At 40.0% G+C, this 71,290-nt stretch overlaps 4 protein-coding genes across 8 annotated transcripts; 1 reads left to right on the top strand and 3 right to left on the bottom strand.

Moving 5' to 3' along the window:
- The first annotated feature begins 10,237 nt into the window (after positions 1-10,237).
- Positions 10,238-12,345, top strand: klf2b (Kruppel-like factor 2b). The gene is made up of 3 exons (XM_012869487.3): positions 10,238-10,612; positions 10,742-11,648; positions 11,774-12,345. The coding sequence occupies exons 1-3, from the start codon at positions 10,541-10,543 to the stop codon at positions 11,947-11,949; spliced, it is 1,155 nt and encodes a 384-aa protein (XP_012724941.1). The 5' UTR covers positions 10,238-10,540; the 3' UTR covers positions 11,950-12,345.
- Positions 12,346-15,270: 2,925 nt separating this feature from the next.
- On the bottom strand, positions 15,271-46,285 carry LOC105931008 (epidermal growth factor receptor substrate 15-like 1). Of its 5 annotated transcripts, none has more exons than XM_036138421.1 (24): positions 46,188-46,285; positions 45,741-45,782; positions 45,533-45,622; positions 45,399-45,446; positions 45,222-45,317; positions 44,406-44,465; positions 44,194-44,319; positions 44,047-44,106; positions 43,643-43,963; positions 41,865-42,022; positions 39,084-39,249; positions 36,991-37,053; positions 35,484-35,569; positions 34,996-35,068; positions 33,621-33,782; positions 33,163-33,360; positions 32,540-32,704; positions 31,440-31,548; positions 31,159-31,298; positions 30,912-30,972; positions 26,198-26,283; positions 25,938-25,992; positions 22,358-22,479; positions 15,271-18,510 (listed from the first exon to the last, which is right to left on the bottom strand). In XM_036138421.1, exons 1-24 carry the CDS (start codon positions 46,212-46,214, stop codon positions 18,364-18,366), a joined length of 2,661 nt encoding a protein of 886 aa, XP_035994314.1. In that variant the 5' UTR covers positions 46,215-46,285; the 3' UTR covers positions 15,271-18,363. The 5 variants fall into 5 exon arrangements, 4 of the variants coding, with proteins under 4 accessions (XP_035994314.1, XP_035994315.1, XP_035994316.1 ...); XM_036138422.1 differs by having other exon boundaries at positions 22,358-22,476; XR_004931239.1 differs by having other exon boundaries at positions 18,424-18,510; positions 21,645-22,479.
- Positions 46,286-51,228: 4,943 nt separating this feature from the next.
- Positions 51,229-56,571, bottom strand: calr3b (calreticulin 3b). The gene is made up of 9 exons (XM_012869521.3): positions 56,378-56,571; positions 55,959-56,060; positions 55,101-55,304; positions 54,361-54,455; positions 54,057-54,266; positions 53,832-53,945; positions 53,367-53,510; positions 53,192-53,284; positions 51,229-52,257 (listed from the first exon to the last, which is right to left on the bottom strand). The coding sequence occupies exons 1-9, from the start codon at positions 56,463-56,465 to the stop codon at positions 52,048-52,050; spliced, it is 1,260 nt and encodes a 419-aa protein (XP_012724975.2). The 5' UTR covers positions 56,466-56,571; the 3' UTR covers positions 51,229-52,047.
- Positions 56,572-58,920: 2,349 nt separating this feature from the next.
- On the bottom strand, positions 58,921-67,573 carry LOC105931040 (excitatory amino acid transporter 1). The gene is made up of 10 exons (XM_012869527.3): positions 67,102-67,573; positions 66,842-66,979; positions 64,608-64,815; positions 64,485-64,527; positions 64,327-64,396; positions 64,010-64,175; positions 63,015-63,248; positions 62,736-62,930; positions 60,083-60,217; positions 58,921-59,869 (listed from the first exon to the last, which is right to left on the bottom strand). The coding sequence occupies exons 1-10, from the start codon at positions 67,328-67,330 to the stop codon at positions 59,767-59,769; spliced, it is 1,521 nt and encodes a 506-aa protein (XP_012724981.2). The 5' UTR covers positions 67,331-67,573; the 3' UTR covers positions 58,921-59,766.
- Between the last annotated feature and the right edge of the window lie 3,717 nt (positions 67,574-71,290).

Raw genomic sequence — 71,290 nt, 5'->3', positions numbered from 1 at the left:
TCCAGACGTTGACTAGGCCTCTCCAATACCTTCATTTGGCTTTTTTTTGACCCAAGGTGGACTTTTTTGTTGCGTTTTCAGGTCTTTGTCCTGCTGCACAAACTCAGGGGAGTTTGCTTGTAAGGTCACAAGCTGATGGCTGGACATTTTTTTCTTCGGATTAAGAGCATTATTTATTACCCCATCAGTCATGGTATGTGGTATGAATCAAAGCAACATCCCACTACCATCAGCTAAATTCAAGTCAAATACAAGGGGACAGATACCTTCCAGAAAGATCAGCTTATGCTTCACCAGTTCACAGAATATTTTTCCAAAACCTTGAAATCATCAAGATTATGTTTTTTTTTTAATCAAATAAGAGACAGGTCTTTGTGTTCTTTTTGGTGGGCTGCAGTTCTGGCCTTCAAACTCTCACATGCCATTTTTGCCTAGTCTTCTTTCTAATGTGGAGTCATGAACACTGACCTTAATGGGACAAATGAAGCCTGCAGAGCAACAAGATGTTCTTCTGGGGTCTTGTGTAACATCCTGCATGGACCGTCGATGTGCCAATGGGGGACATTTGGGAGGCCGGGCACTCCGGGGAAGCCCTATGTCAAATTCTCAGACAGAGTCTGTTTTAAAGATTTCCTGATATTACAGGAATGATAGTAGTCTAGTAGTCTAGGTGTGGCTTGTAAAACTCTTCTTAAAAATCTGGTTGAATAAAGTTAATTCACGATTTGGGGGGATTGCTGCTTCACCTATGACCAGGTTGATTTGGATAGCTTTTTTTCCCTTTAACAGATCAAATCAACATTTGAAAAAACTATTTTTGTATTTACTCATATTATCTTTGTACAATATTAAAATTTGTTTGATCATCTGAAACGTTCAAGTGTGACAAAAAATAATAACACAGCCTAGTATTTGTTGTCATAATTCAATCAGATTTTAACATTTCTGATTCATTAAATGTTTCCACTCTTCCTTAACCATTGATTGATTGAGCTACAGCACTTCTGTTCCAATTCCTGGAAAGCCACTCTGCAGTTCTGGCTTGTGTGGGCATTTTTAAAGTGAAATCTTGAAATAATTATGCTCAAAAACAGAAGTAGATAACCTCTGACATTAGTTTTCAAGGTTTTCACAGAACTGTTGTTTTTATTTTAAGGTCAAGTGAATCCAAAAGAAAAGAGGATTATTTGGATTACTTGCCACCAACTCTACAATTCGCTGATAAGCCGGTTTACTCTAAAAGCGTGTCCGAAGCAACAATACAATGCAGATTTGATAGTTGTGAAACAGTACGGGTTACCCAATGGAAAAAAATGTTGTGCAAATGTCAGTTCAGGGGAAGGATTCTACGAATTTTCTCTGGAAGCGTTGCTCATCTTAATATAAGTGTTGCGTTTCGCTCTGTGATTCACATAAGGGACTGCAGGTTGGTGGACCAAAGAATGGACATAAGGTCAAGAATCTGGAGAGGACACTGCTGAATCCTCACCATGTCCTAGGTGTCTGTCTAGTTTCTGATCTTCAACCTTCCTCTGAGGGCGCATTCTTATACAGGGACCAAGTTTTTAATGTAGTGCTTACGGATCTCTCTGTGTGAACCCACCACTGACAACATGTTTTAAATAAGGCTGCTGCACTCACAAGGCTGTCCCACCCATCTTAAGTCTGAGGCCCTGACTGCTTAAATAAAATTATCTCACCGCTCATGAACATTTATTCACAGGAAGTGACGGCACAGGGTGAAATACAAACCTGTCTCAGAAAAAAACGTCATTTGAATTACTGAGAGCTCCCACTCGAAATGCCAAGTTTTTCTTTTTTTTTTTCTCTCATCTGAGCTGTGCCCGCAGTCTGTGTGGAGTTTCCCACAACCGCTGTTCAGTTTTCTCATCAAGAGCATGTGAAGAAGGGAACAAGCTATAGGCATGTGAAGATTAATTTACCACTTACAGAGTTTGTCTGTTTTCGTTCTTCATAACACTATGATGTTTCAAATTGTCAATCAAATTGTTAACGAAAGGAGTACATAAAACAGTTTTGAAATGGCAATTTAATTTTCAAAGAAAGAAACCTATTAAAACCAATGTGGTTTAAAAAATATAATTCTGCCCCTTAGTAAACAATGACTTGACTTAATCAAACATATTTAGGCCTCGTCGCTGTCAAACCTGAAGAAACAGCTAAACAGGAGGTTGTGGAGAGGCCTAGTCAAAGTCCAGACTTAAATATATTTTGTGGTCCGGGAGCATGATCTTATTTAGGTTATGTAGGTTTAAACTTCTACATTTCGGCTGAATTACAGCAATTGAGCAAAGACGAGAGGGTCAAAGTTTCTACACACGCTCTACTGGTACGTTGATGGAATAATGAAGGAAAACATCTTTGAAATTTTTCTCCAAAAATTAGTACCAATATGGCTGAACCTTGGATAAAATTGGGTGTTCCAACATGAAAAAGACACAAGAAGAACATTATTAGTGTGGGTGTATGTATACATTTAAGGCAGGCAAGTGCAGCGCTAGGCAACACTAGGCAACCACCATCATCATGCCTTCCAGACAAACAAGAAGAAATTATATTGATACTCTTGACCAACGCGCAAGAGAGCAATACGTACATCCACAAAATCGCTGCATAGTGAAAACTGCACGGTGGGAACATCCTTTTACCAACATGAAATAACCACTGCAATCTGGGTAAAAAATTAAACAAAAACAAATGCTAGTAAACTTAGTCAGCCGTTTCTAAAGAGACTCTGCCTGCCAACATGGCGGTCATGTTGCCCGGATGTATTTTGAGCTCCTTTCATAATGATCTGTTATAGGACTTTGTCACTTTTGTGCAAATAAGCTGTAGCTAGCTAGCTGCGCCCCTCCTAACTCAATGTTTACACTGGCATTTATACGAACTTCATACAACCGTACCTTTTTGATCCTGAGTCAGTCCGAAGAAGCAGAAGAGGAGCCTCCTGCACAACCAGCATGGCAGCAGGAAGCATTTTCTAAATGAGAAGTTTCTAAATTAACATAGTGCTATCAGTAGCCTATTATTAGCGTTAGCTTTATGTTAAATGACAAATCATATTCATGCCGAAACTCTGTTGTACGACACATACAGCAAGACCAACCAGTGAAGATGGCTCTTTTTTTGTTTGTTTGTTTGTCTTGTGTGCTTGGACTTTTTCTAGAAGCAGTAGAGACCCAAAGAGAAATAAAAAAACATGCAAAAAGTGAATTTTGCATAGAAGGTCCCCTTTAAGGAACTCTTTGAAAACATATCTGATCTAATTTTTTTGAGGGAAAAAAAACAAATCATACTGGATATTCATGCTTATATGGAATGGGTAATCTGTTAGGAACAAAAGGATAACGCTTAATTTAATGAAAACGAAAATGAGCAACCCAGTGGGGGCTTAATCTGAAGTCATAGGGAAAGTGAAACTGAAAAACTGATGCAGCATGCTAGTCCAATTCGCTGATATGTCATTCCAGGAACTCAAAATGTTGCTCTGTAGTTTTTATGGCCCCCACTTGCCTGCATGCATGCCTGACAACGTTGGAGCATGCTCCATAGGAGAGGATGGAGGGTGTCCTTAGGTATCTGCTACCAAATCCTGACCAGGACGTCACTGAGCTGGTTGTCAGTCTGAGGTGCAACTTGGCGGAGTCGGGTGGACCTAAACACGATGTCCCAGAGATGCTCTATTGGATTTAGTTCAGGGGAGTATGGAGGCCAGTCAATGGTAACAATTCCCTCATCCTCCAGGAACTGCCCGCATGCTCTTGTCACATGAGGCCGGACATTATAATGCACCAGGAGGTACACAGGGGGCTATCGTCAGTTTGTCTGTCCCTCCATGGATATGCCTCCCCACACCAACACTGACCCACCACCAAAACCTTCCCAGTCCCTTTTCAGGTCTGTGAAACTTGTTCTCGTCTGTGAAAAGAACAGGGCGCGAGTGCTGATCCTGCCATTTCCAGTGTTCTTTGGCAAACGCAAGCCAAGCTCCAGATTGCCAGGCAGTGAGATCAGGACCTACCAGAGGATGCAGGTTCCCTCAGGCCACCTGCATGGAGTCTGTTTCTAATTGTTTGCTCAGAGACATTCACACCACCGGCCCGCTGGAGGTCACTTTGTATAGCTCTGGCAGTACTCATCCTGTTCCTTCTTGCACAAGGGAGCAGATTCTGGTCCTGCGGTTGGAATGAATATCTCTTACGGCCCCGTCCAGCTCTCCTACAGTAACCGGCTCTCTCCTCGTCCATGTGCAACCTCAGTGAGTCCAGGTATTGCCTCATACTACCAGTAGTAACATTAACCCTGAGCAAAGCTACAGAAAACTAAAAAAAAAAACAATGAATAGGGAAATTGTGGCCTCTGGCTGCAAAGCCATTCCTGTTCTCATTGTTGCCCCTTCAGTCCACCTGTAGTTGATTTCATTAACACCAAATCAGCCGACACTAATTAACAACTCCCTCTGCTGCTGAACTGACCAGATCAATAATCTGCAAGTGGAACTGACTCAATAATATGCTCTGATTAAAAAGTGTCTTTAGCAGTGTATATTGTACAATTAGTCCACTCTGGAAAATATTCAAATAATTGAAATGCATCACTAAAAGCCAAAAATGAGTTTGACGTCTACATCACTGATGACTGCACTTAAACTTCTGACCAGTTTAAAATTTCCCCTGAACCATGGCAAGGTAGTTGAACAATAGTGTTAAAGTTATTCTGATGGTTTTAGCTGATGGAGGAGACACTGGCACACACCGAACAAAAATGTCTAACTTAGCCCATAAAAACAAAACGACAAAAAAAAAACATCTAAAATATTGCTCAAGGATCTTTGAGTAAAGAAGATCTGGGTTGGTTAATAAAACAAGATGACAGCAAGAGTTCAGCAAAGGATTAAGTTCCCTAAACTGGAACTTGAGAGCCTTTTGATGCATTAAAGGTAGTTGTGTAAAAAGGGAAGTGAGAGTGCTCACTCTCACTAGTAGCAAAACAGAGGAGGGTTGTGGCAAAAAAAACCAAGGGTCAGACTCAGCGGTCAGGGGTTCGACCATCAGGCCAGCCAAAAAAAAAAAAAAAAAAAACGTTTCCTGTCAGACCATACTGGACTCTGACTGTGTGACGCACTTTCCACTGAACGCTCAGTGCAGATCATGCATCAGGATGTGGAAACCTCACAGCTGCACGCACAGTTTGGAGACGGTGCTGGACATGGCAGGTTGATGATAGGTGATGGTGTCCGTCACGCAGATCTGAGGCACAACGAGGCGAGCCCGGGTCATCAGCGCCTTCACGTCTGTGCAGCGTTAGCTTCAGCCCAGGCAAGGGGCCACGGCTCTTAGGAGAAAGTCGATTTTGTTTCGCTTTATGGGGCCGGCTCTTTCACTTCCTCTCAGATGGGGTTTTAAAATCTTTAAATAGTAACTTTTAATTCTTTCTTTAACAAATAAAGAAATCATCTCAACGATTTTAAAATTATCCCACAGCTAATTACAGTTATGTGAAAAAAAAAAGATCAGGCCACCATGGCAGCCTCTGTGTTACTATAGTTTTAATTTTTTGGACATACTGTAATAACTTTATTGTCCCTTTTTGTACATTTCAGTGTCATCTTCTCCCCTGCGTTTAACCTCTCCCTTGGGGATCAGGGGGCTGCCACTGTGGGGCGCCTGGGGAGCTTTCTGGGACTAAGTGTCTTGCTCAGGGACCCAGAGTGTCAGTGGGGTTCAAACCAGGGAACTTGCAGCCTTGCCAGAACATAAGCGCCCTGCTCTAATCGCCAGGCCACCACTCTCTAGTGTATTTAACATATAGATATTTAATATTAAAATTAATAATACTGAGAAAATTAAGTGACACAACTGACAAAATATATATATTTTTGCACGTCTTCTGCTATTTTGAAAAGGAATAGATTTGAATAAACCTCTATTTATTCCCACTTTAAAAGCTTAAATCACACACAGATGTATCACACCAGGTGTCCTTTTTTTTTTTAGAACATCATTCCTCAGCATTTTGTAGGAGTTTTGCCCCATTTAACTCCCACAGACATTTAGTTTGGTTTGCTTCTGCCAGTTAAAGAGAGAGAGAAGTGAGAGTGGACACTGTTGTAAGATCCAGGGAGATGTCTGAGGTTTTCCGAAAAGACGATAGTAGCAGCTTATGAGTCTGGTGTAGGATTTAAAGAAGCTTCAAAAGAAACAAAATCAGCCACTTTATAAAAAAACGTTTAACACAAAACACCCAAGTCTGGATGTCCAAGCAAGTTCACACTTGGAACAGACAGCAAGATGCTAAAAGTCTCCAAAATCCCTGAAATGTCCTTATAGGACCTAAAGCAGGCTCTTGTAACTGCCTGTTTGAAAATGAATGCCTTTTTTTCAATGGAGGTGAACAACTTCTGCTCTCTAAGAGAAAAATAGAGGGCAAAAAATAGGAGTGGGGAAAAATGTTCATTGGACAGATGTAACAAAAAACATTTTTTGAGCATTCAAGAGAAAAAAAAAATCATACCCACTGTGAAGCATGGATGTGAAAGTTTGGTATATATTGCAGCACCTGGCCAGACTGATGTCAGAGACTGGTAGATGGCTCACTGACATTATTCCAGCGAAAAAGTGAAGAACTATAAATTAAGGGGTGAAGCGTTTTTTCTTCATATAATTTGTTAGACCAGAAAAAAAGGTTCATTTTCACTGTGTGGGGGCAGTTACATCACTCTCTGTACCAGCGATGGAAAGTTTTGGTTAAGCCACCTCTTCACAAAGACATTAATATATTTCCCATGATTTGAAATATATTTATTTTAACACCAGTGGAGGCAGCTGGCTGTACTGATATTAATTTTCTCTGACACTGCTGAAGAACAACATTCCCACAGAATGATGCCGCCAACACCGTTTCGTGTGTTGCAGCTTCACAAACGCTCTCTTTAAGTCAATCTCCTGGAAAGGCCAGAGATATTTAATGGAAAAGTAACACCTGAGCAGGGGATAAAGGTGACGATCGGCTTTGTTTGTACTGTTCAAAATAAATTAAAGAAACACTTTAAGGAGAGGGGGGGGGGGAATCATGCTGGATACCCACACCGATATGAAATAGGTAATGTGTTAGGAACAAAAGGATGCCACATCATTTGATGAAAAGAATCAACCCACAGAGAGCTTAATCCGAAGTCATTGAGAAAGTGAAACTGAAAAGCTGCCTACAGTAGTCCAATTTGATGAAATGGCGTTGCCAACAATGCCTTGCTGAACAGCAGTCAAAAAAAAAAACGAGGAGGGGGGGTATCTGTGGCCTTCAGCAGCAAAACAATTATAGGATCGCCTCAATTGCTCCTTGAATGCACCTGTTATTAATTTCATTACAACCAAAACAGCTGACACCAATTAACAACCCCATGCATATATATATATATATATATATATATATATATATATATATATATATATATATATATATATATATATATATATATATATATATATGCATGTATGTTGAGGCCGAAATATTTCAGATGGTCCTCAGAACAAAGAGACAAAAAAAGGTCGTACAGTAGGCCACTAAGCGGTTTTCCCCGCTGACGAAGCAACTCTGCCAGCCTCTTCCTCGTTAGAAACCAGATTCCTCAGCAGAAAGCGCAACAGGCGCAGCGAGCGGGCGGCTCATCGTTGTGATGCAAATCTGGCCCCAGTCGACGCTGCGCGGCCCCTTCTACAATGGCCGCTGCGCCATTTACACCTGAATGAGGCGCTATACCTTGAACCGTGTTTACGTCCCCCGAGTGATGGTGGCGTGAAGAAAAAAAAAGGGCCACAGAAACCCGTTTGAGACGATCCTGGCGCCTGTTTGGACAAGCCTGCTGCGACGGAACAAAAAGCCATCTTCCATTAATGATAATGAGGCGAGAGCCAGACGCGCCAAGCAGGTGGATGCGGCGGAGGAATGCTGCTCAAGTCACCACACACGCTATTAAAACCGATTTTTTTTTCTTCAGAAAACTAATTGTTAGTCCTTAAAATAGCCCACCAACATTGGGTAATAATTTTCTTATCTAAGAGTTTCAGGAGAAGCAGGAAGTTAAACGATTGAGACACACTCAGCTAAATTAAATTCTAATTATTGAGATTATTTGCCCACCTGGTTTGTCCTTTCATGAATAAAAGAAAAGAAAAAAGCAAACTAACACATCGTTTGCGATTGACACTTAACGCATTCTTGAAATTATAATGGGTTAATTGTTTTAAATTGATTCTAACAAGGTGGGACTTCAAAGCTTTTCCCTGCGTTAGGAAGCTTGGCTTGCAATAACTGTAGCATTACCACTGTGGATAAAGTGGCAACAAATGTAATTCCCGCACCTACATAGAAAATGTCTTAACAACAAGGCTTTTTACAGTTAATAACGTTTGCTAAATTGATATGGTCATTGCTAATACAACCTGAGCTTGAGAAACGACGATGTCTGATGTCTGAATGAGCTTTGGTTGAAGTCTGATCAAAATGTTATTTTACCATCAGTGAGCTTTACATGTGGAAACTTACATCTTCAATTAAAATGGAAATACTTTCAAAGGATTAATTAAATTTTAATCTTAATTTTTCTTGTTTTTGACTATAAAAAAGAAAACACACAAAAAAAAACTTGCCATTGAGGCAAACTGTAGCGTTTGATGGAGTGGAAGTTTGATAGTGTCTAATTAGTCCTTTTTGAGACTGAAAGCAACTTTGGACTGGGTGCGATCAGCAGGCAGAAACGTTGGGTCATCTGCCAGGAGTGGTTATTGCAGAACCAGGTCACCCTTGAAAGAGAGATTATTAATCTCAATGGTGACTTTCCTGGTTAAAGGTTTAATACTACAAAACTATCAGAAAAAAAGATGCCGACGATTGATGCAGCTGTAAGAGCCAGTAGACCGTCCTGCAATCCAAGGCCAACCAGATCTACAAGGTTGGCGTTATTTAACCTCTTTCCTTTTTGCACCTCCGCTGGATGTTGCTGATTTACTCAGCTCCATCGCAAACACATACGGAGACGCCTTGTTGAGCGGGGAATCGCAGGTCGATGTCGCCGCCATATTGGAGGTGGCAGAGTGGGGAAATTCGGAGATGTCTTATTCATGTGCTGCCTGGATTTGTACCAAAATGACAAACCAGATCTACATGTGAGAACGAACATATACTTAAGATTGTATTTATTCATTATAATGTCTTGATGTTTTTGTGATTATACACAAAATGCTTTGTTCACTGACTAAAAGAACAAAAATGAAGTGAAAACTGAATTTTATATAATAAGCCAACAGGGCATAATAAATGTAATAGTTTTTAAAAAAAAAAAAAATAAAACCAGAGTAAGCTACTAGTGTGACTGGGCCCGTTTAGGCATTAAAAAAAATAGTTTATTATAATTGAAATAATCTGAAGGGATTGCTGACAGGTTTGACTTTAACGTTAGCGCTGTAGATGCAGATACAAACAAAAACTTTCTCAACAACACTAATATAACAGTTTCTGAACATTATTTTTTTTACACACTAATAGTGCTGGATTAGGATTCAAACAGGGCTGCAGAGTGGTGCACTATTGTCTCGCAGCAACAAAAAGTCCTGGGTCTCTCCGAACTGGGGTCTCCCTGTGCAGGCATGGGTCTCCCTCTGGGTACTCCGGCTTCCTCCTGCAGACCATTTCATTTATAATTAAAGCACAGTTTATTTAAAAAAAAAAATGGGTGAACCAATGCGAAAAGAGAAAAAAAAAATAAAACCACTGGATGGGAAATCATTTTAATATCTTAAGATTTATTTACTTCTATTATAGTGCAAACGTTTGTGCACCATTGTGTAAATTCAGAAACAGCACATACTTAAGGTCAGATTCAATAAAACGTAATGAGTGAGCACCTGAACGCCTCATTCTTTGAGTGGTAATGATTACACGAACAACTGACAGCTTCTAAATGAAGCTGTTACTGCGGCTTGTCCCGCGGCGGTTTCTGTCATCAGACTCGTTCTTGGGACGTGCGTTACGTAACAATCTAAGGTTGCTATACAGGCTGAGTTGTGTGTTTGTCCTCAACTTTTTTCAAACAGTACACTTCAGGTGGAGGGGTGTGGGGAGGAGGAGGGTGTGGGGAGGAGGAGGAGGAGAAGGAGGAGGAGGAGGAGGCCCTCTGCCTGCGTCATCCTGCGCCTTATAGGCTCCTGCGCCGTGCCTGTTACAGCACTCTAAGCCCAGCGACCTGCAGCTTTATATAGAGCTAAATTTACCAAAACTCTACGTTGTTTCCTGAGCTCTCACAATTGGCCAGGCGATCTGTGCTCGTAGAGTTATAAGGTCGGGGAGGACCTCCTACCACTTTTAAACTGGTGTTTGACGCGCAGCTGAGGAGAGATAGAGAGAGAGGCAGACAGGGGAGAACCGTGAAAGCACTTGAAACTCTGGCGCGGCTGCCGCTCCGCTCAACTCGGACCGAGACAGCTCGTTGTGTTTGTTAGTTCGCCCCCCCCCCAAAAAAACGATGGCCTTGTCAGGAGTGATGCTGCCCTCATTTTCGACGTTCTCTAACCAAAGAGAAAAAAACTGGGAAAATGTAAGTTTCTCACTCACCTCGCAGGATGCTCGGGCTGCTTGAAATACTTTTCCTTGGGAAGCAAGGAAAAGCTACGTTTTGTCTGTGCAAAATTAATTTCTAATGTCGAATATTATTGTTTGTTTTCAGAGGTGGAAAGGAGAGATGGACAAGCTCGCACCTACGAGTTGCTCCATGCTTGAACTGGTACAGAGCCTGGACAGCCAGAGCAAGAAGGACGAGGAGGATCTGAGCAATTACTTGGACCTGGATTTTATTCTCTCCAACACGACGGGACTAGACAGCGCGGTGGAATACGTCGGCGCGGCCGATGCCGGCATGTACACGGCAAGCGGGAACTCCGTGCCGCAGTTCCCCGCCGAGGACCACCGCTCCCCGCCTCCTCCCTACGGCGCCAGCCTCATGACGGAGCTGCTCCGCTCCGACGCGCCCGGCGGCTACAGCGTGACGCGCAACCCCGGCGTTCAGGGGAGATTTTACGTCAACGCGTCGCAGTTCCCCCGTCCGGAGAACATCAAGATCGAGCCGGCCATGGACAGTTACGGCCCCGTTCTGGGCATGGTCCCCCAGAGCTGCAGCAGAATCAAGCAAGAGGGCAACGTGTCGTGCATGATGTCCTTCGAGCAGCCCCGGGTGGCCATCTCCCCGCGGGCGGCCAGCAGCATGACCCCGCCGCTGAGCCCCGACGACCAGCAAGCCACGGACTGCCAGGCGCAGCTGTGCTTCCAGCAGAAATACCACCCGGCCGCGTCCTTCCAGCACCACCCGCAGGCTCCGCAGATGCAGATGCCCTACCACGCTCCGCACCCGGGCTTCGGGATGTACGACGAGGGTCTCGCCCTGCAGCCCGCCGGCGCGCAGAGGGTGATGCTCACCCCTCCCTCGTCCCCGCTGGAGCTCCTCGAGTCCAAGCCCAAGAGAGGGAGACGTACGTGGCCGCGGAAGCGCACGGCGACGCACACCTGCACGTTCGCCGGCTGCGGGAAAACCTACACCAAGAGCTCACACCTGAAGGCACATCTGCGAACTCACACCGGTACGTTTCCTCTCCTCCGTTCCATCATCACTCCACGACTTTCCGTGCGCCATGGCGCATGATGTTCCAAACTTTAAAAAAAACACCTACTAACTCTGCCTTTTTTCCCCCCTTTTTCCTCGCAGGTGAGAAGCCATACCACTGCAGCTGGGAAGGTTGCGGGTGGAAGTTCGCCCGCTCCGACGAGCTGACCCGTCATTTTCGTAAACACACCGGACACAGACCCTTCCAGTGCCACCTGTGCGAGCGCGCCTTCTCCAGGTCTGACCATTTGGCGCTCCACATGAAGAGACACATGTGAAGGAGCTCACCAAAGGACTTGAGGGTGTTCACAAAAAAGGGGGGGATGTATTATTTTGTATTGTGATTCAGTTGTATTTTTATTTAAAATGCTCTCCATGTGGCCAAATTCTGTTTATATATATATATATATATATATAATATTGACTTAAAAAAAAACGTTTTAGTGTATGTTTTTTTTTTTAAATAATGTAGCTGGTACTACTTTGGTTGTATAAAGAAAGCTTTGGAAAAGCTTTGTTTGCTTAAGAGCAGGCAGACCAAGAAGGGGCTGGCCCTGTATATACTACTCTTCTTTGACAGAACTGGAACGCTGTGTTTGACACAAAAAGTGCCTTTCTATGACTGTGCTACTGTAAAACTCTTTGTAACAGAACGACGTGGCCAAAAAAAAAAAGAAAATATATATTAAAAAAAATGTAAATGTTCTTGTTGACAGGGGTAAAATGCACATACAGTTGCCTAGCAAGCGCAGAGACAATGTTTTATTTAAACTGCCTCATGTGTCTGAACTGCCTTCTGACCTGCCTTCGCCTATTTGGAGTTTCTTTTCCTCTCTCCGTGTGAAACTCTTGGGATCCAGCCCCTCTGTACACTATCAGGGCTTGATGTCCTGTGCATTATTTTTTACTTAAATTTATATAAATAAGTACATGGATTTTTTTTATACTGTAAAGAAAATGTGTATTTATTGTAAATATTAAAAAGAACAGATTTGAAAACAAAAAAAAAACAACTAATCGTGTTACTGGTGAACTTCGTGATCCCCTTTATTCATTTCAGACACCTTGCTCGTTTTTGATTGGAAACCACATCCACCCACTCGATAAGGTTTCACAAGTGTGCTTGAATTTATGTGCACCCGGCATGGCGGCAGGGCTATCCGCACCAGAAAATGCGTCCCCGGCGTCAGGAGATGCTGACTGCTGAAACCTTTGAGGGGAACTCGATTTCCAGTGATGCTGTGCAGCTGCAAGACAGAGAAGGGTAGCCGCTTGTGGGCTTAGCCTATAAATACAAACACTCCATTTTCATAATTACAGAGTGAGGCCAGGAGCCGTCTGGACAGAGGGGCACAGCAAGCCCTCATCAGGGAGCCCTTAGACTCCCTTTCAGATGGGTAGAAATTATAGTAGGACATCAAAGCGCCTTAATACTACAATTACACACAGTCACTCTGCACTGCAGTTTCAAAGTATCCAGGTCCGTCGCTTTATATCATACATACGGTGTCAGGGAGCATTTGTATCTCCTGCATGAAGGACTGCATTGAGAGCACGTATCAAAGCCAGATGGCAGCTGTGAAAAGATAGACGGGGCTGCTTTCAGGAACGTTTTTTTTTAAAACCCTGTCCACAGGACACGGCCCGGGAGAAGGCCAGAACGCCGGCTTTTTTGCCCGTCTTGCCCCCCAAAAGCAAGCGTTTCAAACAAGCGGTATTTGACTTAAAATGTTTCCACCTGACGTATAAGAATTTACAATATCTCTCTTTTTTTTTCTTTTTTTTTAAAAAAAGGGGAAGCATATACTGAGTCGAAAATATCTACACTGAAAGATGCAAATGTTTCACTCTCATTTCACTTTTTTTTTTGTTCCAATATCGTCTCATTAACTCATAAATAGAGTCAAAATATGTCTCAGATGGATTGTAACTAGCAGGGAGTAAATAAAAGCGATTTCTTTAGACCATCTCGCTGTGGTGTCAGTGCCGCTGTTTGACGAACCTCCAACACTACACGGAAAAAGAGACACTCACCCATCATGGGTTTGGATAGCCTATCAAATTGGGACTTTTCTAAAAATGTTAAACTTTCCATCCCCCAAGGTGAACTGGTTACATCACAACCCTGAGTTTAAAAAAAAAAACTAGACCTGGGTGCAGACGCTTGCATTTATTGAGGATTCTCTCTAATCGCCATCAGGTCAAAGTCATATTTGCAGGGCTAAGTGTCCTCACTAATATTTGGTTAACTGGCCCTTACTGCCTGCACAGTGGTCCTGTTGTTAGCACTGTGGCCTTGCAGCAAGAAGGCCCTTGGTTTGAACCCCAGCCAGAGTCTTTTTTGCATGTTTTTCCCAGCGCATGTGTGGGTTCTCTCTGGGTACTCTGGCTTCTTCCCACAATCCCAAAAATATGCAAAAAAATATAGGTTAAAAGGTCCAAATTTCCCTTAAATATGAGAGTTTGTGCACGGTTTGTCTTGTGTGTCTCCCTCCTGGCTGGCAACCTGTCCAAGGTTTTATCCTAAGGTCACGCTCGCTCAGTGGTCACTACAGACAGGTACCAGCAGCACAGAGAAGTGGGTTGGATTTCTCTCACCAAGTAGTAGAGGAACTACCATGCCTGATGGTCTTTGCGGTGTTTTTAGGGTGAACGACTAACCTCGACTGCTGCAAACGTTGTGTTTGTTCTGGAGGGCCAAATAGAAAATACAAAGCTGGTTCAAAGTTGCGAACCAGCTTTGTATTTTCAAAATCTTTTGAAGTTATATGCTGCATTATCATACCGGAATAATAATAATAATCTGTACAACAAATCATCAAAAGCCTCATAACAACATGACATTCACGCCATGTGGATGTATGTAAACTTGTGTGTCGGTGAAGATTCTCAGTCATCCAGGACACAATCAGTCCAAAAAAGGTTTAAAAATAAAGCAGCTGGACTTCCGTTCTATTCTGAATAGAAGTCCAGCTGTTTTTTATTGTTATTTTTTAACCTTTTTTGGAATGTAAACTTTTGACCCAAGCTGCTATCAGCGTAAAAGCAGTTTTACTATTTTTGCGAAAGTACATGGGGTATAAACAACAAAATAATATGTATAACACAGAGTATTCTAATATGAAGCCACAGCTGATTTTAAAAAGTTTCAAGAACAGAAAACTGAAAGAGTGCATCCCCCAAAAAATGAGCTGTATATAACAGATCTGGTTGATTTGAGGTCAGCATGAAGGTAGTTCTCCTACTTAAATTTGTCCAAATATAAGCGAGTGTTTATGGACATATTTGATTCTGAATGCATAATCTTGACTCTGTGCGGATTAAAGAAACTTTACAATAACTTCCAACTTAAAAGGTATAGTGGACGACCTTTTACATCTTCGAGTTCCAGGGGGATCACCTCACCTATTGGTTGTCCCACAAGCCAAAAACCCTTTAAGTTGTAGTTTCACCCCAAAGAAAATGCTTTAAATGCATCTTTAAAAGACCATAATCGATCATTTGTTAATATTCTATAAAATGTTTCCGTCCAAACGTGCACCTTTCTCACACCTGACTGTGCTTATAAACAGCTGAAGAAATGCTGTTGATCCAGGAAATGTCATAAGTCAACTTTATTTAGGATCAAAGTTGTTACAGTTTTCAGAAAAATCAAAACTCAAGATAGTTGATTTTTAATAATTACATAAATACATTGCAATATTACAGCTTTAGTGTTGATATGTAGATAATTAAGGCGTCGTCACATGCTGTACATGTCCTGTAGGGAATATACAGTACATTCATTATGTGCCTGATAGACCTGATTAGGGTTGGAGAGCAGTAAGAACGCATTTGAAAAACTGTCTTCCACATACAGACAAATCATGACATAAAAAAAAAGGTTGATTTTACTCATAAACGAGAAGCAAAAAGTAGTGACAACAATCCCGGTGCGTCTTTAGTAATGCGAAGCATAGCAGAAGTAAAATGTAACAGCGTCAGTATAAACATCGTGGGTTTACACGTTTCCATTTTATAGAGGCTTTTAGTTGTATGGGAGTGCAAGTTCACCACAACAAACCAACCGGCGTTAAAACCATCAGACAAACGCGAGCTGCTCACATCTGAGTCATAACTGAAGGAAAGACCCCGATGATCCTCACTGGCCTTCATCAGGTTTCAGGTCATCTTTAATTCACGCACCCTAATGCCACAAATAGTGGACACGAATCCTTAAATAATTAAAAACATGTGTAACAACAAGAAAAAAAAAAAGAAAAAAAGAAGAGGATCATACCTCTGATGATCTGACCAAGTCCTATAAGACACTTTTAGATTCCAATGACTTGCCTAATCCAAAACGTGCATTTAACTGTAATTTAATCATAAAGCATGGAGCGTCTAAAAAGGTTTCTTTCACCATCTGGTGCTGGACAAGCTCAGTCGCAGACCAACAGAGTGGCTGACGTGTTCTGTTTGACTTCATATTTAAAGTTTTCTGCCTAACTCGTGGTTATGGAAAACAGACTTCAAAATGCATTTTACTTCATGCACCACACGTTCTTTGACTTCATACATAAACTGTAAAATATTCCCCAAATGGCTCTGCTTCGACTAATTTGACTCGCATGGCCCGTTGTACTAACCCAGGAAAAGAGCCATATGGATGTGATATTTAAAATGCTAAGAATGTCTTTGTCGTCATAATATCAGAGAAACGTCCTGCGGTGTTTATGTTGCGGAGCATTATGGTTAGTAGTTAGATAAAATGTCTGCGAACGGCTCCAGTCTGTGAGACTACAATGAGATAAATACATCTTCCTCTCGGCTCCCCCCGCTGAGTGCAGCCTCAGACAACTGCGCAGAGATTACTGGAGAAGTGCGCCAAGATGAAGATGATGACAGAGGTGGGAAGATGAGAGCAGGGGTAAAGTGTGTTGAGTCTGTGCTACAAGTGCCTTTTTAATGCTGGCAGAGGTGCTTCCCCCTCCTGTAATCAGCTGTTTAAGGTAAACAGGCTAACAAGCACAAGGTGGGCGGTCATTGGGAGTAGAAGGAGTTTACTAAAAGCGCCTGGTGCACAGACACATTAAAGTCCAAGTTGTTAGTTTGTGATGCAGCCCTGGATCATGTTGATTATTTTTGAGCTTTAGCTGTTTTCAAGGTTTCAAGTTAGCAATAGAAAATATCACATTGGATTTGACAAATAAGAAATACAACCGGCTCTGAAGGTTAGGTCAGAAATAATAAGTGGGGTGGTGGTTTCGTCAGAATCTCAGAAATCCGATTTTTCCATGGTCACTGAATGCACCTTATGTAGCTAGAGTCAGTTTGAGCTGACGACTCTCATCAATTTGGATGCTGTAACTGGTGGAAAAACACTCCAAGTTAACTTCTTCAGTAATGGGGAGTTGAGTCAGAAGAAGCACGGAGATGCAGAAAGATATCTAGAAGGAAATCCTATTTTTCTATGTCGTGAGCCTCATTCAGGCTGCAAGACGGCGAGCGAAAGCAAGACTTTTCATCGCATAACCCGAAGCCCGAAAGGAGTACAGCCTAGTTGGTATGGAGCGTTACTGAGTAAAAGAACACCCAGTCGTTACCTGAAATGATGCTTAATATCAAATCAGAGGAAGCACAGCAATGCAACAACATTTTCAAAGAGGAAAATTATTTAGTTTGATGCATTGAGACACGCATGCGGTTAATTAAGGGAGACATTTAGCATATAGCTGTACGCCTGTGATATTGAATATGTTGGATCTGGAAATGCTGGTAACATTTAAGACCTGTTTCAGTTACGGTAAGGGATCTCCAATCTCTGGGCATTACACGCTGAGACTGTTGTTTTAGTTGTTAAGACCGTTTTAAATGGCAGCGCTGCAATCATTTAGTTTTTATCTTAAATTAAATATAAAACCATGTTTAGCTCTCTCAAACATACATCATCACGCCGGCTCTACTCCCTGTACGCGTTACTCGATAGCTGCTTAGGGGACGAAGGGTAGAAAAATATAACTTTAGTGCATAAGGACGTAAGGAAGAGCATTCATACTTCTTAATCAGTATTGGTAGGTCAAAGGTTTACAAAAACTGGAAATCTGCCACAATATTCTGATTGGTGCAGGTCTAAAGTTAATGACACTTTGTGCCCGTGGTCGGGGGGTGTCTTCAACGGGACTGCGGAGCGATTGGGAAGCTCCCATAGTTACTTGATATTCACAAAAACAGAGACATAGTGAGGGCTGCATCTTGCAAGAGAAGGATATTTGTGTAACTGTCTGGTCAAAGTTGTAGTCTTGTTTTAACTCGAGCGGCAAATTTTATGTCATCGTTGACCCAGAATGCTTAATGTACATAAAGAGACCGTGGGTATTGTAGCTCATGATTATAGGTAACATGTTGAATGTAATTACGACTCCCTTAAAGTTTACAAAACCATCAGGTTTGAAAGGTCAGCAGAAAGAGGTGCAGTTCAGCGGTCTGCCATATATTTCTGGTGTGGAGCTTAAATGAAGTCTGAATTCCTGCTGCTCACAGCCGGCGTTTGGAAGCTGTACCTTAAAGGGGTTTTTTAAATTTAGAGTCATTTCATGCGAGTCCAGTCATAACAGAAAGAAACACTGGTCTCTTACACAACTTGGTAACAGAGGGCATGAGCCTGTAAACGGAAGAGTTCGGGTGGACAGAAAGTGGACAGAAAGCTGCAGTCAGGCGTTGGAAATGTCAGCCTTGCTGAGAGCGATGGCCAGCTCCAGATCCTGCTGCTCCTGCAACCGCAGCCTCCTCAGCCTCTCCTGCTCCTCGCGCTCGCTCTCCCTCTTGGCCCACTCCAGCTGCTGGTTCTCACTTCCAAACTGGAGCAGACAAACAAACATTAGATTTGGGAAATCAAAAAAAAAAAAAAAAGGAAGAGAAAAAGGAATGTGGTTGTGGCTTGAGGCTCAAATGTCAACACAGAAACAGACAAATCACTGGACAAAAGCAGATGTTTCTAAACAGGCAGAAAGTCAAAAACAATGCTGGACGGGTGTAAAATGCTCAGGAGCAAATGGCAGTAGACTCAAACAATTAAGGCTTATGACCATCAAACCTTTCCATTTTGTCACGTTACTACAAAAAAAATGCTTTTTGTGTGATAGACCAACACAAAGTAGAATGAAAAATGAAATACGATGCAAATAAAAATCTGAAAAGTGTGGCGTTTCTCCTTTTTTCACATGCAAAATGCTGCATGGCGTGGAAATTAGGACCCTTCGTCTGGACACCCCTATCTGCATAACCGGCTACAAACTGTTGTGCTTCAGACAAGATTTTGTTTATTGTGGATTTATTTTTAACACATTTTGCTCCTCCACTGCGTTTATGCGGATCAAAGTGTTGTCGGTCCGCACAAACGTCTCTTTTCTCTCTCCTGCGTTCGTTGTCTTCTTGCTCTTCTTCCTTCTTTATTTCTATGGCAGCGTTGCCACACCACTCACTGGCGTGGCATAGGTATTACAACACCTATTAAGGCTTCTCTGGCTTGGTGCAGTTTCATCTTTATGCTCAAACTATGCGTATACAGTATTCATCTCCATCTGGATGTGGTCTAATACGACGCATTATCTTGAAAACGCCAGCCGACTGGTTAAAATAAAATAAATATTTCCCTTTATAGTCCCACACAGGAGAAATCTGTCTGTGTTTAACTCTTCCTTTAGGGAGCAGTGTGCTGCCACACGGGGGCTTGGTCAAGGGTCTTGCTCAGGGACCCAGAATAATAAATAAAATTTCAGACAGGCAACCTTTGAGTCCTCTCCAAGATGCAAATGCCTGGCTTGCTAAACCACTAGGCCCCAACTCCCACTCTATGACCGCAGCAGCATCTTGATGTGGAAATGCATTTTTTTTTTCAGCAGGGACTGAGGAGTAAGCTAAGATAGATGGAGCTAAATTCAGGGAGAAGCAAAAGATTTGACACATGGCACGTTCAACTTCACGCCGGATCTTACACATAAAACCAGAGCTGCAACAGAAAAGTCCAAACCAAAGCATACTCAAGTGTTAGTAATGGCCTGGTCAAAGTCCAGACCTGAATTCACTTCATAATACGTGACACTCTTCATTCAATCTGACTGAGCTTGATCCATCTCACTAGATGGATTTCATTCTGCAGAGCTCCACGCATCAGTGTATCAACCCTCCAGACCACTAAGGTCTTCTGGCTCTAGTCTACTCCACATACCTAGAACCAGAACTAAACATGGAGAAGCAGCATTTAGTTCCTATGCTCCGCTTATCTGGAACAAACTTCCAGAAAACTGTAAAAGTGCGGAAAGCCTGAGTTCTTTTAAATCAAGATTAAAAACACATCTGTTTAAAATTGCCTTTGACTGTTCTAGTTAAACAGTTTTACTGTTTTTAATGTTCTTTTTTGTTACTACATTCTATCCCTACTTGCTTTTATTCTATTTTCTATCTACATTTTATTATTTTGGTATATCTTAATCATGTAAAGCACTTTGTATTGTCTTGTACTGAATTGTGCTATATAAATAAATTTGCCTTGCCTTGCCTTGCCTTGCATCCATCTGGGATCGCTCCATTGGAGATGTATTTCAGAAGGAGGGGCTTATCAAAAATCCTTGCATATGATTGGATAAACCACTTGTCCGTCATCTTTACTGACGTGCTACTTCAACCACTCACATCGAAACCAACCCTTGATGCCGACGACAGCGACGTAGGGAAAACCAAAACAGAACAGCCGTCATCATGGATATACCGTATATGTCGATAAAAGACCGATGTCGGCATTCTTTTAAAGGAATTTTTTGCACCATAAGGCGCATTAACTATTCTTCCCATATCACTCCGCCCCTCCGCGGACACACATACTACCTAAGCGGGAGAGCCATCAGTCTCTGTCGGGAGGACGGTCTTTTTTTTGTTTGTTTTTTTAAGTACAGTATCGCAGACGTTTCAACACAGCAAAATCATTTTCATCACCAACTTAGCAAAGCCTTCAGGGTGACTTTTCAGCTGCGACGAACATGATCCAGTCAGCAGGAAACCACAGACTGTCTGGCCGAGTATTAACGCAGCCGCAGCGGTCGTAACGCTGCAGTCTTCCCGGCCAGGCTCGCCTGTCAGCGGGTCTCTGCCGCTCCTGACAAATTCAAGCACTATTATAATCGGCTCATAATCCCGATGAACTGACCGCACAGATGAAGTTTGGAGGTTTAAACTTTTGAGTGGCAATGGAAAAGGGGCTATTGTCTTCGAGCCGCCATTGTTTTCTGAATCCAAACAGTCGCTTCTCTGATACGTTACATCTACGTAAATCCCGCCCGGCGATCCTGATTGGCTGGTCCATTTTATGTGGTGTTGAAATCCCTCCCAGTGGCAGCGAGTCCAGATGGATGTGAGGAGCCGTGTGGAGCTACATCCATCCGGCGAGAGTCAGGTTAAAAATTTCTATCAATAGATGTAAAAACCTGGTAGAGACAAACCCCCAAGACTTGCAGTTGTAAAAGGAGCAAAAGGAGATTCCATAAATTATTGACTCAGTTTGACTCCACACTGTTGAGATTTTTATTTGTAATAAATTTGAAAACAATAGGCCTTTCTCCTCTGTCACAACTATGCCTATCCCATAATCAATAAAAATGTGAATAAAATACATTAAAACTTGTGGCTGTAACGTGACAAAATGTAGAAAAGTCAAGGGCCATTAAAGGTTTTGCATGGCAGTGTATATACCTTGCATAAAAAAGCAAAACAAAGCTAAACTAGAAGCTTACAGCAACGTAATTCTTTTTTTTTTTTTTTTTTACAAAGCAAGGCAACAGTAAAGGCGAGTTGGTCACATTTTGCTTTGCTGCCTAAAAGGATACTTAAAAGAAAATAATTGAGCTCATTGCGGATTTGCTATATTCAGACTATGCGCTGCGAACAAGTTCCACACATGCAAAGATTGACCGCCACACCTTTTTTTTTTCAGTCTTACCTTCACAACTTCAGACCCTGGCAGAGAAACAAAGCAAATCACAATGCAAAGCTCCTTATAAATAAAAAACAAACAAACTACAAATCCCAATCATGCAGGCACAAAATAAATGTACGTCATGTAAAAATACACAAAAAAGCTGCCATGCATCGTCTCGCCACCTCAGTGCATGCCCAGCTGTTGTGGAAAAAAACAAAAAAAAAGCGGAAGACAGGTTACAAAGATATTTTACTCAGCTGTGCTCAGCTCCGAGGCATGTCATGCTTTGACAGCAAATAAGCCTTCATCTTACACTTCTTGTGCTAGATGACTGAGAAAATGCTCTTCAAGCACACCCGAGCAGACACGTCTAGCAGCCTGGTGGCGGCGAGGTTTGCAAATCCTCACGTTCTGCACACATGCAAGCCCGCTTTGCCAAGAAGGGCGACGCAAAAACATATACGACTGGATAGAGACGAAGTTCCGGGACCGTCTGAGTCTGTCATGCAAATATTTGACATCCTTGTAACCCAACTGTGAGGAAAAGCTCTCAAATGTTGTTAGTCAACAGCCAGTAAACACGTTCGCTCTGCGAGGTAACGAAACAAAACGAGGCCCGGTGTCACTAGATGACACCTCGCAGCCGTCGGCTCTGCGGCTCATGCAGACGACGAAGCTTGGTCCAGAAAACAAAACTTAAAATAAATAAATAACTGAGAGCGGACTGCACTTACAGAACCAAAATCTGCAAAACCCACAGGACAGTCTTTGGATTCTTTTCTCGACTGTGTTGCAATAAAAGAGTCTCTACCGACACTCTGCAGCAGCTCTGACGCACTCGGGCCGAGCAGATCTACTGGAGGAGATAAACATTTAAATGAATAAATACCAATAGCAGCTTTCCTTCTCATTAGAGCTCCCTTGGGAAAATACGCTCACACTTAAAAAAAAAAGGAGAATGTGTAATAGCGGGCCCACTGAATTTTCACAGGAAGCGTAAAGGTTTGGGCCCGCGGCGTTCAGAATCGTCACCCTGGGGAAAGCGATAATGGTTCAAAAAAAAAAAAAAAGGTGTTAACCACATTTTTTGAGTAAAGCTCACTGATGCATTGATGCCTCAGTGTGCACCGTGTTGCTTTTCTGGAACATATGATTGTAAAAAAAAAAAAAAAAAAAAAACAGACACACCCTTTCATACTGTAAGCTGAGAACACATTTCCAATAATCGCTTTTGACTGGTTCCCATTGTCTTTTGCACACGGTCACAGCAAACCCCCTGAGGGCTTAAGTATAATATGTAGGAAAACTAACCAAATATTTGCCTAATTAAATCCCTATTACAAAACCAAATTTGTGTCTGAAGTTGTAAACAAATGTTGCAGCAACACGAGCGCAGACAAACAGCTAAACTGCAGCCTCTCACAGGACCAGGATTAGTTGTGCAACTGTTTCTGCGATGCAGATATTGAGAGCAGCCCACAAATTTAGGAGTGGGCTTCTCACTTCCCTTTTACACGAGAGGCACGCCGCGAGAACGAGCTCGCTGGCAAACCGTGGCTCGTCTCAAACCCGCTCTGAGTGGTGAAGCAAAGGGGAACACCAGCTTTCTCAGGCTGCGGCTTCTGCTTAAAGAATAAGTGCAAGGTCACATCGGAAGGGCATGGCCTGGGAATGGGTTGTAGGTGTTGTGTGACTCAAGATGAACTCAAAAAGCAAGATAAACACACGGGCTCTGTGTGCAGGAGGAAAAAAATAGAAAGAAGTAGCACTCGCTATCAAGACAATTTTGACTTAACTGATATTGGTTATTATGGTGAAGGGGGGGGTGGGGAGAGAAAAGAAAAGAAAAGAAAAATCAAAAACATATGTCCTATTAATATCAGCTGCGATGGGAACCGGTCAAATGGAGGTTCACATGTGCTGTGACCCCATACTACTTTCATATCTCTGCCAACAGCTTTCCTGTTGACAATATCATAAGAAGTAACAACTATCTCTGCAATCTCATACCTTGCTGAGGAAGTTGTTTTTCTTGCATATAATCAGGCTGTAAAACACCTTTTAGCCAGAAAACCAGAGTTTTGTATAGGTTTTTTTGCCATCTTCTTTTATTTTCCACCCCCATCTTTAGTTGCTGTAACATAATATCACACTGAAATTTTTTTGAAAAGTCTACCTTATAATTTTAGTACATTTATTCAATGGGGGGAAAACTGTTTTCAACAAAATGTGCTGTCTAATGTAACTATAGCATTTCTTTATTAATAATTTTCCTGTTTTCAAGCTTACCTACTTTCACCTACGTCAACTGATTTCAACAAGTAATCTATTAAAACATTCAGCTCGTTCAGAACTTTTTGCTTTCCAATGAAAATGAACAGAGAAGCCTTAAAATTCTGCAAAAAGTTTGCTCTGTGACAGCTTAGTAATTGTGCCTAAATTAAGCTAGAACCTTCCTTAAATGTTTAAACGAGAATCAATCAATCACTCCCTAGCTATTAAACACCTTTGTACTTCAATTGAAGTCGAGCTATAAAAATCTTGATGATCGAGGACAAGGGGCAGTTTTTGCCCGTGATTAAAAACATTTTCAAATACAATTTCTAAATATAAGAATGAATTAATTGACTATTTACCTTGCCATCCCGCACAGTGAGGGAGATAAAAAAAGCATCTTTAAAACGTACTGCTAGTGAAACAAGAGGCTACTCTTTGCTGCAGTTCTCACTATAAAATCCTATGTAAAGGCTAACTAGTTGTTTGGGAGTCATGCTTAAAAAAAAATAAAAATCACTTTCTGTGCTACCACCACAAACGTAACCATGTGGAGGTTGCTAAAATCTACAGTACATTAGGACTATGGGCTTCGATCAGATGAAACCTTATTGAGCCTTTCAGCAACAAAGATGCCAGCTGGGTTTGAAACAAAGAAAACATGAATGAGTGGAGCCTCTTAGTCGATGTTAAGTACGATGGAGGATCTGTGATGCTGTGGGCCTGTCTCTCCTCCAAAAGCCTTAGGAACCAGGTTAGCGTGCATGGCATCAGGAACTGTCTTTTAAGACCCCTTATGATCTCAATCTAAGACCTTCATGAATAATGAGAACAGAATAATTTACAAGTTAGCATAATCAAGTTAAATATTGTCTGTCAAAGGTGTGACATGTGCCTAATTTCAGTGCCTTGGTAAAGCCTACAGTACCCTGCATAACTGTTGTTGACAAACAGTTTTAGCTACTGAATTTCAAGCCTTTAAATCCACTTTCCCATACAAAACGAGCTGCTTGTTTAGAACAGTTTTAGGACCAGTACATTTTCACAGGGATCAAGTCAGCCTGACTCTGGTGATAAGTTCATTTCAGCCGTGATTATTGCTTTCCATCATCATGCCACTGCAAAAACAGAACTAAAAATAAGTCAGGTTTTCTTGAACTTAGAGTATGTGTCCTTGATTTGAGCAGGTAAATAAGATGATCTGCCAATGGAATGAGTATTTTGACCCCTAGAATAAGATAATTAGATATATTGCACTTAAAATAAGATGATGGAGGTGAGTTGTTCCTATTTTAATTGCAGAAATCTTATTCCATTGGCAAATCATCTTATTTGCCTGCTCAAATCAAGGACAAAGGATCATTTCAAGAAAATTCGAATTATTTTTAGTTTCATTTTTGCAGTTTAGATGCAGCTACTTCCACTTTTCTTTGAGGTAAAAAAAAAACATCTTTTTAAAATCTAGGACTATAACACATGAAGAAGAACAAAACACTAATACAATGCCCACTAAATAGAGAATAGTTTTCAATACAGAAAATAAATGATTTACAAGAATTTTCCATTTTATGCAACAAAGCATATGTCCCTGACCTTTCTTACAGCTGCTGGGTTAATATTTACAGACTGAAAACGACGGGAGTTTTAGTTTTGATTGATACGAAGGAAACCACGGGGTCGTTTATTAAAGAAATAAACAATGTTGACATAAGCAGCGAGGAATGGATAACCATTCATTTTTAAGACATAACTTGATGTATTTTAAGCTCAAAGAACAGAAAACCTTGTCATTATTAAGACTTTTTAAGGATGCACCAACCATCTATAAATGTCAGGGGAGGGCTGTTGTCTTACTGGCAAAACGGGGATGCACAAAGTATTAAACGCAGGAGTGTCAAGAAAATTGTTTGCATCATTGTATTTTGACAACCTGAAGCAAGTGACAAATCGAAAATGAATGAAAAGCACTAATCTGTTAATATCACATTAGGCCGCAAATGTGAACACACACAAAGACGGGTATTTAAAATGAAGGATTACCATAGGGAGGGGCAGGACGGTTAGGCACATTTTTCTTTGATGGAGGGTCAGGCTTCTGCTCGTGTGAGGAATGGCAAAAAAAAAAAAAAAAAAAAGAGAACAGAAAGGAAAACAGTCAACAATTTCACAAAATTATGAACGCAGCAGATTTAAAAAAAAAGGCAGAGATTGGTCAAGGTGAAAGTAAAGGCTGAAACGTTCAAACTTAAGCGGAAAACCCGGTTTTATGGTGCGAGTGATTCATGGCTACCAGAGCTTACCTTTGGCATGTGACTGAAGTCAGCAAATCCTCCGGCCTTGCCTCCGAAGGAACTGCTTCCAAAGGGGTCGCCTTTTCCAAACAGATCTGCAACAAAAGTTTATTTAAAAAGGCATCTGGAGCATTTGGTTACAGACACACAAAGAGCCAGAAATTGTAACAAGGTTTGGCCCCAAAACCACACGGCAAAATTATCTCCGCTTTTTGCTTATTCTGAGGGGTTTAGGGGGATGGGGGGGTCGCTGTGCGCTATTTTCAGAGCCTAGAATGGACCATGACCGTTTAATTTTCCATGAGATTTTCTGCGAAGACCTGTAAAGCGGTGGTTTTTGTTCTAACCTGACGCATGCATCTGATCAGCTAATTAAAGGCGTCAGCTGGCGTGCCGTTGACCAGAACCGAGCCTGTGTTGTTTTCAACCCACTTAATTTAAAGAAAACAGCAACAAACTGCAGATGGTAGGAGGGGGGGGGGGGGAACAAAACAGTGTAACACAATACAATGTGTTGTGTGTATGTGCCTAAACCACAAAAGAGCCCATTCACGTGCAGCGTGCAGTGTTTTCCTTTACGCGCGGTAACTCGGCTCAGGTCTACAGTCGCCTCTGTGTTCCTCAGAAGCAGCAGCGGTGCGCACAGAGCGTCGACCGGCAGCTGCCACCCTACTTTAAACGACTTCCGCAGCCAACGAGGCCCCGGCACTTCAATGGCTGCAGATATAAAGGCAAGGACAGAGGCAGGAGAGCGCCTCGTAAAAGGAGTGGCAGTGTGATCTAGTAGTGAAGGAGCAGCAGTCACGGAGGTTCTGTGTTTTGCTTGGCTCCTGCACGCCTCCTGTTTTTCCAGGGTGAGGGGGGGTGAGGGGGTATTTTTCAGTTGGCCAGCAGTTAAATGCGTAGGTGCTCGGCTAAAAATAACCTGAGACCAGAGGAAAAACCGAAGCCACAGAGGGTAAAAATTGTTTGCCCCCTTATGCCCCGCCGTCCAAAAATAAAACCTGACTCTAACACGTCACCCTGAGCGGTTGAGAAGGACTCTTTGAGAGGGACGTGATCACAACGGCGCTCTCTCAGGACCAGGGGTCCGTTAATAGAGTCACGTCTCTGGGAAAGAAAGCGAAGAAAAAGCGACTTCTTTGAGCAAAGGGATAAACGTGTTGTTTCGTTTACTTGAAAAAGTGATGTGGCCTGATGTCACTGTGTACATTACTGCGTCGTCACCTCTTCGTATTACCCTCCAGCTAAATTACGGAGTCTTTCAAAAACAGTCAAACCACTTCAAGCTTCTCCACATTTTGTCTCTTTACGAACACAAACTTCTATGTATTTTACATTTTATGTGACAGACCAACACAACCAGTCAAGTGGAAAAATATATTTAAATTAGGGCTGGGCAACGATTAAAATATTTAATCGCGATTAATCGCACTGATTAATCGCGATTAATCGCGATTAATCGCATTGTATTTACAAACTCCAAGAATGAATTCAAAAGTAGTGTAAAGAGCACTTTTATTTTAATGTTCTGCTGCCATATGAACAAAAGTGTTGTAACATTTGTAGCACTTATTTTATACTGGATATTTTCAACCCATCTATTGAATTTAGTGCACTAGTTGATCTTTTCTTCATAAGAGAACAAGCACTGCAGCCAAAATATGGCCTTTTTTGACCTGCTGTATATTAGCCAGTCCCTAAGCTTGATGTATCATGAAACTGTTGACCTTTTGGGTTTTGATTTTATTATTACAATTTAATAATAATAATAATAATAATAATGTTATGTTCAGTGTTTTTTGCTAATCCACCTCTTATATATTTCAATCCTTATGTAATTTTGTCTGTGTTGTGTGCACCTGCCTGTTGCTTTAATCCTATAAATTTCCCCGTCGTGGGATAACAAAAGGATTAGCTAATGTTATCTTATCTTAAATAACACTTTTTAATATATGTACTAGGTTCTTTCAAGGTCTTAATTACATGTTATGTGTGGGCTCCAGTAACATCCATCCATCCATCCATCCATCCATCCACTGATCTACCTGGATGTTCCCTGGAGGACTGAAACGCCTCAGTCAGAGACGTCAGTCTGTGGGTCTGTCGGGGCAATGAGAGAAGTTTCGTCTCCTCTCTCCGTTTCTGGGGCTCGACGTTTTCATGTTTTTTCACGTGCTTAGATAAATTTGTTGTGTTTCCACTTAAATGAACCGGCTTTTTACAAAACATACAGCTTGATTTCATTTACGGTATTAAAATAAAGCCGAACGGTGCTACTTCCTCTGTTCATGTTTTTTCGCTGCTGCGTTCTCTCTCAGCTGTTTGTGTATTAAGTTTGTGTGAGAGCTGAGTGCGCGGGCCAGGCTGAGCCTGCGTGCTGATTGGCTGGCGCCGCTGAGCCATGTACGAGAGGGGAGGGGGAGTGAGAGAGTGCTGCCGTGAGAGCGCGCTGCAGTCAGCGCGCCTGCTGACTGACACTGACTGAAAGCATGTGAGCAACATGCTTAATGCGCGATAAAATAAATATCGCCGTTAATAGTCTAATGAATTAACGCGAAATTAACGCGTTAACTTGCCCAGCCCTAATTTAAATATATAGTTTTTGGGGGTTTTTTTCCAAATAAATTGAAACTCATTTTCAGCTTCTTTACTTTGATACCCCTAAATTAAACCCAGACTAAATAATTCCCATTAGAAGTCACCTAGTTAGTAAATACAGGACTGTCTCAGAAAATTTGAATATTGTGATAAAGTTCTTTATTTTCTGTAATGCCATTAAAAAACATGAAATGTCATACATTCTGGATTCATTACAAATCAACTGAAATATCGCTGATTATGGCGTACAGCTGAAGAAAACTCAAAAATCCTATCTCAAAATATTAGAATATTTCCTCAGACCAAGTAAAAAAGTAAAAATTATAACAGCAAAACAAAATCAAACATTTGAAAATGTCCATTAATGCACTCAGTGCTTGGTTGGGAATCCTTTTGCACAGATTACTGCATCAATGCGGCGTGGCATGGAGGCAATCAGCCTGTGGCATTGCTGAGGTGTTATGGATGCCCAGGATGCTTCAATAGCGGCCTTTAGCTCATTTGCATTGTTGGGTCTGGTGTCTTTCAGCTTCTTCTTCACAATTCCCCACAAATTCTCTATGGGGTTCAGGTCAGGGGAATTGGCAGGCCAATCAAGGACAGTAATGCCATGGTCAGTACACCAGTTACTGTGAGAATCTTATGTCGTCTCTTAACCACTACCATACTTGTGATTTAGTTTACTGAACCAAGCTGAGTGTTTTTCAAGGCTCAGGAAACCCTGCAGTGTTTCGAGTTAATTAGACGTTTCATGTGATTAGTTGAATAGCCTACTAGTATACTTTTTCACCATATTCTAATATTTTGAGATAGGATTTTTGGGTTTCTTCAGCTGTACGCCATAATCAGCGATATTAAAACAATAAAAGGCTTGCGATATTTCAGTTGATTTGTAATGAATCCAGAATGTATGACATTTCATGTTTTTTAATGGCATTACAGAAAATAAAGAACTTTATCACAATATTCTAATTTTCTGAGACAGTCCTGTAGAGTCCACCGGTGTAATTTAATCTCAGTACTAATCCAGATGTTCTGTGAAGGCCTGAAGGGATAACCTTGCCTCCAACCTGACTTCTCGCGGTATTTGTGCGTTTACAAACAAACGAGAATATATCTTGTACCGCTCCGGCTTCGACCGCTTGTGTCTGAACCAAAAACGGTTCGGGCCAATCGGGTTGCAGTCTTGTGGTTTAAGGCGCGACACACCAGCTGTGACAAAGAGCCGACGGCCAGACCAACGTAAACATGGCAGCGCAGGAGGACGCAGGCGTAGCTGCTGCTATCACGTCCGTTTAATCAGAACCCACAATTTCTTCTTTCAAAGAACAGCAAGAAGTTCCCTGACCAGCTTACCTTGTGGTTTCTCATGACAGTGCTGCTTACGTTTTAATTTGAGACCGTGATTGGCTAAAACCAACCTTTGGTATGCGGGCACAAGGTGTCGGTTCGCCCAATCGGCTCGGAGCGTTCTGCTGAATGTCCCTCATTTCATCAAAGCGACTGAACAGGAGCAGAACCAGACTGATAATGTGCAGAGATCTAAAGCTGAGGTGGAAGAATCTCTACATTAAATATAAGGTTTCTGTTGTGCTCTCCACAAATTTTCCCTTTATGAAATAGTAGCAATGAGGAAGTAATTGCTAAATGAAAACCATTTGAAGTGTCATAAGCAGTTTGTCATGAGCTCCATAGGGAAAGGGCAAATATGCAGAAGAAGCTGCTTTTGTAAGACGACAAGCGAAACTCGAGCACTGAACAAAACCCTGAACAAAGTGTCCCCCAGTGTAAAATGTGGTAGTGGCAGCATCATGCTGTTTCTGGCAGGGACAGGGAGCTGGTCGGAGATGATGAGAACATGGATACAGGGCAAAACAGGAAGAGAACCTGTTAAAGGCTGCAGAGGCCATGAGACCGGTGGAGGTTTATGTCTCAGCAGAGCAACACCACCAAACATACAGCCAGAGTTACGATGTGACGGTTTAGATCAAAGCTGATAAATGCATAAAACTAAAGTGGGAACGGCACCTTAAACATGCTGCGTCACAAGCAAATATTTTAATGCACAAAGGAAACGTGAAGGACGACGCATGCAAGCTGCTAACGTGTTAGAGCCGCCTACCTGAATCCTTTGTTTTAAGGTTGTTTGATTTGAACGGGTCAGAATTCCCAAAGGCGCTTGGCTAAAAGATAAAAAAAAAAATACAATGAGAAAGAGAATAATACTTGCATTTATGAACAATGAGAACCTTAAAGAAAAAATGATTTTATTTTAACCTACACAAAGCTCTACTCAAAGGGAAGCTGCATTTAAAGGGAACAGCGATTAGGACTCCAACTGAACACAAGAAACAAAAAAAGGATCCTACCTTGGCTGGTGGTGTGGGTTTTCTACTGAAAGGCTCTGCAGAGCCAAACAGGTCTGTCTTGTTGGTTCTCTTAAAAAAGTCCTCAGATGAGGTCCCCTTGAAGGGATCGTTTTCTTTGAAAGGATCTTCTCCAAATGGATCTAAAAAGAAAAAGCAAAAAAAGCAAATGGATCAGCAATTTGCTTTCAGGCAAATCAAAAATAAAATCATTGCATGAAAGCAGGAAAAATATTTTTTGTTATAAAGCCATAAATAAAAAAAAACAAAATGATTCTCCTGACCTTTCAAAAGGTCCGACTTGAACGGGTCTTCTACTTGGAAGGGGTCTGCTGGGAGCTCCTTTTTACTGCTGCTATTGAACATGGCTATCCTCGACTTAAAAGAGTCATCCTGATGAACACAAAGAAATGCGTTTGTTCACCAACGCAGAGACAAACGTGTGAAAACATACAGCATCAACGCAACAAAAATATTTAAATAACAGCAACATCCAGTGGTGGAGATACAGCCTGAGCTTCGAAAGTGAATAAATATGTTTTATTTTTTTATTACTACATGTGTCTGGATTAATTTCTTTATGTATTTAACGGAATATCAAGAACTCAAAATTGATATAAGAATTTGGTTGATAGAGATGAAACAATAACACTTCCATAAAGAACTAAACTGTTTTATTTTATTTATTTAATCTTTATTTAAGGAGGCCTGCCAAACTTAAACTCCTTTGGACTCATCACCGTAGATAATTCATTAAAATACTCTGGGAAATATGAAGAATCTGATGATTTCTGTAATGGCTACAAAGATTTTTCCATAACTTTTCACATGGCAGTTTTATTCAAACTTAAATAAAACAAAAATTTATAAAAAAAAAAAAGTATGTCATTTTACATTTTTTATTGTTTTATTAGGAATGCCCGTCTCATTTTCTATCAGAGACAAACTTGTGGGTTGAATAAAAATAAGTTAAAGTCTAAATCTTCCAAAAAAATATCAATAATCTAAAAAAAAAAAAAAAACTTAAATATACGTATATGTTTTTCAAATACCAAGAATTTAATTAGATCAAACAACAGTAGTTTAAAGGGGTAAATAAAAATAAACAGGCCATTAAAAGAGTATCTCAATAAAGAGCAAAATAAATCAAAGTTTCCTTTAACGATATTTTAAGCAAATTTTTTCACAAAATACAGCGGAAGAAGATTAAATAACACTTGCCGCACATTGTGGAAAAAAAATGTTTGTGGTAAATTATGTGAAATGTGAAAAAATATCTGAGTCTGCATGGTGGCTAATAGCAGTAAAGAAAGTCCAGAGTTCTGAATAAACTTTTATTTTATGTAGCAGGGAGAAAATAATTGCATATTTCTCGGTGTCTTACCGCACTTCTGAAACCTCCGTTCTCCCTTTCGGCGACACCCTCGCTCAGATCCGGCAGGTTGCTGAAGTTTCCCCCGTTGATCTCTCTCAAAGCGCTGTTGTACTGCTCAATGGTTTGGGTCAGCTCCTTTTGGGTGTCCTGGATCAGCGACAGCTTAATGCGAGCCTAGAAACACAAGCGTAGAAAACAAACTAAAGCTCTTTCTTTTCTTCAGACAATCTCCTTCTTGACAAGTATTGGGTTTTCACTTTCATTTAAAACATATTTACAGTGAGACTTGGCATTTAGAGACTTATCTGCATAGTCATCAACTCTGACACGTCTAACCCAGGAAAGAGGACCGTATGAACTCTTCTGCAAACTAAAACTGAAGTGTTGGTTAGTGGTTTAACTGATAAGAGAAATGACCTTAACCGCTACGGTGCAATGTTTTCATGCTGTGTACCAAAAAGCAGGCGAAATATGATGGTTAAACAACTGTGTTAAAGAAAGAACTTCCCACGTTATAAAAACATTTCAGTTAAAATACACTGAATCAAGGCACCATATTTCTGACATGATCTCTAATGGCCTAAAAAGATGCAACGCATGCAACAGCTCCGGTCCTCGGTGGTTTGCCTGACCTGGTTGATCTCGTCCTGCGTGGTTTTCAGCGAATTGACGATGCCGTCCAGCTGAACGCGACCGGAGACCAGCCTCTGCTCCAGCTGGGCCTCTTCCTCCTGCAGCCGACTCAAGTCCGCCCTGGTGCGACTCAGTTCATCTTCCTGGCTGCGGACGTTGGTCTCCTGAGAGCGGACCTGGCTTTGCAAAGAAGAAATCTAGAGAGCGGACGCAAAAAAAGAAGATGAAGTTAATACATTTTAATAGGGTGGGGGGGGGGGGGGGCTTTATTTTGTACCTCTACAGATTAGAGCCTTTAATTACAATTTATTTAGGCAATTGCATACAATGGAAATTATAAATATTTAAGAAATACCTATAATAACCTGCTGCATGTATATTATATGCTCAAATAAGACATATGTCAACATTTATAGTTTTAAGGCATGCGTGCTGTTGTAAAAGTGCCATCTTTGACCTGTTGCGTCTCCTCCTGACACTTCTGCTTCAGGTCATTGAGTATTGCCTCCAGCTTGGAGCGCTGCTGGTCCATCTCCTCCAGACGTCCCTGAGCGTCCTGCTTCTGGGACTCCAGGCTGTGCAGGCTGCTGCTCTCCCTGTCCAGGTCCAACTGCATGTTCTAAAGGGTCCATCAAAAGACACAGCGCGCATCTATTAAACGTCAGAACGGTTTATTTTAATGATTATAACTTACTTCTCAGGAAATTAGAACACTACATAAGCCCAATTAAAAAAAAATCATATTTTTATTACAGAAATGTTATTTTATGGACGACACAATTGTGAGGAAGACTGCTGACTTGTGAGGTGTCCAGGTGGCAACCAATAGCCTTTAACAAGGATGGCACAAAAGATCCAGAGTCTGGCATCAAAGCAAAATAATGGAAAGTTGAGTGGAGGGAAGCTTCAGAGCACTCTGTGCTTCCTTTATGGAGAAGCTAACAGGCTCATTTTCTAGCAACTCTTGGCATTTGCCCAACCTGCCAAAGGTACCTGGTACCTTGTTAAATGTCCGTGGCAATAAAGTCTATGACTGCAACTGATTGGTCGTCAATGTTGCCTTACCTAAACCTTACATGGAGTCACTGTAGTATCTTCAGGAGAACCACGGGATCCAAGCATGTAGAGAAGCTGGAGGATCCCATCAATTAGGACTGCACAGTACCAGCAATACGTGTAATAACAATAATACTGCAGAATACTGTAGTGAAAACATCTACTATTACCCCTGTTTTTATGAATCTTGTCTTTCTTTTCCTTGATCAAAATGCCCCCGTTTACTCTTTGTGAGCTTTAGAAAATGATACATCTAGTGTGGGCATCAAGGGCAGTGACAGTCCATCCAACAGGCAAAATATATCATTTGCATGCACAGTTAGAAAATATAATACCCTACTAAATATTGCATCCAAACACTCCGTTGTGCTTATGATGTTGCACACCTTAATGTGATTTGCAGCAGTGCAGATTCCTCCTGACTGACTGCATGCCGTGCTGCATCAGCGCAGCGGTTCATGCAAAAGGAGACCCGACCAATGAGTGCTTACGGTCTACAGCACATAGATACACTCTGAAGAAGGCTAACATTTCAAAATATTTCAAAATTAATTTTAATTTTGTGAGAAAATTAATTATGTTTTTTTTTTCATGAGCTGTAAGTCAAAATCACCAAAGTTAATAGAAAAGTTAATAGAACAAAGACCTGGAATAGATCAGTGTGTGTCAAATCTACATATGAATTTGCCGTTTTGAATTATATTACTAAAATTAACGTTTTCAGAGATCTCCCAATCCATAGTGAGGAATCTGTAAATATTTTTGCTTCAACTTACCTGAACATCGCTGTTTTTTTGTCTAATGGTTTCCTCCTTTTCCCTAATCTCTTGCTCCAGGAAAAACTTCTCTCTACCAATGACAAGATCGAGAGGCACACAAGGATTAAAACTTCTACATGTATGTCTGGGTTGAAATGTTTTTTTGCAACTTGTGTTTTCAACAAATTTGGCAAAAAAAAAAAAAAAAAAAAAAAAGGCAGTAGTTGCTGGCATTAAAATCTGACTGGAAAGGAGGAACGTATTACACAACGCAACCAAGATTTACAAATAATGACACTTCTACCACCGCTTATCATCATTGCAAAAAAAAAAAAACAACAACCTCAAAACATGATTCAATTTTCTTAGAAATTAGCTTTAGCAACAAAAAAAAAGGTGGTGCATAACTTGATCTGCAACACGTCTTTACTTCAACCTTCCCTGGTTTTTCCTCAGAGGAAGACAATCAAAGCGACTCTCCGGCTACTCGGGGTGCCGGTGCTCACCTCTGCAGCTGCGCTATTTCCTGGCTGAGGTCATCCAGCTCTTTGTTGCCTGTGAGCTCCACTGACCCAACGGAGCTGCCGCTGTCCTGAGGGGAGCGACATTAAGGCACACGTTTAAAAAATGAAAAGCGGGAGGGGGCGAGGGAGGGCATAAAACAAAAACAGCAGAGATGACGAGGTGGGCAACAGCAGGAGGGGAAAAGCGCACTGGATGACACCAAAGTGATTAAAGACACGAAGGAATGATTCTGATACACGTGTGTGTGTGTGTGTGTGGGGGGGGGGGGGGGGGGGGGGGGGGGGGGGGGCAAGAAGTACAGAGGAGACGTGAGCAGAATAAAGGCGGAGAGAGGAGCTCCCTGCTGGTATTTCTAAGAAAACAAAAGTCATAGGAAGGAAACAGAAACATATCTCTCAGCTTGGTGGGGGGAGAGAGGAAGACAATACATGAATGATGAGAAATGCCTGCAGACTCCTGCATGGGGCCGACCATCAGCATCGATGCATCATAACCAATTTATAACTATTTCACACTGTTCTGGGACATGTTTAAGGATCTTTACTGAGAAGGTGCTGAGGTTTGCTGCACCAGGCTGCTAAACCTTTTCCTTGCTTATAAAACACATTCAGCTGTTTAGAAATATTTCTAGCCAGGGGGAGACGGGGGACAGTCATGGCAAGGAAACCAAACTAGGTATTTACTCAAGTGCTTTGGTTTAAGTTTGTGTATCAAAATGAAACCAATGCATCAATTTTGAAAAAAACTGAGAAAACCTAAAAAACAATAAATGATGTTGATTTAGGAGCAGCAGGAATATTTTCTGGTTTAAATAAAAGCAGTTGGATCATGTTTGTGTTGATATTGTGATATCATCATTACTCAAGGTCGCCATACTGTGAAACTCTCATGCTGGTCCATGTCTCACACAGACAAACACAATTTAAACACTTCAGTTTATACCTTAGCAGAAAAAAATTAAAAAATTCAGGGCTCCCCTGAAAATCTCCATTTATAAGTGCCCAAAGGAGAGGAGCGAAGCAAACCTTAAATGCCTTATCTATAATGACACCTTGGCATCAAACAATAAAAACAAACACATTTTGCAGTTAAGCCTATTGATTGTAGCTTATTGAATAGCATATTTTTGTTTGTTATTGTGCTCCATTAATGCATCAATTTTGTTTGAAAGATGTAGCCCAATTAAAAGTGAACACACAAAAAACACAAGTTATTTAATGAGAAACTCTTTGATTTTACAACTAATCTATTCTGTGTAAACAGTCAAAAGTTTAAAAAACTGTGTTGAAAGCAATGAAAAAGTCAGACAGTTTAAACAACAACAACAAAACAAGGCTTTACTACCAAGAAAGACTTGCTAAAGAATCACCAGCTGGTCTAACAGGTCAGCCTCAAAGCGCAGCCATTTGTTCTTATTCTCACACTCAGGGCACAACATGCGACGGAGCAACAGCGCCACCTGGTGGCAGCACACACACAAATACTCACTCTGCGCATACTAGCTGTGGAAACCAGGTCTGGTCTCCCAGAAGGAAGAATCCCCATATAGCTCTGATAGACAGGATAGAAAAGGGCTCAAAGCATTAGACCGTCATGCATTGGAGAACAAGGAAGCAGAGCTCAGCATTTAAAACTACGAAACAGAGGCGCACAAAAGTATTCATCCCCTTCCAACTTTTCTTTCCTGTCAATGTTATATGCTGCAACCACAAACTTCAATGAATTTCGAGCTTTTATGTAACAAACCAACACAAAGTCATGACTAGTCATGTAGGGGAATGAAAGTGATGCTCATCAGACGTTTTCTACAAACCAAATCTAAAAAGTGTGGCACACATCTTTATTTAACACCTCTGGCTTAATTGTTTTGTGGAACCCCTCTTGACTGTGACTGCAAGCTGTGCTCATCAGAGAGCGACATTTCCGCCAATTCTTATAACAGCTAAAGCCCAGTCAGGTTTAATGTCCGGAGAGTGATTTTAATTTGATTAAAATTTGACTTATTTCTGGACCATAACACAAAGACTGACAGGGTCTACACTATTCCCATATACCTCTAGCTGTATGCTTGGGCTAGTTGTCCTGCTGGACGTGGAACATCTTTAAGGATTGCCACGTATTTAGCTCCATCCATCTTCCTATCAACTCTGATAAGTTCCAGTGTCCTTGCTGAAGAAAAGGATCCCCACAGGATTACGCCGCCACCACCACCAGACATTTTCTGATCAGCTGTGGCTCCATTACAAAACTTGGAGCAAACTTTAAAATTGATTTTTAGCGTCAGTTTTCCATAAATGTGACATGCACAGCTACTCTGTGAGAAAATCTGTGCTGTTAACAGACCTGAGCTCTTATCACTTGGCTGCTTCTCTGGACGATGCTCTAGTTGTCAGCTCTGTCAGTTAGGAAAACTTGTTTGGAATTCGGTTTTATGACCCAGTCCTATTTTATAACCTAACCCTGTCTCAACAGCTTCCTCCCTGACCTTCCTGCTGATCCTCAGTCTTCATGAGGCTCTTCATTCGTTCACCAACATTCAGTAACGAACTTCAAAGACACCCAGGTGAAAATAGACACATGTGAACTTCGATTATTAATTAGGAGGCACCCGAAGGTAGTTCTTCAGCCAGGATTTAATACTGGGGTATCAGAGTAAAGGGGGCTACATACTGCACGCTAAATATTTTATACACGTCCCTTTTTTCCTCTTTACAGCTTGTGTCGGCCTATCACACAGAATCCCTGCAAAATACAATGAGGTTTGTGGTTGTTATGGGACAAACTGTGAACAAAACGTAGGAAAACTTATGCGAGGTACCCCTGCAGCGGAGAAGCAGAAGCGGTTTGCGTAGAGTATTTCTAAAGAAGCAGCGACTTAGGCTACGTTCACACTGCAAGAGACCCAATTCAGATTTTTTTGCCCATATGCGACCTGGATCTGATCTTTTTATGACAGTCTGAAAAGCACAGATCAGATTTTTCCAAATGCAACCCAGGCCGCTTGGATATGTGGTCCTGAATCCGATACGTATCTGACTTTTTCAAATGCGACCTGTGTCTGTACGAACAGGTCTGTTCATCACTGATAATCGACAAACGTCACTAATCTGCGTCCTGCTATGCAGAAGCGGGAAGAAAAACGACACTTTTGGACAGCAATGAGGAGAGCAGTCAGTGGAGAAAAAGCTCCAGTTAAAAATGAAATTAAAGATCGCAAAATGAACGCCAGCATTATAATCCATGTTGAGGACGTCATCGCGTCTTCAACTGCGCATGCGGGACACTTAAGGTGTATGAATTCAGTTCACACAGGAGATCACATACAAGTCGCATATATTTGGAAATATGAACGACTACGCAAAAAAAAAAAAAAAAAATAAATCAGATTTCACAAAAAAAATCAGAACTGAGCATTAAGGGCTGCAGTGTGAACGTAGCCTTAGTCAATTTGTTGACACAGATCGCTGAACTTGAACAAACTACTCATAATTGCTTTTGCAGAGCCTCAGTTGAAAAGATGGCAAGCGTCTTGGTAAGAAACTGACGTGAGAAGAGCTTAGAAAGACGGAGTCAGGACTCACCAGGCCCATTGCTGATGCTGCAGTCCTCTCTGACGGGGGGATCATGTCTGACGTGAGATTAGAGGGAGGGTCGACGCCTTTAGTCACCTTCTGTTGGATGAAATGCATGGCCAGTGCAAACTGCTCTGGGGTCAGCTTGCCTGTCTGTTTTGTGTCAGCGAGTCCCCTGTGGAAAGGAAGAAAGTTTTTCCCCTTAAAAGAGAAAAACGCTGCTAATCTTTTATGAGAATTAATACCAGCATAACTCAAGTGATTAGGACGGTGCTTAAGATGAACAAACTGCAGGATTAATTCTATTCAAAAGGCCGTGATATTGTGTGCAATTAATAAGGTGATGGAGGGGTGTCTGAAAATATAGGTAGACGCTATATCTAAATCCTGCTAAAAAGGGGACAACAGCACCACCTGCTGTTTGGTCTGCACCTGGAGTCAGTATGAGTAGCAAGGGATTATGGGCAACCCACAGAGCAACAGCTTCATGGCATCGAGGTAACGTAGCTATGAATGTCTGGACGAATAATATCAACAAACTCCTGAAAGAGTACAAAACTTAATTTGACTGTATTTTGTCTTCAATATTGGTGGCTTTATATTATTTTTTGCCATATTTTCAGCTATTTCAGCAGGCTCCCTGCTACATGTAATTGACGGTGGCGCCCCGCCACGCCAAAATAAAAGCCGCCACACCTTCAGAATTATTATTTTTTTTAAATATATGTCAAAACAATGTAAAGCATATGAGCTATACAGCACCATTTCTATGCTGGTGACATTCAGCTCTATAGTTATTTTAAGCCAACTGAATATTTTTAGTTGTCCTGCTTGATAAACTGTGTTGATGATATTAAACAGTGGCTCTGTGACAACTAATTGCAGGTAAACGCTGATAAGACGGAAACACGAATCATTGCACCTGAGAACCATTTAACAGAAATTAAGAAATGTCTGGTTGTATTGGCCTCTTCTGTCAAATCAAACCTCAGAAAACGTGGCATAATGTTTGATTCTGCCATGTCACTAGAGTGTCATTTATGCAGATTAACCAGCTAAGAAATATTTCTAAGCTTCGAACTTTGGTGTCAAAGGCTGAATTAGAGATGATTATTCATGCTTTTATTTCATGTTCTCTTGACTATTTTAACAGCCTTTTTATATGTTTGAATAAGAAAGATCTTCTGATGTTAGTGCAGAATGCTGCTTTTAGAGCTGTGGCCCCCAGACTGTGGAATGTGTTGCCTTTATCTTTACGCTGTCTTGACTTTATTTTGAAAAACCAACCTTGCCTGCTGATTCCAGCGATGCTGCAAAGCTGCTAGTGGCTACTGTGCTGTGCTGCTCTCAGGAGGGAAGGAAAACTAGAGACGACAGTCCAGTGTTGTCTATTTAGCTTCTTAGTTGCTATATTTAGCAATTTTTCAGACCCCACAAGCGACTTTCTTTGAAAAAGCGACTAGCAACAAGTTTAGTGACTTTTTCCTGTGTTACGGACAACTTTACGTGAAAGTTGCCATTAACACAGAAAAGATTTACTGAGAATTTGCACATTCCTACTTCCCTCAGCGCTGTCTCGCAGGCACACCACCGCTGCTGCTGCCTGGTCCTGAAAGCCTCGCATGCAGTCAGAGCAAAGCAGCGGTGGGACCCACAGCAAAATTAATCATACATGCACAAAATGCTGTAGTAAACATGAGCGGGTAATAAACATGAAGTAAGTTTTTAAAGCAATAATTTTTAAAGTAGTCCATTTTGTCTTTGAAACTGTTGCACTAAAATTATTCCCTGAATTCGATTCACCTTCAATCACGCATACACCTTATTCACTTTGTGTGCCTCTGATAACTGCCTTTTTTGTACAATTTGTTTTATGTAGTGTGGATTCAGGTAATGTATTAAAATTCCTAAATCATGTCATCAAGGTCATTTATTGCTCCAAACAAATGTAATCACTTTTTTGTCTTTGAAAAAGCTTCTTATTCCTACAGCCTGGGTAACAAATGCACAAACAAATATGCAAATCAGACAATGACGCCATCTACCACCCTGCCAAAAAAACAAAACAAAAAAAAAACACCACCACAGTTTAGAAAAATCCTAGAGAAAACCCTGTTTAGGTCTCTGTATTTTATTGTTGATGAGGTTCATGGTTAGCTCAAAGAAACATGCCGTCTGTGCTGTAAGGGCAGGAAGTGAACATTTTAGTTTCATCGTTTGTTTTGATTTAAAATGTATACTTTTTTTATTTTTTTATTGTGGAACAGCTTTTAGTGGCTTTTCCTTTGTAATTTTTTCCAAGGGGTATAAAATGATTTCTTAGCTGTTGTCCATTTGGTCAGACGCAGACATGTTTATCTTGTGGGAACGCACAGCAAGGGGTAGAGTAAATGTGGATTTGACCCCCACTGTATGAACACACTTAAATTAACGTTCTACACTTCTTTAGTGCGAGACTATGCTACCAAAGTAAAATATTACTTTATTTTACGGCCTCTTGAACATCTTTACCAGGGAGCACTTACAAATGTATGTGTTTACGTGCCACAAAACTGTGTAAGGTAAAATTTGACATCCTTGAGAAGCAAATATGCAGCTACTCTGTACCTTATGCAGATAATACAACACTTTTCACTTTGATACCGTTTTTTTTTTTGCAATTCCTTTCAACGTGGAAATGGCATCTAAATTTGAAATGCATTTCGGTGTGTAGTTTTTTTTTTTCTTAAGCCACTGCAAACATCTGAAAAAAAAAAAAACCTTTTACATTGAACTGAGCGGTGGTCTCACCATATCTGCGCCAGCATTGTCTGGGAGAGGTTGGACTGCATGAAGATCTCGATGATCTCTGTGCCTGAGATGAAGCCGTCGCCATCAGTGTCTGTTGTCTTGAAAAGCTCCTTGTATTTCTCTCTGTCGGCCACCGGTACCACCCAATTCACCGCAGCCTGGTGGGAACAAAAGACAACAAAAACTATGAAAACATGCTCTTAATCTTCAGCTAGGACCGTACGGTAACATATGCTCAGTTTGCCCATGCAACGTGCACTGATTTATAGCACCCTGTAAAAGGATTTAAAACCCCTTGAAATTTTTCCGTTGCTTTGTTGACCGGACAGCTATTAGTCAGGCGCTAATACAGAGGAGTAACAAGAAGAACGCTAACCACAGGAAGTCCTGTTTACAGTGACAATCCACACGAGGGACACAGCAAACACGTGGAAGAAGGTAGAATGGTCAGATAAGGCCAAAATTCTACTTTTTGGGATTTTCCCTCAGCAGCATCAAGTCTACAGTTTAATTGAATAGACTGTCTATGGCACGACCAGAAAAGTGATATTTGTGGAGGTTTACTCAAGTGAAAACATTGAAGTTTGTGGCTGTATGTGAAAAAAAGTGCAAACATTCAAAGGGTACTTTTGTTAGGCTTTTTATGTTGTTTTTAATTCAACTCAAAACTGGACCAATTTTTCATATCCTATAAGCAAAAACTAGAATCACAAACTAGCAATAGGCTACTACATAAAGGACAGTGTCTCACAGTGTCTTTACACTTCAGTTTGTTTGTAGGATGTAAATTTAATTAAGAAAGAGGAAAAAAAACATCCAATAAGACAGAAGATGGTTTGGTAGGTTTGAAGCCCTCTGTAGCCAAAGTCTATTTGTCCAAAAGTGTTTATTTGAAGTTATATTTCAACGTCAGGTGTATCTAGACTGAAAGATTTAAAACTGTTTACGACGGTGATATCACCGTCAAACATTTTTTAGGATTCTAACCTCACAACCTATCCTAATCATTATTACACATGTTTGTGACGAATCATCTCCAGTTCGATAAAAACCTGCCAGTACAACTACATTTACTTTCATTTAATGTAGTTCCTTTCAAGGAAACCCGTTTCTCTAAAAGTCACGGGTGAAAAAAATCCCTGCAGGAGAAACAAACTGTCCCTCATACAATGCCCTCAACAATGTGGTAAAACAAGTCTTACTGTTAGCAACAGTAAGGTTAATACATGACACACTAGTCCCTCCACGGTCAGAACCTGTAACACTTACTCAGGGAGGAGCCAATAGGATAATAAGGAAGATTTTTCCAACTGAATCAAGTTTTTGCCTAAGCTTAGCTGAACAAACCAATGCATCGAGTAAAGCATCAATTTAAACCCAATTTATCCACATATGAAAAGCAAAAATAAATAATGTCCAAATATAGGGAGCAAAATTAGGTACAAGTCAAGAGCAGACTTTTCATGTCTAAACTCTTTAATTGTTCTTTAGAAAGACCCAATGTAAAGCTTTCAGATATAGATAGATAGATAGATAGATAGATAGATAGATAGATAGATAGATAGATAGATAGATAGATAGATAGATAGATAGATAGATAGATAGATAGATAGATAGATAGATAGATAGATAGATAGATAGATAGATAGATAGATAGATAGATAGATAGATAGATAGATAGATAGATAGATAGATAGATAATTCTCTTTGAATTATCAGTTCAAGTGTTTCTGATGCACTAAGAATGATAAGACTGATACACAAACAAGCTAACGTACCGCTGGAGCGGATGCTGGGCTGGATTTAAAGGAGTGTTTTGGAGACAGGTTGACAGCACTGGGGTTGAGGGGAGTAATGCCACCCATGGCAGAAGCAGCGCTCGCCACAGGAGGAGTGGCGCTTCTCAACGAAGGAGAGCTCCGCAGAGTCTCTTTGAGAGCAGCCGGACCGGATCCGAGGCCGGACAAGGCGGGCAGCACGGCCACGGCGCCTGGAAGCGCAGGCGCAGATTTCTTTCTTTTGGAAGGTGGGATAAGAGAAGAAGGTAGGCTGCTTGGGACAGGCTCCTTCTCCATGGTACGGTATACCAGATGCATAGCCTGGAACATGGTAAACATAAACATCATTACAAATTTATACATGTTAAAGGGAACTGTGGAAGATCCAAAAGACCCAGGCATACCACTATGAATTCTTCTTTGTCCAAATGTCCATCTTTGTCCACATCACTAAGGTCCCAAATCTATTGTTAAACAAAAAAAAAATGCTCAAGATCTGATTGCTTTGAAACTTTAAACAACCACACAGCGCTATTTACTGCGTATAATACCTTTCCCAACACATCCAGAGGTAGCTTGGAGTTTATCAAAACAGGTCGGACCTTGTCACCGGAGAGGAGACCATTCACAGGGGACAGACTTTCAAAAATTGCCTCGAATTTCCCTTTTTCATCAGGCTAGAGGAGAATATAAAAGCATTTAGATGACAAACGTTTTCATTCATTCTTTTTGAGAGTATTCTCAAAGGTCTGTTTTGGCTCACCCTAATTGCCCAGTCAGATGCTGTTGATGATGCAGTTAATAACGGGCTGGCAGTGTCTCTCTGTAAAAGATGAAATATAAGATAAGAAGCGTAGAATTATCCATTTCAATAGGAGGAAAAAAAACTGTAAGAGCTTTAAGATTTGGGAGCTTACTGGTTTGAAGATACATAAAGGTTTTGAAAAGTCGTAGCTTATAAACTGCTATATGTTTTAGCCTAGGTTTCTAGAGCCCTTTTATAGGATGTCAGAGAAAGTGACAGAATGATCTGAGTTTGTTTCCAGTTGTTGTATAGACTAATAGACTATCACCTGCTGCTTTGCACTAGCTACCACGCTTTTTCCTCTTAAAAAAAAATACAAATTCAGTTGTCCAGAAACACTTTGTGTCACCAGCAGTCATTGCCATGCCACCAATCACTTTGGTTAAAGTAGCTCTGGCTTAAACTACAGCTGACAAGCTACAAGCAGAATGTCTCCCGAGCAGACTACCCTAGTAATAACCAGCTAATAACTATAATACAGTAAAAATATGACACAGGAATTATTAAACCTTGTGGTTATCAGTTTACCCATTTGTAATAAAAGCAATTTCATCATGTTATAGGGTTTTCTTTACAGTTTTTTCTTTTATTCAAATACTGTGACATCCTGAATCAGTCGTTATTATAATGTGATAATCTCATACCGGCCCAATGCTTATTTACTTTTTAGAGACAATAAAGTCCACAGATGTTTGTTTTTTTATCCTCCCACCGAGCGCAGAAGTATTTTTCCCATTCAATTCAAAGACAACACTGCTAAAGTTTTACACTCACAAATTTTGGTGCAGGTACATTCTTGTTGAGGCTGTTAAGGCTGATATCATTTCCACCCTGCGCTGACGCCACCAGTCTCAGGGCGATGAAGAAACCCTACAAAGTGGGAAATAAGCAAATATTTTCTGCACACATCAGCATTCTACAAGCAACATTACGGGAAGAATCGAGACTTACCCTCTTATCCAAATAGCCTTTTCTATCAGAATCTGCCAAATCCCATATCTAAAAGTAAGAAAAATAAAATAGATGGTTAGATAGAATTTATCGAGTACATTTTGGGTAAAGACATAGATAAGTTCATGACCCACTTTTCCAAGCGTGCTGTCTGATAATCCAGACTTTTTAAGAAACTGAGCAGCATCGCCTGCAGATATTTTGCCTGTGTTTGCTGGATCAAGCTGTAAAAAAAAAAAAAACATTAAAACAAATCAAAAATCCACAACTGTTTTCATTACCTAATGTCAGATTGCTGATTTAACTTGGTGACCATCAAAAGTGGGACAGGGAAACTCTTACCTGTCTGTAATAATGTTCATAGGCTGCATTTCCATTTGACAACTGAACAAAAACAAAAAGGATAACACATAAAGGTGTCAACGGTCAAACAGGAGCTATAACATCTACAGATGTTCAAAATATACAAGGTGCGTATTACAAAGTCAGCAAAAATATTGAACACGTAATTAGGTAGAAATAAATGAGTATTAGAAAACAGCTTTACTTTACATTTAGTTACGTTTAATTTTCGACCAAGCGTACACTTTACCCCCCTCAACTGTACCTAGCTAACTATGTTTACTCAGTGGATAACGAAAACTCGCCAATTCGGTTTAACTGACACGTACTTAACACAGCTCATGACGTCATGATGAGAAAAGCGAACACAATAAAACGTCCCTGACCCTTAACATTCACGGCCATTAAACATTTAACACTTTTTTTTATCTTGTTTGACGTTGTTACCTGACTGAGAGTCATGAGCGCCGCCATATTTCCTGGTGTGTTCAGTGAACGCGCACCGCGCACACGCCCATGAGGGGCACGAGCTGCTTCAGGACACCAGAGGGGGGCGCACTTCCGGGAACGTGACGTCATCCACATAGCGGAAGGGTGGAAGGCAAAGCAGGTGTAACGAGGGGGCTTTCTTCGGCTGATGAAATAGACCACTACCCACTATAACAAGCCAGTTTAGGTCCACGTCAACTCTAAATGCTGACGTGTCTTTGAATACTGTGAATCTAGGGTGCTTTACAACACTGTAAGAAAAATATGTTAATGCAAGTAGGTCTCTAATCCACAGTTTCTTTATCGATACAGTTCTAAAGGTTTATTTCACTGTTTTGTTAAATAACGTGGCCCATATTTGACCACTGCTAGGTTAAATTCCAAAAAATACTACAGGTATAATTGGACTATGTTAAAAAAAAAAATAATTTCTAATACTAGTATAAAAACATCAATGTTTCTTTTAAGGTCTTAATATTTCTAACAATTTACATAATCAAAAGGTTTTTCTCAGAATGGACTTTATCACAGGATTGAGTCTGCGTTAGGTTATCTGTGGGGACGGGGATGCTGATAGGGGGCTTACCTGGGGTGGCATTCATGCAACAACTGCCACTGAATAAAACAAATAACACTGATTATCTCGTTGTCATGGGACGTAATATTAGGCAGAAAATTAACATTTCGTCCTCAACGTTGATGTGAAGATGGAAACATGGGCAAGCTGAAGGATTTTAATTTGTTTGACTGAGGGAATTTATGGGTAGACACAAAATGAGAGCACCTTCAAAGATGCTGCTCTTGTGGCGTACTCCTTGTCTACAGAAGTCAGCGTGTAAGTGGTTTCAGGAAGGAACATGGGTGATGGGGCGAGGAAACAAAACTTGGCTCGTGTTTTTCTGTCCTACAGACAAGCTTTTGTAGCTCGACAAAGTGCAGGTAATGGGTGCATGCAACAATAACCTTTAATTATAACCCATATGAATCAATGAAATCATCTGAAAACTGCATTTTAGTGTAACAAAAGAGAAGAAATCTATACAGAAAATAATAACAGACACATTAAGTTTAAAGTCTGCTGACAAAAGCCTTCCTTAAACCAGATTTTTACACAACTTTAAATATGTTTATCAACCATTTACAAATGTAACAAGATAGATGACAATGGAAGTACAATATGCTAATGTGCAAAAAAAAAAAAAGGCACAAAGATCAGTGATTCAGAATCATTTTTATTTGCCAATTTTCATCTGTGGGTACAATCAAACATATTGCAATTGTTTTTAAAAGATTTGTTTCTGACTGTGTTTCTGGAATATCTCTGCTTATAAGGGGCTAGGAAGTCCCCTTCATTCTTCCCCTTCTCAACAGAAAGAACTCGAATATGGACATACTAGGACGCTCTATCCTTCATAAATATAAAGGTTCAGGTCAAAGAATGAGGGGAGAAATGGGATGCAGCTGCCTGGTGACTTTCTTCTGTTAAGTTGTCCCTAGATTTGTGAGCTGCAGTTTCATTTTGGCGACTATTTGGCCGTTCCCGACTATAAATACTCGTTCCAATACTATAAATATGTCTCCGTCCCTATCGAGAAAACTTGATTGTCAGACTGTACAAAAACAAATATATCAAATTGCAAATGTGTCTATTTAGAGCTAGAACTATTTAAAATTGAAAGTAAAATCTGAAAAGCATGTCTGTGCAGGTGAATATTTTTGAAATGGAGCTTATTATGAAATGCAGGGTAACATTTTGACATGACCTAAAATGGGACACCTACAATATTTCCATTTCTAAATATCATACTTTTCCAGAATCAAAGTTTCTAGATTTTTTCCACATATGGCTGCAATGACATAGATATATTGTCTGTTTATACTCCCCCGACTAACAAGGAAGGCAAGACAAGTTTATTTGTAAAGCGCATTTCAGTAACAAGGCAATTCAAAGTGTACATGAACAGTAAGAAAAGAAAACATCACATAAGAAAGCACATTGCAGTTGAATACTAACAGACTGTCCTTAAATGTTGGTAAAAAATATACACAAAAGGCTTTGTATATATTGTACAAGTCATTGATTGTACCATGTCTGACTTATTGTTTGGAAGTGTGTAGTGCCTGTAAAACATATATGGATTCTATCTGGCGCTTACAGAAAAGAGCTGTGAGAATTATTAGTGGAAGTGGATATAGGGATCATACAAATCCCCTATATATACAGTAAAATGTATTGAAAAATAATGAGTTGGTTGAAATTTGTATTTTAAAATGTATGTATAAAGCCCATAAGAAAATGTTGCCAAACAGCATTGCAACCAGATTTATTAAAAGGGAAAGTAAATATAATTTTAAAGGAACTGAGCTCCTCAAATAAATATATAATAGATGTAGAACTTAATAAATAAAAATGTATTAGTTTGTGGAACGATCTTGACAGGGAGGTGAAGCACTCTAATTGTTTTTTTTTGTTGTTGTTGTTTATAAAAGAAATTTGAAAATTAGTGTTAGTGTTATATTACTGATTAAGATACTGTTTTATGTGTCTTGGTGTTTTGGGTGGGTATCCTCCGTGTGTTACCTAGGTACCTCTGAGTTGATGATTTCTATTTTTGCTTTTTGTGATTAGGGGCAAACATTATTAGTTTATACTCCCTTTAACTCCTTTTCATTCATAATTGTATTTCTTTTTACCTTCTGTCAAGGATTGTTGTTTCTTTTTTTATGACTAAAATCAAAAATTAAATGGAAAATGAGAAAAGGTTGGAGGTTTAGCTCTGAGTTCATCATTACACCCTGATTTGGGGTCTGATCAGTGGTAACCAGCTAATGCAGCTGAAGCTGTGTGCTGACTTTTGATCACTCCGTTGGTTCTAAAAATTACTATTTCAGTTTTGTTTTTATTCAACTGTAGAAAATCTTCCCTGATCATTATGAAGAAGGTGTTTATTTGTTGAAACACAGCTTTTTCAATAATCCTTTTAATAAAAGGGAAGTTTGAGATGGCCTGTAGTTCTGCAGTGGTAGTTTGTCCAAATTGTTCTTTTTCAACAGTGGTTTGATAGCATTTGTTTTTAAGAACTGGGGCAAAACACCTGACAGAAGGGCCATGTTTATTATTATAAATCAGACACTATGACAGGCAAAACTTTCTTAAAGAAAGCTGTAGGTAGAACATCAAGGCAGCAGGAGGAGGAACTTATTTGCTGTACGATTTCTTCTAAGCTTTTGTAATTTTGTGGCAGAATTGTGACATTATGTCAAAATCAGTTCTAGTTGGAGACAGCTTTGGTACTGAACGTGATATAGGTGTCCAGACTGCCCCTGTAATATTCTGGATGTTCTGGCCCTGGTGGAGGGGAGCTCAGATGCCACAGTGACAGGAAGACACAGGAAATAACAGCGCTGAAGCTGGCTTCCGAGACAAATTTTGAGATCTGGATAAAATTAGGACTCAATAATTCAGGTTTATATAACAATCCTTCAAAGTTTAGCTTGTGATCAACAATCTCTTTATTTTTAGAAAACTCAAAAGAAAAAAAAAGAATTTCAATGCCAGTAAAAAAAAAAGAAAAAAATTATATTTGAAGAACCTTATGGCTTAGTTTTAGACTCTGAAGTTTGGATCCAAGGGCTAAACAAATCCAAAACAACAAAAAACTAAATAACATAATTGTGAAATTGTCCTTTTTGAAATCTTAAAATATCTTTTTGTAACTCAAAAATCAACCACTTGGACAAGCTCCTGTGTTAAGATATGAAAGCACAAAAGGTTGTTTAAATATGAATGAATGGCAGCAGCGCCTCCTCTTCCAGAAATTATTTTACCTGTTAGATACAAGTCTGGAGACTCGAACTGTTTTCCATCTTCACTTTTTTATTTTTCCATACTTACACAGACTTTCTTTTTAAATCAAATTCCATATGTTTCAAGGCTGGGTATAAACCCTGGTATAAATAGTAATTAAAGGACAGAAGCACCCACACACCCTGTATAAAGCACAAATTGCTATTTGCAAATAATTTAAGACTCTTTAAGGTATTTTTTTAAACACCTTAGTGGTTCCTTAAAAATTAGGCTAAACCGTAACAAATTGCGCCTCAGAGGATTGTGGACATGAGCAGACAAACAGCATGACAACAAAGAAACACAGTAACATACAAAGAATGGCACAACTGAAACCTACCAAGACCCAATAAACCGTTTCTGTGGTGAAGCATGGCGGTGGCAGCATCATGCTGTGGGGAACATTTTATTCAGCAGAGCAGGCAAAACTGGCGAGAGCTGATTGGGGAGATGGATGGAGACAGATGCAGGAAGAAAACCTACCTGAGATACGAATAGAGCACACAGCAGGGCTATATACACAGAGCTACACTGACAGGTCTTAGATTGATGGGTATTCTTGGATTTAGGATGGCCTAGTCAAAGTCTGGACCTGAATCCAGCTGAGCACCTAGGGCAAGACTTTGCCGTTTCCAATGGTGCTCCATCCAATGCGAGTCTTGAGTTAGTTGGCTCTACAAAGTGTTGACTGAGAAGAGCTGAATAATGGATGTGAAGCAAATTTTAAATATGTACAATTATGCTTATTTGATTCTTTCACAAAAAAAAAAAAAGCCAGTAACTTGGAAGCTCACAGTTTTAAGATATCAAAAGGGTGTTTACATGCCCTTTGCAGAGCATTAATTCCCTCCCTGCATCCTGAACCAGGAATTTTGAAGCTTTCTCGTGCTGTAGCCGAAGTTCAGAAGTGTCTTTACAACATAGAGGCTTCATGTGGATACCCCAGTGCTAGAAAAGTTAGCAAATCTACAAAAGAGGAAATAAAACAAACTCAGGCTTAGTTCGCATGAAATTTTAAATCCAATTTATGTGAATAAGCTTCTTTGGAGCCCGCTACAATTTTACTATATCTGTAAAATTAAGAGTTGGCTGATTTCCACTTGATAAAGTTGTGAGTTTATGCGCCGTAAATAAATATAAAGGAGACAGAAAAATTATCATTCTTTTAATAAAACCTTTGGCATCAATCACATTCTGTCCGGTAAAACCTGTGAGTGTGTTACCCTTGTGTGAGCAGCAGCGACACAGAAGCATGTTAGTCCAGACTGTCAGGATCAAACTGCACATCCCATTACGCTTTCATGGAAACATGTTGAATTAAAATAATAATAATAAAAAAAAAAAAAAAGTTGTTGAGAAATAAAAATGTACTCGCAGGACTTAGTTTTATGATTTCGTTCAGCCTTCAAGAACGAAGAGCGAAAAGAAGTTACAGTCAGTGCCATAGAAACAACCAAAAATAAATTATTATTTTTTTCCTACTTTTTGATTAAGTTTGAAACTGACACGTCTCATCTCATAACACAGCTTTAGGTGAACTTTTGATTAACGCTGAAAACTAGCCACCCAGGAAACCCTAACAGAAACTGAGATGGCTCCAGAAAAAAATCATGAAAAAACAGCAGATGTCAGTGCCGACCGAACGCGTCGTTAACAAAATGAGGAATGGAGTTTTTGTTGGTCAGAAACCACTGAATCATTTCAGCACTTCAAGGGAAACATGGAAAAAAAAAAAAAAAAAGAAATAAAGACACCAAGTCCCTCATCACCCACTCACACAACAGCCCGCCCCCCCCAATGTTTTCTACTTCAAACCCCAAAGTTGGGTCATGTCGTGATCTCAGGGAACAGGATGCACAGCAGCCACAACACCCCTGGGAACGACAGGACAGTTTCTGTGGGAGGCGAGGGGGGGGGGGGGGGGGGGGGGGGGGGGTTAAAACATTTAGATAAACCTCTTTTCGCTACACCTCAGAGCTCGTCTTTAAGATTTGCGTCGTCTTCGTCGTCGTTTTCTGTAAGCGGCTCCTCCTCCGTGTCTTCGTCGTCAGCGTCATCACCCTCCACGTCGTCGTCTTCGTCGTCATCTTCATCCCCCTCGGTGGCTTGTTCTTTGTTCTTCTCCTCTTCCTCTTTTCGTTTGACCTCGTCCTGCTCCTGCTTCATCGTCTTCTCTGGTTCCTGAGGAGGAGGAGGTTGCAACAATCAAGCGACACCTTGTTAGGTCAAATGTCACAAGTACCTTTTCCTCCCCTAAATTATTACAATTTTCTCTTCATCACAGGCTGGCATATTTATTACTATTGTTATATTTTCTAATTTGAATCATTATACTTTTTATTTCTTTAAAGATACTTCTATCATTTGTGTATTTTTTGTAACTCCCTCTCAATCATTTTTCAAGTTACTATAAATGTATTTTTTTATTATTATTAATACTACCACCATAATTCCCCATTATTACTGTCATATTTTTTTATTACCTTTTATTTTTTCATGAAACATTTTTAATATCAAGACTGTTATGTGGTTGTTGAATAACTACATATTTTATATGTGTTATTGTTTATTACAGAGATATACTTATTTCTACTATTTTTTGTTTATATTTAGAGATAATTAAAACCGTTACCTCTGTTATCATTTTTTTAATCACTAATGTTATGTTAAGATCAAATCAGGAGTTGAATTTTCCAGGTATAGGAATTATTACACAGCCAAAAGGGAAGCCAAAAAAATAAGTAAAATTTCCTTGAAATGATTGCATTTGTCCTTTCATTTAAGCAGGCAATTTGAAATGATCTGCCAAGGGAATAAGATTTTTGCACTTAAATAGGAACATCTCAGTCATCTTATTTTAAGTGCATTATATCTAATTATGTTATTCTAGGGGGTCAAAATACTCATTCCACTTATTTATCTGCTCAAATCAAGGACAAATCCACTCATTTTAGGAAACATTTTCTTACTTTTAGTTCCCTTTTTGCAGTTTCACACTAACTTTCAGCCTATTACTTGTGAGGAGACAGCGCAGGAGGGGCTGCTCTTCACCTGTTCTCATTTTATTCAAGAGAGAAAAGTCCTAAAAAACAAAAAAAAGTGACCAATCACATACTTTTGTCACGCCCCACGTCTCCTTTCCGATGTCTTCCGCTTCCTTCACGTCGTCGGTGATCACAAAGTTGTCAAAGATGGTGCCAGATTTCACCTAGAAGAGGCAGCAGAATGTTAAACAGTTGTTGGTGCTTTGCTTCTGCACCACCCGTGTGTTCAGAAGATCCTCTCCTCACCTGCCAAAGATCAAGGCCAATAACGGCGATTTTGTCGAACTTGTAGATGGTGGAGTCAGGGCTGTAGTCGGGGTTGTCGATCTCAGGATGCACCCAGGCTCCCTTGTAGTTGGGGTTGTCGATCTGTTTGGGTTTCCATTCTCCCTGTGATACAGACAACAGCGTCATGGAGGAGCTCATTCAGGACATCAGCACAATATCCCACTAGAGACCAGCTCTTCCTGGCCAATACTGACTTTTTGCTTCTTGAGGTAAATATTTGGAGTTGCGAGATTATCCTAATTTATGTTTTAAAGCTTACATGTATTCTTAGACCCTAAAATGTTTATGTTCTATTATTTCTTTTTAGTTTTTGATCTGATGATGACCAATCAGCGCTTATCAAAAGAAAATGGACCCAGTTCAACCTCTGGCCCATTGATGGGTGCATCTCTATTTGATCATCTACGTGTAAATGAGGCCTACTTTGTACTCTGGGTTGGGGATCATGGGTGGCTCCCATTCTCCGTCCATATCTTCATCCCAGTCTTCAGGCTTCTTGGCATCAGGATCGGGGATGTTTTCAGGTTTGTCCCAGTCCTTAAAAAAACCCAAACCATACAAATTTAAAAAAAAAGTAAAAAAAAAAAAAAAAAAATACTGCCCGTTGAAAGAAAACAGCAGTAGAGTTATAGCATTAGGCTAATTCACCTCAGGTTTTTTGTCATCGACATCGTCGATCTTGGGGCGGTCATCCCAGTCCTCTGGCTTCTTGGCTTCGGGATCCTTGATTTTCTTAGGAGGCAGGAAGTCCCAGTCTTCCTCCAGACTGCCAGACTCCACCTTTTCATTGTCGATCTTCACCTCGTAGGTCTGATCTGGGTTCAGGATCAGCGTGTACAGGTGGGTCAGCTCGTCGTCCTGAGAGCAAACAAAGACAAAGAGGAAACGGTTGGATCGAGCCTCTCATGCCACACTTCGCTGTGGAATGTAAATCTTTGGAAACAAACGTTACCTTGCACTTAATCTCTTTTTTGATCAGGTGATTCTTGCCCTTGTAGTTAAAGATGACATGGACCTTCTTGGTGCTGTAGCCACAGATGTCAGGGCCTGCATGAAAGGAACACAAACACCATTTATTATGTAACAAGTACTTCATAGAAGACATTTTTATTCACTGTTCCTATTCTATACATATCTACCAGTCCATTGCTAGAAATTATGATTTCTACCATTATTTTAGTGTTATTTCCTGATAACAATGCATTTTATTATTGTCGTTTTACTGTATTTCTTAATGTTATATTTTTTCCTTTTATTGCTATCATTTTATGTACAAAAAACGATCTTTTATCATTCAATTGCTTAACTTCACTACTACAACTTTATTTTTTAACTAGTCAGAGATTTTAAATGAACTATAATATATATATATATATATATATATATATATATATACATACATACATACATACATACATACATACATACATACATACATACATACATACATACATACATACATACATACATACATACATACATACATACATACATACATACATACATACATACATACATACATACATACATACATACATACATACATACATACATATATATATATATATATATATATATATATATATATATATATATATATATATATTTACTCTTGTTTTTTTTTATTAGTGCTAATTTTTTAATGACTGTTATAACTTATTAATTTATTCTATTACAACTTTTTTTTCTTACCAAACATGATGTAATATGAGGAGTCTCCGTGCATGTCGGTCTGATCCAAGTCGGAGGGGAAGACTTTGACGTAGCCACCACCGCAGTCGATCTTCTGCTCATGCTTGACTGTAAACTGAATGACCAGAGGCTTCCCCTCGTTGCTAAAGGGGTCAAAGCGGGCGGAGACGGCGTAGAAACGAGCATCTTGGCTCGTCTGCAGACCTAAGGGGACAAAGAGGAAACAGATAAAATGTTAAATCAAAGCAAACTCAAGAGATTTGTAATAATTACAGGTAAAAGGTGCTTACATTGCTTGAATGCTGATTAAGGAAACTAGAGCATTTTAACTCATTCATGTGAAGTTTCAGGAATTAGATAAAGTACACCATCAGTATCTTTAATGCACCTTTACTGTCTGAATGGAAAACTTTTAGGCTAAATAAAGGTGCATCAATTACCTGATATTAATACATACTGGCAATTAAAAATATAAAATGTTGCCTTTTTAGGTCATTTAAGTCAAGATCTTTTGAATGCAAGTTGAGATACAATCAAATAACCCAGATATTCAATTCCAAGCCAACACACCTGAGCTTGATGTCATTTGGAGTTTATTTTAGTGCTGGTTTGTTGCATTGACGTGAAAGTGAGTTTTAAAAAGCAGGAGAAATCCCCACATTATGTTTCAGCTGCAGAATAAGGCTGGAAGAAGTGAGGTTTCTCTTTCACTTTGTTTAAAAAAAAAATACCAAAACGAGGAACTGTCAAATGATCGAGCCTGAAACATATGTCGCTAACCTGAGCCATCACACATGTGGCAGCGTTAACCAATGAACATCTGTTTGAGCTAGATTATGTTTTTTTTTGTTTTTTTACCTTTGTCTTTCTCAGCATCTCCATAGAAGTTTCCAGCAGTCAGTTTCCACTCTCCATAGTCTGACTTGTGCTTGGAGTGCACCCAGCGACTTCTCCATTCATCTGACCGAAGAAGAAACAGACATACAGCTGAAGGTTAGGCTTTCTAAAAAAATAAAATCAACTTCAAGCCCTGATCCTTAACTCTAATATTCGACTTTACGGCGATTATAACAAGTTAGTTTCAGAAACCGTGGGCGACAAAAATAACGAAAGTTTGCAAGCTTCATTTGCGAGATAAAAAGCGATTTAGCTGTAACCAATGACTTTTTAATCACTAAAACACATCTCTAAAGCGGTTATATAGCATGTGACTGCGAATGATAGCTGGCACAACTGTGTCGTAAATTTTAAATAGCACGGGCTGCTGTCACACTTACCACCGTCCAGAAACTCCTCCCGAAAATAAACCTTGGCATGAACGCAGTAGACTGCAAATGTTACCACAACTAAACCTAAGAGCTGCATCTTTTTTTATTTATTTTTTTCTCCTTTCTGCTGCACGTCCCGCTACTCGCACAGGCACCTCCGGACTGGACCGAGTACTTTGTGGAAGAAGGAAGAGAGAAGGGGAATATTTTAGAGTGGCTACGGCGAACAGATGGCCGTCTGCGATTGGACAGCGGGATGGTGTGTCTGGACCAATCACGGTGGACCACGAAAACCGGAACCAGTGTCGAATGGAGCTAAATCAGCTGACCATTTTTTTTAAGCCTTGTTACCATAACGACAATCATCCGCTAGGGTGTGCTAAGGCTCAGACCGGGTTCTCGTCTGTTTTAAAAGCGTTTTACAATTTACGTAGTAAATAGTGTGCCACTTAATATGTTTAACAATGATTTTTTTGTTATTATTGTTGATATAAATCAACAATGATACGTTCCTCATTCATTTTACCGCGTCAATATTTGTATAACACCTGTTTGTAAATAAATCCATCTTTAAAGGTTACCCCTTTCTATATTTTTAAGGAAACAAATGGCTATCCTAATATAGGTAGTTATTGTAATAAAACAATTAATTAAATTATATTTTTTGTGTAAAGTCATTGAAAGTATATTTTAGTTATACACAAATGTAAACCAAACTTAATGTTACTTTCATGAGGAAATAAATTCATATAAGTTCATTTCCCGGACAAACTTGCCATACACTGTATGGCGGAAGCGGCGACCTTTGTCTTAGTCTTTATGGTTTTGACTGTCCAATGAGGCCAATGGAGAGTGCGCCTATTTTCGTCACAGTAATTAATTACCCAGAACACCTTTTTACATATTCTGTTGCTATAATAAAAGTTCCCCACTAGAGGATGCCAAATTCATCATAAAAGATTGATCCAGTTTTACATGTGCGTTTGCCATACCGAAAACTGACCACAAGAAGGTATCAATATCACGTAAACATATTAAAGTTCGAGTCAGCTCAGCAAATTGTTGGACACCTCCACTATTCGTCGACCCATTAGAACTGGCCTAAGAAGCCAAAAATGTAATGGCTGGTTATTGAAATAACATGCTTTGAAAATATCGACTTGTATAAGAAGTCAACAAATGTTGTTGAACATTATATATAGTAAATATCTTACTGAATACTTATTTTTTTCTCATTCTCATCTGAGAGCTTGTACTTGTTATTTTTGCTGAGGCACTAGAAAAGAGACAACTATAAGAAAATATGAGAACACAAATAATGAGCAGTGAGAGACAGAGACATGTATATTTCTCATTGAGACATAACTGAGATGCATCCGAATAAGGATATCAAATTGAGACATATTGATTTCAAATATGTCTCAATTTTTTTTCTCTTAGCTGACATCAGGAAAAGAGAGAGCTGTGAGAGAATGCATGCTCACTGTGAGACTTATTTCTCAGGAGAGAAATCTGAGAAAAATGAAAAGACCACTCTGGTCTCGATGTGTGCTCATTTATATCTATGAGATGTAAAGGGGACATAAAGGAGATCCCGTCTTAAATTTTGCTTTGCTATGGGCTTGAACGTTGGTCTGAGAAAACTTCACAACATACCACTCCATGCAATATAAGAGATCACAACCTCAATGGCCTGCAAACCCTTTGCACTATTTTTTTTTCTTACTCATCATGACTGGAGTGGAAAAAAACTACTGTTCTTTTTTTCCCTATTTTTTTTTTTAAATAAAGGAACAATCTAAAAAAATGTGTGACTGACCTTAGATGGTTAAACAAGGAAAGAATTTGAAACAAGTTCAGGTATTTTTTGTATTTAAAATGTAAACAATATATCTTAAGATAAATGTGAATCTAAAAAACTAGTGGATAACAACATTAATATTATAGTGAAGCCATTGGATGGGTCTCAAAATCAACTTTGTTTAACCTCAAAAATCAAAGCCAAAGTCATTTCTAAGCAGTTGATGCAACATTGGAATACGGGTAAATTTACTGCATCAAATGCAGTTAGACTTTAGAACAAACCTATGAGAAATGTTACGTTGGGGGAAAAATACTGTTACTTTAAATGAGGAACTGTGTTACCATGCCTACACATAGCCTTTGATAAGATTCCCCTAAATGTCACTCACAACACGTTTGAGCTATACCCTATTAAATTATACATTATAACAGATACAATCTTACTTTTTAATTTAATATTGATTAAATTACAAGAACTGTTTTGAAAAAACAATGACAAAATCATATATCGAGTTGACGACAGTGCGTTTGGACTAGTTACATGACGTGCCCATCTCTGGCCCGTACTAGGAGAACGCCACAAGGATTCATGTTAACGATCTCCTGCTGGTGTTTCGGGATTTAGAAATTATAACATAGACGATTACATTTGTATGGGCAAGGTAAGTTTATCACAAACGATGAACAAAGTTTATGTTTAGCTTAAATCATCATGTCTCACACTGAACATTTTGAAGACAGCTGCAACGTTTTTTTTTTTTTCACAAGGAAGTACAATCAAATAATTGCTTACACTCCCGACCAGCATTACTGGTATCTGGGCGGTATTTACCAGCAGCCAGCCAACTGAAAATATGGTTCAAGCAACACTTGGAAACATCCGCCACACTAAGATGCCATTAGTGTGCAGGCAGCAATGGTATTTATGAAAGAGCACAAACAGATGGGTTGCCCCGCGTGTGATGAAGGGTATTAAAAAAGAAGAGACCCAGTGAGGCCTCCAGTGCTAACACGACTCTGTGTTATCACTGTCTTGTGTCATAAACTTGGCGGACGAAAACCAAAACAACACAAACTGGGGAACCACTAATTCCAGTTTAGCCATGGAACCAGTTTGGTGGGGGAAGCAACACCTTTACAGCATGATCAGGATCTTCTGTAGCTTCCAGGCTAGGAGCTCTATTTTACGTAAAAGAAGTCAGTTAATGTTTTTTTCTAAAGCTTTCCCAATGACTGTCTAGAAGACATGTCCTTGTAAGTGGAGACTACGGGATATGCCCAAAACTGGCTGGTGGATTTATTCCTTTTGGCCTGAGAAACCCTTAAGAATCTGTTGAGTCCCAGGGAAAAAAAAAATCTCTGGGTTTCTCCATTGAGTTTCCCTGCCATAAACCACCAGAAGCTTAAAGAAACAAACAATGACCCCCTTTCAAAAGATTTCTGTCAATACAATTTCCTATCAATGACTTCTTTATCTTATTATTTCAGCCTAAATAGGAAAGCTTATATTCTGTCAGGTAACTCTTTGCGTGCATTTGTCCCATTGTGATACAGGTGGTCTTGGAGGGCGGCTTTTCTTCCAACATCTGGTCTGTTCATGCAGGACTGGATGTGCGTAGTTCATGTCTGGACAGATGTTGCACCACGGCGACGCCTATACAGTCGCCGAGTACATTGGTGGCAGTTCTGATACGATCCCTATCGACAGAAACACAGTAAGATCTGAGGTGAGAAACAGTTCTCCATGCAGCTCATGGCCTTGAATTATCTAGTGTTCAGCCTAGTTTTTGTAACATGCATATATTGTTAAACGAAATGTTTTATAATTGTGAAAGTAATAATGTAACTACATTCGTTTCGACTTTTATTTTCAAGCCAACCTGTTGGAGTAACACAAGCTGGTGTACTTACAGAATCCAGTCAACCATAAGGAGCAGGGAAATGTCCTCTGTGGGCAGCCCCGTTGAGCCCAACACTATCAACATGGATACCATGCCAGCCTGAGGGATACCAGCTGCACCAGTGCTCGCTGCTGTGACAATCAAACTGGACAAAATACAAAGAAGTCGCTTTAATAATGACTGGAAACAACAAACTCAAAAAGGCAAAGTAGGATTGTCTTTAAAAAATGTCCATTCACTTTGAAAACAGACATTTTCTTAAACCTCGTTGTTGTTTGAATGAATAATCTATGAAACACCACAGCTGTGCCTTACTAACATATTCATTATTTCACCAACTTAAAATGTTGCTGTAAAATTCCCTTCAATAATAGTTTTAACCCTAAAGGGGGAACAAGAATCAAACATGGAGTCTCAGGAGAGCCACACAGAAGTCACTGGAACCAACGTGGAGTTTAGGCGATGATTCAAAGGATACTGGATGCAACAAGGAGTCTCTAGAGGGCAGCCCGGAGGCTCTGGCCACGATGCCAAAGAAGCTCTGAAGCTGGACTCAGCATTTCAGGGTGTGTATGAAATAGTATAGGGGTCAGTCCATGTAGACCCTATAAGAAAACCCCGGAGCACTCACCTGGAGAGGCATCCTGAGCCCAAACTCCTGGGGAAACTAGGTAACAAGTACTTGGAAAGCCCATTCAATCTTGACGCCCCGATAAAAACTCTTAAGATTGGGACCGCCATCCGTGGACAAGATAATAATGATCTTTGCAGCAGCGTAGAAGAGCACGATGAAGATGAAGTCACCGGAGACAAAAGCTGAAGGTCGTGCAGAGTCACGAGCTGTCGACTTTAATGGCATTAATGAATTTGGAGATTCTGAAGATAAAGCCAAGAGATTTAGAGCCGAAGCTGCAGATATCTCTGGAGCAGACACTGGATATGTCGTTTTAGCTGCAGGGTGTTTCCATTCTTAAAGTACTTCTTGATTCTCAGATCATACAAGTTACTAAATGTTAGAAAGTTCACATATTATTATGACCTGAGAATTTTTTTTTTTTTTTTTAAATTTGATGAAAAAGTGGATTTTTAAGGCTTTTTAGCTCAAGGCTCATAAAAAAATGTTGCGTGACCGATGACGTAATTTCGTTGATCTGTTGACATGGTAACAAGATACTTCCTGTAACAAACGCTTGCGCTGTCTTTCGTGTTAAAATCATCACTACAAGTTACTAAATGTTAGAAAGTTCACATATTATTATGACCTGAGAATTTTTTATTTTTTTTTTAAATTTGATGAAAAAGTGGATTTTTAAGGCTTTTTAGCTCAAGGCTCATAAAAAAATGTTGCATGACCGATGACGTAATTTCGTTGATCTGTTGACATGGTAACAAGATACTTCCTGTAACAAACGCTTGCGCTGTCTTTCGTGTTAAAATCATCACTTTGTGAATCGCCATCTGAACTTCTCGTGGTGTACTTCATTGAACTCTCTGTAGCGTAGCCAGGGCAACGCCCACAAACTACGTCATCGACCCAAACTGTGGATTTTCAGCCTAGCGGTCGCCGAGGGACTATTTTAAGTCCTTAAAAAAACTTTTAACGGCGCAATCACGATCTTAATGCTACATTTTTTTAAAATATGGTCACTAATGCATGTATTTCCGAGTTGGTCGATCAGAAGTCAAGAATCAAGAAGTACTTTAATGAGTTGATGTTGTCGGACCTGGAGACAGTGTGGGCGGTGCTGTGGCATTGGCGGGTTCACCCAGCCTGTTAAAATCTGGAGAAGAGCTGCTCGCCCTCTGGGTCCGTTGTGTGACCAGACCCCACTATCATGAGTTTCAGCGGCTGAGGACCAAAACGCAAAGAGGAGGAAGGCGGGAAAACTGTACGGGACGAAACCAAGAAGTAGATATCACAAGTGGCAAATAAAAGGAAAAGCAATAGGAGCACAGTAGAACTGACCAGTAAAATGTTCTTGAAATTAATGTATTTTTCTTTTCCTTTCCTTATCTACCAATGGAATGAGTATTTCAACCTCTAAGATAAGGTAATTAGATATACTGCATCTGAAATAAGATGACAGAGATTTGTTCCCATTTTTTAAGTGCAAAGATCTTGGTCCATTGGCAGATAAGATTATTTAGCTGCTTAAATTAAGGACAAAAACAGGCGAGCTGTTATGAAGAATGAAGGTGGAGTGAACCGGAGATAGGCTGGGGAATGACGCTAAAGAAATACATGAAAAACAGACCAATTAAATACAAATGTGAACTTAGAAAACAGAGCTAAATGTCATAAACCCAGGAAAAACCTTTGTAATGAATAATGGGCAAAGTCTTTCAGTCTAGATGTGCAAAGCTGATAAAGTCATGTCAGAAAAAAACCTGCTGCTGTAATTGGAGCAAAAAAAGGTGATCCTACCAATTTTTTAGTCAAGGGGCTTTAATATAAATGTTTGTCATGACTTCTTCTATAATTTTTTTTAAAAGTCAGAAAACCATTTATCTATTTATACAGGACACTACCTTATGTTAGTCTACCACATGAAATCTCAACAAATTCACTGACTTTTGTGGACAATCTGTGACAAAACGCGAGAAGGTTCAGATCAGGGGGATTTTTCCAGGCACCGAAGGTCAATAAATTCCCTTAAAAGTACCTGAGGACAATGATTTGTCCAAGGTTGAAGTCCATGTCATTGACCTGGGCGATGAATAAAGCAGCCACTGCCTCATAGAGGGCAGCACCGTCCATGTTCATTGTGGCCCCTATAGGCAGCATGAAGCGCGTCACCTGTGTGTGCATCTTGTGATTTTCCTCCATGCAATGGAGAGTGACCGGCAAGGTTGCAGAACTGTTGAAAAGCACACAAGATCTAAAGTTATGCTTTTAAAGTCATTAATTCTTTTTTAAATTGTTTACAGTGTTCATTATTAACCTGGATGAAGTCCCAAAAGCTGTGCTGAGAGCCTGGAGGATGCCTGCGTAAAACCTGAAGGGATTCTTTCTTGTGATTGTAAAATAGATCAGCGGCAGCGTGAAGCAGCCGTGGATGATCAACCCGGCGATCACAGTCAAAGTGTACATGGCCACGTCACGACCGATGTCTGCTGCGTTGGTCATTTTTACAACCTGCCCCGCCAGCAGGAAGATGATTCCCACTGGTGAATACCTGAATGAGACATGTGGTTCAAATACAGATGCAATAACTTCTCCAAACACCAGATGGAGCCAGAGATGAGCTCAGACGGGGGTTAAGGGTAAATCCCACTGAGCTTTATAATACACTGGAGTGCTGATTTTGCCGAAAAACTGAAGTCACTGGCCGCCATCTTGCTACTCCCTACTCTCACAGAATCCCATATGATTTGGTTGCAACAACAAGCAGTTTTCTGGCTGAGTGAAAACGTTTCACAGGTAATTCTACAGTCAGTGGATGTACTAACACTATCAACTACTAGGAAATTAGGTGCTGAAATATTTTACATGTTAATCATATTTAATATATATATGTATGTGTATATGTATATATGTATATATATGTATACACATATGTAAATATATGTTTTTGTATATTATTTATATATTTATAAATGTTAAACATATATATTTAAATTATTATAATGCTAAATATTTCAGCACATGACTTTCTCAGTACTTGATATTTTTAGAACATAACATAAAAGTATATGGCATTTGACATTTTAAAAGTCTTAAGCCCCCCCTGAACATGAGAAAATCCTCGTTATTCGATGCTGTAGTAGCGCACATATTCCCTAGTTACTGGGGGGAAAATAGGGAGTACCAATATGGCGGCTAGTGGCTTCAAAGCGACTCGTTCAAACAGACGGCGATTAGCACTCCAGTGTATTATATAGCTCAGTGGTAAATACTAACAGTGAAAAAGGTTCATTAATAGTTTTTCCTTCTTACCAGATGGCTACATTAACAAGAAGCATAATTGCTTTATTTAGACAGATGAATAAATCTCTTAGAGGTTTTGCCTCTGTGCCCATGCTCCCCAGGATGAGGCCAAAGGCGAGGGAGAACACCAACAGACCCACAATGTTGATGCCGTCTGATGTTCCTGCCATTGGTGCTGAACAGCAGATAAAAAAAGAGAGATAAAAAAAAAATGCAACCAGGAATTAATAATAATATATATGACAACAATAATAAGAGCAGTAATAAGGGTTGTACGGCAGGATAAAAACCATAATAATCCCAGAGCTGTAACAAAAAAGACTCACTGTTCGCAGACACATTAGTGGTTCCTGCAGGATTTCCTGAGGAATTACTGCCGGGATAAACTGTTAAATACTAAATAAAGGGTTCAGAAGCAAAATATTAGTACCGGGCAATAGATTGTGTGTAAAAGAAACATCAGCAGCAGCTTCTCTGATCTTACTTTTCTGAAACAAGCTTCCACTAGATTTGAGGGGAACAGGTTTCTGTAAAATGCAAAATGTTAGTGCCATTCTTTATAAAATATACAGAGAGGCAAAATAAGGAGGTGCCCTCTCACACAGACCTGATCAGATCCAGGAAAGCATCCACGCTCTGCACAGCCTCCGTTTTCCCAGAGGAGGACCCCGAGTCACGCTGGGATGATTTCCCTGGCTGGATGAGAAGCGCCAGGAAAATGCCAGTGAACGCAGCGATGACAGTGGTTAGCAGGTAATAGGTGAAGGTCCGAAGCCCGATTTTCCCAAAGTCTTTTCTCTCAACGTTTGACATGCCTGAGAATTTAAGAAGCGGTCATGAAATGTGGGAAAGTAATGTCATATTTAGATGTTTAAACTTGGCTGGCTCCTAGGAAGGTTTAGCACTATTGAATTTGTGGATTTATTGTGATTTTTGTGAAAATATTGATCGCTACAACAGCAAACAATGTGTTTCAGTATTTTACAAGCCGGCACTTGCACAGAGTGTAAAATATTAGCAAAAGCTTTCCAACTAGTACTTATTTAACAAATGTTATTTAGCATGCTTTTGTTTTTTATATATTTAATAGACCTCAGCTTTGAACAGTATCTGTAGCATATGCTGTATCTGTTAGCCACCTTCCTGAGATATTACCCACATTATTATGCTTCTTTTCCCCAGTATGAAACAGCATTGTTTCTACAGCATATAAACCTGTATTCGTGTAAAATAATTCACTAATATAGCATATATCATGCATACCAACCTGTACAATTACTTAATCCCCTTCACTCTTAACCTTTTATAACTACCAATGATGAAAAAGGGGAAAGTTGAAGAGTGGGATACTGTGCACTATGCAGATGTATTAATATTTGTATGTATTTAAAACAGGTAAACATTTTACACAAATAGCCAGAGTGCCCTTTTGAACTATTCAAACTCCTTACATGTTTTCATATCGTGTCCCATTGCAACCATAAATGTATTTTGCTTGATTGTAGTGGGATTTTGTAGAGCAAGGAATATTATGCATACAAAATATTGTTTTAGAATCAGCTTTTGCTGCTATTACAGCAGCCCTGCGGAGCCACAGATTCTAAATTTGATTTATGTCTAAGCTTGGACTTGGCCATTCTGACACAAGATTATTAACATAACAAACAAAAAAAAACCTCTTGTAGCCACGGCTGTATATTTAGGGCTGTTGTCCTGCTGGGAGGTGATCCTCCAACCCCGTCTGACGTGTGTCACAACCTCTAACAGGTTTTATTCCTGAATTGTCCTGTATTTAGCTCCATCTGTCTTCCCATCATCTCTGACCAACACCCTTGTTGCTGATGAAGAAAACATGCCCACAGCATGAAGCTGCCACCAACATGTTTTATCCCGGTGATGTGCAGCGCTTATGTTCGCAACTCACTTCAGTTTCAACTAGTTTTTTTTTTCCAAATATACAATAATTTTGACCCCTTTCTGACTCCATAGTGTCAGAGCAGTTGGCGCTGACTGGAAATGCTCTGCATTCTTCATTTTATTTTTGGCCTATAACATTATCATTATTCTTCCACTTCATAACCACGCATTACTTTTATAGGTAGAGCACATGAAACACCTCACAGAGTGTGCCTGCATAATGTGACAAGATAAAATCTAATGGAGTATTAATACTTTTCTAAGTCACTGTAGCTCTGGAGGAAATAATGCTTAAAATCTGAATAACTGCTATGCTTTTTCTTCTTCTGCTGCTTATTATTATTAATACTACTACTACTACTACTACTACTACTAATAATAATAATAATAATAATACATTTAATTTATATTGCACTTTACATTTCAAAGAGATGTCAAAGAGCTACAGAGCAGAGGGCTAAAAACAACACCCAGAATGATACAGAAACTAAAACAGCATTATCAGGCACTATTCACAGAAATAAAATCATAATAAAGTATCTAAGTCTTTTTTTTTTAAAAAACAAGAATGCCTTTTTTAAAGACCTCCACACTTTGTGGGGGCTCTCAGGGGCATCTGCCTGGAAGGCCCTGCCTCCCATATAGAGGAGAGTTTGGTCCTGGGTTGGTAAAATCAGTATGAGGAGGAGGAGCAGAGGAGGAGCAGAGGTTTCGTGAGGCGGTGTGTGGGGTGGGTAACTTGCTGAGGTAGGCTGGGGCAGTTCCATGTATGTTAACTATTACATTCTCACCATAAGAGAAGCTTGTTAAATGTTTGTCTGCGGAGTTGCTGAAGTTGTATTTTTGCAAAAGGTATTAAAATGTGGCTTTATTAGTCAAGCCATGTTTTTATACACAAACCAGGAGCTGAGACGTCGATCTTACCCGCTATCACACTTGAAACGATCAGCGGGAGCACCATCATCTGCAGGATTCTCAGCAGCAGCTCTCCAGGAAAAGTTAAATATTTGATTTCTCTCTCAGTCATGTTAACGTGTCGCAGAGCAAAGCCAAGTCCAATCCCTTCAGGGACACAGACACAAATCGCCAGTTAAGGTTTTCCAACGAAGAAAACGTTTAAGGCAGCCAACACAAGAGAAAAAGGACACATAAACGATCCCCCAGAGAGACTGAAGACTTCTTACCTACTGCAACGGCAGCCATTGTTAGAATCACAAAGGCGTTCCTCTTGAGAAAAATCCAAATGTTAAATCCATTCCCAGTTGAACCTACTTCACTTAAAGGCTGAGAACATGTGGGTTTTTTCTGGTTTTCTTCAGGCTCAGCAACCTGAACCGCCTCTACCTCAGACATGTCCTCAGACCTCGGAAGCCTCAACATCTGCACCATCGCAGACATATGGAGAATTTTCATGCTAAACGGTTTCGCCTCGTACTTGAATTAGCCTAAAAGCTGAAATATACTGTGACTAGCAACTCAAAAGTGTAGAAATCCTTCACAAAAGCTGAACAGTCTTACCAGCTGAAGTTAAACAATCCTCTAGAAAAAAAAAAAAAGCCTTGTCTGATTGGAGGAGGTATGGTGGCAAAAAACGGAGATCAGAGGCAAGAGGACTCAGCTTGACTTGTGTGTCTTATATTGAGTGAAAAGCAGCAGACTCGGCCAATTTTTACTGTTACAGGCTGAGAACAAGAAGTTCCTGCCACTGAGGTAATGGGTGAGAGATTTATATGTGGGGAGGAGAGTCACACTTGCAGATAACAGCAGTTTAAAACACAACATCATCATATAATTGCAGTTCAAGTTTAAAAAAAAAGGCAATAATGAAAACAGAAATATACACACAAATGGATTTGACCTGAGACGGTGACATTAGAGATTGCACATACTGTAGGTATTTTGTTATTCTGTTATTTACAAGACTGTAATGTTCACCTGCACTCCTGACTGTTACTATTGTAACAACCGTTTACATGCATCTTGCACTACTCACCATGACTGAATATTGATTTGCACTGCTGACTGTTTATTCCCAATTGTTTACATATACATTTGCATGCCGTACTTTAACTGTAATATGCAATTACCTTCCACTGCACTTTAATTTAAATAGCTTCTGTCCAAACTTTTTATAGTAATAGCTACCTGTATCTCATGCTCACAATTCTGCCTATAGTAATAGCCATCTGTACATTTATTCATAGTACATGTAAACTCTGTTATAATAACAATCATCTGTATATCATGCTATTGTACATATCTGTACAACTAGTATCCACCTGTATATTATATTCGGTACATATCCAGCTGTAAATTTAGTTCACAATACCAGTTATCTATATATTATACTCATAGGACAAATCTATCAGTAAAATTCTGTTTATAATAGTATCCATACCAACATCCATACCAAGGGGTATGGATGTTTTAGTAAGGCACTTCAGAGTGTGAAATGACAAGTTTACCCATAGTCTATCCTCTGTTTGCTTCTTCCAGCAAATTTTTAACATGCTGAGGTAAAGTTTCTCTTATTTATTTGTCCTTTTAATTTAATTTTTACAAATAGCACAAAAATACTGGAGCAATTTACGGATTTTCCAGCAAATGTATCGTGTTTGCCTCGGTGACCACCCACATTCAATGTGTTTAAAAGAAAGAGCAAACACAAAATCAGTCCAAAAGTCCAGAGGAGACTGCTTCATTAGTGCATACGGGTACAGTGAAAATCACACACGACATGTGGATATAGTTTGGGATTTACATCTTCATTATTTATTTTTAACCAGACCAGATGAGAGCCTGCTGGACGTCTCTATAACAGTTTAAGGGATTCTACCTGTTATAAAGAGAGGCATCATAAAGATAGAGGACGTGCAATGCCCAATGCTTAACAGAAGATGGCGCCACAGAGATATCTTGAAGCTCATGGGCCCAGTACTGTATGTTTCCAGCATATCAGTTTGCTCATAAACGCCTTCTGTGATATCCACTCTAAGGTCAGTAGGAAGAAACAGAGAAAACAAGGATTAAATATTATACCACACAGATTTCCAAAAAGTCTGGGCATACAACAGCTGAGTCAGGACATCAGTAGATTTATATTAGCCTAAGTTCACACCAAATAACTGCATTAACAGGAACATAAATAGTTTTATTCTAACAGCTGATTTAATCCCTAAGAAGTTTCCCCTCTGTCCAAAGTCTGCCCAGGATGAGGCCAAAGGCGACAGAGAACACCAACAGAGCCCAAACATTGATGCCATCTTAGTTTCCTGCAATGAGGGAAAACAGTTTAAGTCTGGTTAAAATAGACCCTTTTCACAGTGACGTCATGCAACTTCCGTTCTGCGGTGAAGCAGGGTATCTTTACTTCCGCTTTCTCCGCGAGCAGTGTTTTTACATAGGGAATTCACACAGTCCCTCACCAATCTACCCAAATTTCGTTTGGGAGACGTGCACAGACTGGTACAAAAGCTTTCAGCCACACAAGCCTCCAAACTCGACAAAGATGACAAGTTCTTTGTGGAACAATACCTTTTCGATTATGAAGGTAAGAGCTTTGTCTTCTTAGCTCTGTTGTTAGCATAGATGCTAGGATAATGGTAGCTATGCTACCAACAGGACTTTTGTCATTTATTAGTTTTCTATTTCTCCATTATATTGCTACGCTAGCTTTATTGCTATATCAGCTTATCTGTTTCACAGCTTTTAGTCAATGAGTCACACCAGGGATATAGTTGATGTATAATGTTGAGCCTTTTCATACTTTGTTTTGGAACAGTGTCAATGCTGTTGGCCACTTGGTCACAGCTATATGAATAAAAATGAGGAGCCTCATTCCCTCCCGTTTTTTTTTTTTTTTTGTGTAGTATTTTACTGAGGTTGCAGACTTTGCAGTATCCCTCATAATTCCTCTGTGGGTTCAGTGTGTTTCTCAGTCTCGTCAGTAGATCTGGAGCCTCAATTAATAAAATAATTCTGCCCATTCCTGTTAAAACTGATAGTTTAGGACATCAAAGACTGAGAAAGACGCTGTCAATAATGTTGAATGCACACTGCATGCACACTAATAATCAGTTCACTATAGTATTTATGGATTATGCTGCTGTCGGGGCAAACCCCTTGTGTCCTATACTGTTATTTTTCAGGAACTGACCAAAAAAACATGGATTTAAAAAAACTTCAGACATCACACTTCATATATTTTAGTTATTTATTACATAGATACTTCATAGCAGCTCCCTCCATTTTACCTTTTACCTGTCCTGTTTATCCTGCTGCCTTGCTCCAGTTCCCCTCTGCCTTACAGAAGAGCCTGCTGCCGAGCTCTGGTGGGTTCTCCCCTGAACTGTCAATTCTCTGCCGAGGTGTGGACCCTGCTGCCTGTTCCTGGTTCCAAGAAGTCTCTCTCTGGGCCGTCAGCTCCTGCCAACACCATCACCCTGTTCCCGTGCAGTTCTACCTCGCTGGTTACATCACCCTCCATCCCATCAAACCTTCAATAAAGACTTTCATTTTAAGTCCCGTGTGTGGTTCTGGGTTCATCCATAGACAAATTAGACATAGACAACTTTATTTGTCATTATGTATGCACAGAGTGCGTACAGAACGAAATTCCGTTTGCATACAGCTTGAGAATTACAGTAAATTACAGCAGTTATTTAACAGTAAACAATTGAAATGTAAACAATGCAGGAGAAAGAGACAGTGTGCGATCACAGTGTACAGGTGAGTATTTTTAAAAACCATTTGTATGTGCAGAAATTAATTTTTTCAGAATAATTTCCTTTCATTAACAAATTGTTTTTGACAGCTCTAATAAAAATTTACGTGGTGAGCCACTGAAATTATCTTGGGAATAGCTAAATAAACTTATTACTCAATTATCTTTAAGAAAGAAAGATGGAGTTTAATTTGTTAAAGACCACTTGCAGAAACATAGGTCTCCTCGGAAGGGAAGTGCTGACTGCAGGCGTAAGTGCTGCCACGAAGGATTTTAAAATTTGGCCCCTCGTCTCTTCTTATTGCCGTCACCCAACGGGCTCGAATCTCAGCATCAGCCGGGAAGTTGTGAAAACTGAGATATGGAAAGTTTTTTTTTTGTTGTTGGAACACTGTGGGACACTGCAGTAGCGGTTTCTCTGTGATTGAGCCATGCTTGGTGGATATGATGCTGCTGAGAGATGGACACAAGGGGAGAAAAAAATAGATTAATTATAATACTTTTTAAAACCTTTATCTAACAAGATAAACTCCCATTGAGATTAAGATCTCTTTTTTTAAAGGTTGATCTGACTAAGAGGTCAGCAGCACATGTCATTACTAATACAGTATAATAAAACAATTTCAGGCTTCTAATTAAAATATACAGTA

Source organism: Fundulus heteroclitus, chromosome 6, assembly GCF_011125445.2.
Source record: "Fundulus heteroclitus isolate FHET01 chromosome 6, MU-UCD_Fhet_4.1, whole genome shotgun sequence".
NCBI classification, from domain to species: Eukaryota; Metazoa; Chordata; class Actinopteri; order Cyprinodontiformes; family Fundulidae; genus Fundulus; species Fundulus heteroclitus.
This window is presented reverse-complemented; position numbering and strand designations above follow the sequence as displayed.

Coding starts and splice junctions, on each gene's coding strand:
- LOC105931008 (XM_036138421.1), bottom strand. CDS start 46,214: ATGGCGGCGCTCATGACTCTCAGTCAG. Junction 44,466..45,221: donor ATGTACCTGCACCAAAATTT/GTGAGTGTAAAA, acceptor CATCTTTTACAG/AGAGACACTGCCAGCCCGTT. Junction 32,705..33,162: donor CGCAGGACGAGATCAACCAG/GTCAGGCAAACC, acceptor TTGTGTTTCTAG/GCTCGCATTAAGCTGTCGCT.
- LOC105931040 (XM_012869527.3), bottom strand. CDS start 67,330: ATGAAAATTCTCCATATGTCTGCGATGGTGCAGATGTTGAGGCTTCCG. Junction 63,249..64,009: donor CTTGTTAATGTAGCCATCTG/GTAAGAAGGAAA, acceptor TGTCTCATTCAG/GTATTCACCAGTGGGAATCA. Junction 62,931..63,014: donor GCTTTTGGGACTTCATCCAG/GTTAATAATGAA, acceptor GCTTTTCAACAG/TTCTGCAACCTTGCCGGTCA.
- klf2b (XM_012869487.3), top strand. CDS start 10,541: ATGGCCTTGTCAGGAGTGATGCTGCCCTCATTTTCGACGTTCTCTAAC. Junction 10,613..10,741: donor GAGAAAAAAACTGGGAAAAT/GTAAGTTTCTCA, acceptor GTTTGTTTTCAG/AGGTGGAAAGGAGAGATGGA. Junction 11,649..11,773: donor ACATCTGCGAACTCACACCG/GTACGTTTCCTC, acceptor TTTTCCTCGCAG/GTGAGAAGCCATACCACTGC.
- calr3b (XM_012869521.3), bottom strand. CDS start 56,465: ATGCAGCTCTTAGGTTTAGTTGTGGTAACATTTGCAGTCTACTGCGTT. Junction 55,305..55,958: donor AGATGCTGAGAAAGACAAAG/GTAAAAAAACAA, acceptor TTGTCCCCTTAG/GTCTGCAGACGAGCCAAGAT. Junction 54,267..54,360: donor AAAAAGAGATTAAGTGCAAG/GTAACGTTTGTT, acceptor GTTTGCTCTCAG/GACGACGAGCTGACCCACCT.